General features: G+C 42.8%; 1 protein-coding gene across 1 annotated transcript; it reads left to right on the top strand.

The window, feature by feature from the left end:
• Positions 1-49,635: 49,635 nt before the first annotated feature.
• Positions 49,636-55,006, top strand: SHISA3 (shisa family member 3). The gene is made up of 2 exons (XM_069593032.1): positions 49,636-50,613; positions 53,453-55,006. The coding sequence occupies exons 1-2, from the start codon at positions 50,337-50,339 to the stop codon at positions 53,890-53,892; spliced, it is 717 nt and encodes a 238-aa protein (XP_069449133.1). The 5' UTR covers positions 49,636-50,336; the 3' UTR covers positions 53,893-55,006.
• Positions 55,007-60,948: the final 5,942 nt, after the last annotated feature.

A 60,948-nucleotide genomic window follows, 5' to 3' on the forward strand; every position in this document is an offset into this window, starting at 1 on the left:
TGACATGGACCGCAGGAGTGGGATCCAGGAAACTCAACTGTCCCAGTTCTAATCTCCATTCTTCCATCATCTTGGAGGCTTTTCTAAAAGGATGCCTTTCACCAGGGCAGAAAGTGTAGGACGTGGAGAAAGAGGGAATCATGCAATTCTACAACCACAGCAGAGCTGCCCAAATTTCCATCTCATCTCTACTTTTGCCTTGTTGATCATCACAGCACTAAGGTGGTTCAGCAGTCCTGTTGAGTGGGAATAACAAGACTCTCTCACTCCTATATTATATTCAACGAAGGGGTAACCAGGGCTTCCCTGATGGCTCAGATGGTAAAGAAACTGCCTGCAATGCAGGAGACACAGGTTCAGTTACTGGCTTGGGAAGATCCCCTGGAGAAGGGAGTGGCTACCCACTCCACTATTCTTGCCTGGAGAATTCCATGGACAGAGGAGACTGGCGGGCTACAGTCTGTGAGTTTGCAAAGAATCAGACGTGACTGGGTGACAAACACTCAAGGGGTAACCAGGGGAAAACTACCATTACTGAACCTCTGACCAGTCCTTCAGTAAATGCACACCCACAGATATTACTCCAGGGCAAATGCCTGGGTAGTTGTGGTGGCTTTAGTATGGACTACTTAGAGGCCTCTGCTCACCTAGGCTTTCATGGGTTCTCTGACATTCTGAGTGAGGCTTTCTGAATAGAAACCCCATGATGTCTTCTAACAGTCTGGTCTCTGTAGGACTGAGACCGGTCTATTGCTTTGCATATTCCTGGTAACGAAGACAGGAATTTACAGTAAAAATTTCTTTTCTCCAGGAAGTTCAATCATGTTTAGGAAATCTGCATAGACACATACTTATGCTTATCTTTAGTCACCATCAAGCAGTCAAGTCCCCAGTGAGAAGGGTAAAGTTGTGAGAAGTAATTTCCAAATACACCATTGGGGCCACCATTGGCCCCGCCATTGTAAGGCTTCTTACATGTATTTTCAGCCTCAAAGTTCCTCACATTTGGCAAATGTGATGCTGATGAGCAAAGGCAGTAGGGTCTTTCCGCAGAAACGACACTGTTCATGACAATGTGGTTACTCCAGTTTTCTCATCCACCTGTCTATCCACATGCTCTGGCCTAAGCAAATCCTACAGCATATTTTACGGTCAGTAATGACCATAACGTTGTTAAAGTTCAAGCTGGGATGACAGAGCAAAGAAAGGAATGTCAAGGTTTTCAATGGGACACAGGATGGATGAGAAGCACTTTAATGACGACCATGAAATGAGTGGCATATGCAAAGACCACGAATGTAACTGCTCATTGCACAGAGCACACAACTCTCTTAGTTCTTCTTTCCAGACCATCGAATAGGATAGTGACCGTGGCTGTGTGTGTGTGACTTCTTGTTGTTGTTCACTTCTCTTTTCTTGTTCCCATGATCCTATTCCATCTCTACACGATTCTCAGGAAACAAAGTAGCAAAGTGGGAGGAGATTAGAATTAGAATCAGGTCCACTGACAGAAGCCAGGAGCTTGAACATATTAGTTGTGTAACTTTCAGTTCAGTTCAGTTCATTTCAGTCGCTCAGTCGTGTCTGACTCTTTGCCACCCCATGAATCGCAGCACACCAGGCCTCCCTGTGCATCACCAACTCCTGGAGTTCACTCAGACTCATGTCCATCGAGTCCGTGATGCCATCCAGCCATCTCATCCTCCATCGTCCCCTTCTCTTCCTGCCCCCAATCCCTCCTAGCGTTAGAGTCTTTTCCAATGAGTCAACTCTTCACGTAAGGTGGCCAAAGTACTGGAGTTTCAGCTTCAGCATCATTCCCTCCAAAGAAATCCCAGGGCTGATCTCCTTCAGAATGGACTGGTTGGATCTCCTTGCAGTCCAAGGGACTCTCAAGAGTCTTCTCCAACAGCACAAGTCACTTATCCCTGAAAAATGAGGGCGATGGTATCAAACATTCCATGTGCTGGTTGTGAGTATCAAATGAGATTGTGTATGAGAAAATGCCCTGTAAGACAGAAGGCATTGAGGAAATACTCCTTGCTACTCCTAGTCAACTTGCAATGGAAAATAAACTCTATGCACTTAACTCCCATGGGCTTTCTTGGTCCCTGCTTTAGGATCACTATCTTCTAGTAGCTACTGACGGGTGTGCCCAATAATCTCATCATCACTCACCTACCATAGAAATGGTAGGGAAGCTCCCAGGCTCTCAAGAACACATTTGTAGTAACATTTCTGGGCTTCGTATCAAGTTGAGAATGCATGTCAAAGACCTGTGCTTGACCAAACTGTTTTTTTGTCACTGTTTTCCAGTACCTAAAAAGGATCATATAGTCTTAATTAGGCCTAGAGAGGCCCACAAAAGGAACGTGTTTCCAAGAGCATTGGATTTATGAACTGAAAACTGTGGGCTACTGTGTATTTTAGTACATTCAGGGAGACAATTATGATAACTTTAGTTATGGTTTTGGAAAACAGTCTGGGCAGCATTCAACAGAACGTATAGCCTTTCTCTGTCAAAACTCAAACTGAAATGACATATTTGGAATCAACTCACCCTGTTAAAAGCAACCAACCATCTGAAAACACTCAATGAACTGGAATAAAGTTGTACAAAGTTTTGTGATTCTCCAGAGAGGAACAAAACTTTAGAAGTAAGTTTAGCTGCCAAACTGCAGGAACAGACAATTCACAAAGAAGGGAGTTACATGGCCTATAGCATGTGAAAAAAATGTTCAATCTCACTGAACAAAGAAATGTCAGTTAAAACAACAAAATATTCCATTGACAGAGATAAACACAATTTCCATTACTCAGTGTCAGCCAGATTCTGTTTAAAAAAATAAATAAAATTTAAAAACGGGCACTCTTGTACACTGTGGTCAGGAATGTAAATTAGCACAATCTTCTTGGATTACAATTTGGCAAGATCTGAAGTGAAACTTTACCAGTATGCTTCAAGAACTTTATTTTCAGAAATGTATCATAGATTTCTTAAAAATTTCAAATCAAGGTGTTTCACTGCAATCTCGTTTATAGCATGGGAAATAGGGAAAACCTAGTTGGGCAATAATACGAGTTAAATACACTGGGGTATAAACATCTGCTATGAACTGCCTGTTTGTGTCCCTTCGTCCGTGTATTGAAACCTAACCCCCAGCTGGATGGTATTGGGAGGTGGGGGCCTTCGGGACATAATTAGGTCGTGAAGGTGGAGCCCTATGATATCAGTGCATTTACAAGGAGAGGAAGAGCGTTGGCTCTCACACTTGTCACCATGTGAGGATGCAGGAGGGAACCACAATCTGTAAACCAGAAAGAAGGCCTTCACCAGAACCTGGCCATACTGATATGGGTACTGCTTGCTTTACAAAAGTTCACTTTACACCACGTCACTTGTAGGAAAGACCCACATGTATGTGTTTTTGCTAACTGAAAGAAATCCTGCAGGATTTTCACTTTTGTGAAAAATATGGAAAAAGGTTATTGTTTCTTCACTTTGCGCCATTTTGGCTTATGAAAGTTTTCATAGGAACGGTCCATTTTCTGACAGCAGGCAATCTATATCCTGATCTTGGATTTCCAGCCTCCAGAACCATGAGAAATAAAAGTTTGTTTCAGTCATCTAGTCCATGGTATTCTATATAGCGGCCCCCACGAACTAAAATATTATCCATATATAAGGGGTTGTACAGTCTTTAAATTTTGTTATTTTAAAATTTGCTAAATGCTGTGGGGAATACTGTTCTATAATATTAATCATAACAAAGGGCCATGCAAAACTGCACAGTGTGTAATGCCTAGCTGGGAAGTCTATGTATAAAAATAGTGAAAGACGTTGTAAGAAAATGTTAACAAGAGTTGCCCCTGTTAAGTAAGAATACACAAGGCTTCTATTTTCTTCTAAAAATATTTTTGTACTTTCCAAATTATATGTGATAAATAGTGACTTGGACGGTAAAGAATCTGCCTGCAGAGCAGGAGACCTAGGTTTGATCCCTAGGTGGGGAAGATCCCCTGGAGAAGGGCATGCCAACCCACTCCAGTATTCTTGCCTGGAGAATCCCATGGACAGAGGAGCCTGGTGAGCTACAGTCCATAGGGTCACAAAGAGTCAGACATGAATGAGTGACTAATAACACAACTCAAAATATATTATTATTATTATTTTAACAATAAATAAAAATGTAGTACTAAAACGAGTAAATGCTTGGTGTCCTTTCAAACTTCAGGATGAGCCAGCTTAAGCTGACAGTGGAGCATCCACTGGCCCAGCAAGGAGGGCCAGTTTGACCTCTGCTGTTTCTGAGGATTCCAGCTGGAGCTGGAGGTCTACCATCAAAGGGAATACTGGGACTTTTAGGTCTGTCAGCCATCAAAATCCTATCGAGCACATATGACAAGAATTAAAAGAGAAAAGGGTGAAAAATATCCCTGTGTAGTATTTCTGTTCTTTTTCAGGGGTTTTCCTTCTCTTCAGAGTAAATTTTGTGAAGGTTTATCTTTTCCATTCTGCTCAGCAGATGACCTGAAAACAGAGATAAAGAAAATAATACATTTCAAATTTTCATGATGAAAGTTAATAAAAGTGGCCTGGGAAACATAACTGAGATTTCTTTTCATTTAGATTAGAGATGAGGTCATGTATTGCCAGGCTTTAGTTGTACACCTGTGAGTCTAGTTGTTTTTGGTTTTGCCGATAAAAAGGACTTTCTCCTTCAGACTGGAAAGAAAATGACTCTAATCTAGTCTAGTACAGCTGAAAAATAGACTCCAAATCACAATGCAAAATCAAGAAGTAAAAAGCTAGTTGGCTTCTGTGCTGGGTGTTTTCCATTTGTCTCTCCGGATACTCTTTGCCTCCCTCAGTCTGCTCTGTCTGAGAGGACTACCTTTAAGGACTGCATCCATGGTCCACACCCTCTGAATTCCATCTGGGTTTGGCCGGTGGAGTCAGAGGAAGGGGAAGAGGAAAAACATTGGCATACTTAGAATATTGGAGTGGGTTGCCATTTCCTTCTCCAGGAGATCTTCCCAACCCAGGGATTGAACCCAGGTCTCCCGCATTGCAGGCAGATGCTTTACCATCTGAGCCACCAGGGAAGGTCTACTTATTCCCCTGGTTCACTGCCACTGGGCAGGGCTTGTGAGCAGCTGTATCTCCCAGGCAGCCTCTTCTAACAGCTACAGCCCTCTTTGGGTTCCACTAGCTGATTCTGTGCTCACTCCTTCAAGAAGTAGGTAGTATCAACTTCCTGTTGGCGTAAGCCCAATTTCGTTACCATCCTTGTTGGCTTATCTTAAACCCACCCAAGCCTTTTAAACAGTGCCTTCATCAAACCCTCTTCAATGTCCCCTTTTGAATTTGCCATCTCTTTCCTGCCAGGACCCTGAGCTTTAAAACATCTTAGGGGACAGTGCAGCTTCATTCTGTGTCATGACTATGCATGAGAATATTCTGATGACACATTGGACAGAACCCACTGTTCATAATTAGTGTGGTGTGCAGAAGAGTTTGTGAACATCTCCCAGTGTGACAGTGGTCAGCTGTAAGTTCCCAGGGTCGGTCAAAATGGACCTTAGCAACTGGATTTCACAAAATTCTGATGTGTCAAAACAGATGTGTGCTAGAGTAATGTGTTGGTAATAATGAAGAACCGAGTTTTGTGTGTTAAAAATTAATTAGAGTAGATGTGCTATTTTCATCACTATGCCATTCTTATTCACACACATTTCAGGATGTTTTCCGGAGACATGGGGAAAGGAGATAGAGAGTTCCAGCAAATGCAGCTGAAATTGTCTGTCATCTGCATGTATCCCTAGCTCCATGCCAGTCTATAGGAGTAGTACCTGAGAATAAGTCACACGTGTGATATCACCCATTTTATATGTGGTGGTGGTGGTTTGGTCACCAAGTTGTGTCTGACTCTCCGGACCCCAAGGACAGTAGCCAGCCAGACTCCTCTGACTATGGGATTTCCCAGGCAAGAATACTGGAGTGGGTTGCCATTTTCTTCTCCAAGGGATCTTCCCTGACCCGGGAATCGAAACCACATCTCCTGCATTTGGCAGGCAGTTCTTTACCACTGAGCTGCCAGGGAAGCTCATCTTATACGCAGTCGTAGGGAAAAAGGAGGGGAGCTATTGTTGGGTCACATAGCAGTTTATTATGGGAGTTCCTTTCACTTAATAGCTCTACTCTTTGTCCTCTGATTTTTCTCATCAGTCTGCAGGATGTTACTGATATTTTACTAATATTTTAATTAATATTTCACAAGTATCTTAGATCTATTATCTTACTTAATTCTTGTAACAATTCACATTTCGTTGTTGTTTAGTCACTAAGTTGTGTCCTACTCTTTTGGGAGCCCATGGACTGTAGCCCGCCAGGCTCCTCATCCATGGAATTCTCCAGGCAAGATTACTGGAGTGGATTGCCATTCCCTTCTCCAGGGGAGCTTCCCAACCCCAGGGACTGAACATACATCTCTTGTGTCTCCTATATTGGCAGGTGGATTGTTTACCACTGAGCTACCAGAGAAGCTCCAGTTCACATTTTTCCAACTAACAATTCACCAGTAGGCTGAAAGGGAGCCGTGCTTTGGAGCTCATTGCATACTTCCATCAGAGAGCTCTACGTTGGGTCTCATGGTGCAAATGAGAGCCAGGTAATACTCACAGCACTGTTTCCTGCTGAGACTGTAACAAATGGATCTCAAACAGTGAACATAAAAAACAAGTTTAAGTCTCTTCCTCTGGTCAGGTTATTTGCTATATCTCGAGGATCTTGAGATGAATGAAAGACATTCTGTCCTCCGGGAATCTGAATCCTAGTTAGTAGAGAGAGGATATAAATAAATAATGAAAGAATTGTAGTGAAGTGTGATTAAAATGATAATAGAAGCGTGTTTAAAATTTATTGGGAAAACAGATGAGGGAGCAATTACATCTTCGAGAGGTGGAGGAGTGTCATGAAAAATTATGTACCAAAGGTTATGGTTAAACTTGATCTTGAAGGGTGTTTAGGAGTTCAGTGTTGAAACTGATTGAGAAGGAGGTGTTACAGGCGAAGGGCCCAGCAGGGGTCTTGCTTCTCATTCCTGCCAAGGCGTGGAGTCTCCAATTGCTTTTTCAACATAGCGTTTCCTGTGACTTGTCTAGATTTCTTACTTAGTCCTCTTTGGGTCAGAGGGATTAAAGTACCTTTGGAAGAAAGGTGCTGGGAGAGAGGAGAGCTCAAGCTGGCCTTGACTAAAATCTAGCCACTGATCTTGGTTTTAGAAGGACTGTGTACCAACTACCTGAGAAAGCAGCTGGAGACCCCTGAGTCTGAAATCTGATGGAAATGCACAGCCTGAGATGTGTACCACAGGTCATGGGGCCTGGCTCTAACATGCTTCTGCAGATAGCCTTGGAGACTCTCTGAGACAACAATCTATCAGAGATTCCTCTGGCCACATGGAGTTTAGATTATGAAAGTATTAGGGAAATACTAGGAAAGGAGAATTTATAGAAGGGATTTATCAACTCAATACTATTACTCATAAGTATACTGTATTATATCAGACCAAGAAGAGGAAAGAGGATTTAGAAGACTGTCTAAGATGTCATGAAGATTGATAGAGTTTACTTGACTGAGAAAAGCAGACCAGTTAAATCCAATTTAAGATTTTAAATATGCGAGAGTCCTGCAACTTCTTATCTTTGCCCCCAGACAGATGTGAATTCTTTCTTGCTAAGACCTGAAGACCTTATTCACCACTGTCTTCTGTCACCTTGTCTTAAACCCTAGACCTACTGTTATTTCTTATTCTCCCAACATGGTCAGTAGAGAGACCCTCAATGCCAAGGGGACAAGGGAAAACAAAATGAGGGGGTGGAAAAGAATATGTTACTCCTTATTTAGAACCTGAGATCAAGTGCCTGGATCAGCTTGACTTCAAAAAGTAATGGGATGTAGCAACAAAAAAAGATATAACACTTAGGAATAAACTTAAAAATAATTTGCACATTTTATATAGAAAAAACCTTCAAAATACTCTTGAAAGGCATACAAATAGACTTGGACAAATGGAAAGAAATAGTTCTTGGATAACATGGTTTCATATCCTAAGGATCATAGAAATATAAGTTCTTTTTAAGTTAATATGATTCCCAATAAAAATACCAATAAGTCTTTTTTTCTGGAACTAGGCAAGTTGACATTAAAGTTCACACAGAAAAACAAAACAAGACATGCAAGAATAGTTGAGAGCTATCTACCAGATATTATAATGTACTATGCTCACTTAGTCATGTCCGACTCTTTGTGACCCCATGTACTGTAGCCCACCAGGCTCCTCTGTCCATGGAATTTTCCAGGAAAGAATATTGGAATGGGTTGCCTTTTCCTACTCCAAAATGTACTAAAGCCTCTATAATTAAAATAGTGTGATACTGGCATTTGGATAGATAGTGACACCAATGGAGAAGAATAGAAAGTCAAGAAAAGGACCCAAATATAAATGAAGATTTAGTACATGATACAGATGGTATCTTGCACTTTTTAAATGAATGTTAGGAGGGCCACTGGATAGCCATATACAAGAATAAACTCCAGATGGATCAAGAATGACTTCTACAAATGTTAGAGGAAAATGTGGGTGGCTTTCTCTATAATGCAGGTTTGAGAAGGTGCTTTCTAAATACAGCTCAAAATCCAGATGCAACAAAAGACAGATAATTTGGACTGAAAAATAAAATATATTTGCATGTGAAATTTAAAAAAAAATGACGAAGTCCTAAGACAATGGGGGAAAACACTTGGAGCATATATCACAGCTAAGGAGCCAGTCCTCCCAATACATAAAAAGTAACTGGCTGTGGGAGGTGAGACGGCTTCTCAGGCTTTCCCCAGGCTTATCATTCAGTGTTCACCCCGGGTTTTCTACAGAGGCCACAGTAATTAGCTTGCTATTGGTTTGGTCTGATTTAACATTTCATGTCTACTTTGTTGTTATTTTTTGCTAGCTTGTACTTTCACTCCCTGGGACCTGTTTGATTTATAAGTGTTTTCCCAGATCACATTCTGTGTTGAGCTCTGCACCTGGTGTTTTCCCTGGGCCAGCAGCCGATGACTGGTTTGCTGGGCTCTCATTTCACTGAGGGTTCCTAGCAAGATCCATCCCTGTGTGGGCAGGAAGAGGTTCAAGGAGGGGGATTGAACTGAGGGGATTCTTTAGCAGGGATGAATACACCCCAAAATACCCTTAGTTTATAGTCTTGGAGAGTTCCAGGTGTTATCAGACACACAGAGTCCTTTATGGTGTCCCAACAGGAATGGATAAGTTTTCACAGGAGGGTGGTAAAATAAATATATTCTAGGTATAGATATCTAAACACAATCTTCATTTTCATCTGTTACTTGAGGCATCATAGTTGAATACACACAGACTAAATCTCATTGTCATCTAATTTGGTAAGGTGTCCTGGATGGACAAGAGAAAGATAATGATGCTCTGGATTGAGAGAATGTTCTGGAAAATTAAAGGAATGCTGCTAAACTGCCCAATCCCCACCCCCCTGTGATGCTGGGGAGCAGCCTTAAGCAGAGATTTATGGTCGCATCAGTACAGACACATGCATTTCCTAGAAGTGTATTCTTGGAGATCTTGAGTCTGGATTTTGAGCTAGGTTGACCCACATTTGACCTGCTAATGCTACTACAACAGCAGTCTGCTTTCTGCTTTATGAAAGCTTGTATTTCACATCACTGATCTCACTTGCTCTTTGCCCAGCTCTGTGAAACAGGCAGGAACAGATATTTTTTGTCCTCATTTGCAGGTGAGATAACAAGGGCTGAGAGAGGCTAAAAGATGTGGGTAGAGCCCAGTGGAGGAGGACTCTGAGCTAGGAATAGGGCACCTGGGATAGAGTCCCATCTGGCCGTTCACTGCATGTGGTGTCTTCAGCAAGTCAGTCATATAAAGGTTCTCTGAGCCTCCACTCTGGCGTCAATTAAATGAGAGGTTTGCACAAGACAGTCATTGAGGGCCCTCCCAGGGTGACTGTTCCAGGATTTTATCACTTGCTGGACTTCACTAGGAATTAGTCAGTGGATGAGAAACAGTATACAAGGCCCCTGGGCTGCAAAATTCTACCCCACACTGTGTGGAACCTAGGACCCACTTGGGATCAGGGGAAGACTTTTTCCTTCTGCAGGCTACAGCTGGATTCCCTGGCTAATTACAGGAAGTTTTTAAAGTTCACGTTATTGTCTTTTAATCTTTTCTGCTTCTCCTATGTCTTTTTTCCATAAAGATTTTCCAGCTTTACTGAAATTTACTTTGCATACCATAAAATTCACCCATTGTAAGTATATAATCCATTGCTTTTTAGTAAATTTATAGAATTCTGCAACCATCACAGTCCAGGTTTAGAACTTCTCCTTCATCTTAAAAAGTTCATTTTTGCCCACTTATTTCAGTCTCCACTCACCTCTCCAGCCCCAAGCAATGTCTGATATACTTTCTGTCTCTATAAATTTGCCTTTTCTGGACATTTCTTATAAATAGAATCATACAGTATGTATTATTTTCCATACAACTTATTTTACTTACCATAATGTTTTCAAGGTACATCTATGTTGTAGTATATATCAGTACTTCATTCCTTTTTATAGCCAAATAGTACTCCATTATGTGGGTTTGCCATATTTTGTCTATCTGTTCAACAGTTGATGGATATCTGGGTTGTTTCCACATTTTAGCTATCATGAGTAATACTGCTATGAGCATTGTTGTACAAGTCTCTATGTAGACATATATTTTTTACTTCTTTTGGGGAAATTCCTAGGTGTAGACATGCAGGATTATTTTCTTAAGATTTTATGTAGTATTTGAATCTCTACTTTTAACTTTTATACTTGAATAAAAGATTCAGAGAAAATGTGTGGGAGAGTAAATGTGTAACTTGTTTTAATAAGCTTTCTTAATGCTGGGTAATCTGTCTTGAAGAAATGTAATTACATAGAGTAGTGGTTGTTATGGACTGAATTGTGTCTTCCTAAAACTCATGTGTTGAAGTCCTAACCCTCAATACCTCAGAACGTGACTATATATGGATAGAGGGCTTTTTTACATAGGTGATTAAGTTTTAATGAGGTCTTAAGAGTGGGGCCCTAATCCAATATGATTAGTGTCCTTATAAGACAAGGAAGAGACTCCAGGGGTGCCTGCATACAGAGAAAAGATCTCATGAGGACACAGCAAGAAAGTGGCTGTCTGCAAGACAAAGAGAGGCCTCAGGAGAAACCAGACCTGCCCACACCTTGATCTTAGACTTCTAGCCTCCAGAACTGTGTGAAAAGGAGTTTCTGTTGTTTAAGCCACCCAGTCTGTAATATTTTGTTATTGCAGCAACAAATGAATCCATGGGTTTTTATTTTAAGAAATTTGCTTTTCAATGCCAGAAGAATGGTGTTTGTACCATATCAGTTGCCTTTATGCCTTGTATTCTCTATTGTCCTTCACGCACCTTGTCACCGCTGGTTTCTCTTCTGTTCATCCACGTGGTGGGCTCCTCCCTGTTTCACTCTAGTTCATGGGCACATCTCCAGGTACCTCCTGTGGCAGCCCAGAAGCCACCTGTTCCATGAACACTTCCTCCCACTAGGAAGCAATTCTCAGAATCCCCCATATATTTCTCTCTGTGTCTCCTATGGCAGAGGCTTTAAACACATGGTATGCTGGCAGTGGGTACACTTTATCTCTCATGATAGACTAAGAGTTCCCTGTGAACAGGGAAAGTGGTGTTTATATTTACTGTCCCTCTAACCTAACCTCTAGGTCAATGTCTGATGTGAAGTCAGAACTGTTTTAATTAATTAAAACAAATAACTCCAGTTACCAAAATATTTATGAAGTTTCAGAACTTTGTGAAGACTCATAAAATACTGGTTAGTGAAGTATGAGTAGAAAAAGGATTTGGGGAGAGCAAAGTGCGGACCCTACAAATTTAGGAAAAGCAAAGAGTAGACACTGGAAAGTCACTGCTGGTGACCTTCAGCCAACTCACTTCTGTGCCTCAAAAGTGGATTCATTTTCAGGGATCACCATTTATCCCTGAAAGTGCTGATCAGTAACGGTCTGCTCTATTGTGAACATTTTGTACCCCTATAGCTCTTAGCGAGTTCTGCAGGATTTCTCTCTTTGAAGGAATGAGAAGAGGATTCCTCTCTCCTTAGTTATGTGGCTGGCTGAAGAAGTTCAAGGTCTAAATTACACTGCGACTCAGTTAAAAGGAGCTTAACATGAATTTTGAGTTTCTGTTTTCCACATAGAACTTTTCCAAATATCTAGAATTTAGAAGTGCTGGTTGTTACCTTCCAGAGGCCTGAATCCTTAAGAGGAGATGAAGGCATAGGACTCTACACTGTCCTTTTGACAATGAACACTTTTTGAAAAATGCACACACACACACACACACACACACACACCAGCTTGGAACCATAGATCATCACATTCAAATCAGACCCCACTAGGAGAATGGGTTGTATGGGAATTATACCATAAAATAAAACAAAACAGAAAATTCCCCAAATGATAAGAAAAAAGAGCCTGTGTGGTAAACAGTCCCAGAAGGAGCGACTATACTTCTGGACAAGTGGCCTCTGACTTCTTTGGCCCAACTTTCCACTTCTCCTTCGGGTTTCTTTAATTTTTCCTCCTCTCCTCCTACAAGTCTCCAAGGATTTGGAGATCGTTGTTTCTTTAGGTGGAGGCACAGAGAAAATCCTTGTTTTCTTTCTTCACTCTGCAAATTAAAAAAAAAAAAACAAAACAGCTAGGAGAAATCGAGAAGGGAGGGCAGAGGAAGATAGTGCCCCCGGGCTGCAATGTACAAGGCTTTGATCCAGGGGATTAAGTCCCTACCCCAGGCTAGAGGAGCTGCTAGTGGTTCTTCAAGTTGTCCTGTGATCTTTTTCTCCCTACTCCTGTTAGCTGTGGGTCTATAATACCATCTCCCTGCTTAAAATGAATCCGCTTAGTAACCCTGAACCATGGATAGCAAGGAAGACCAGTTACATGACCCTTAGGAAGTTCCCTAGTCCTCAGGGACCTCACTTGCCAAGTTGTTTTTTAGCTTCTATTTATAGCTCTTGTTTCATTGGCTGAGTGTCCATAATTGATGCCATTAAAATCCCATCCCTCTCAGTCTGCTTCTCAGCTCCACACAACAATTTAGATGTTCTGGTTTGCCAGTGGGGAGAAAGAACAGGTTTCCAGCCATGATCCTGTTGGCAAGACTTGACATCCTTTTTCCCTCATCTGTCTCTGATGGGAAGGGTCTCTTTCATAAAGCGTCTGATACTTCATCTCTAAAATAATGTCTTGTTCAGTTCAGTCGCTCAGTTGTGTCGCTCAGCCGACTCTTTGCGACCCCATGGACCGCAGCACTCCCTGTCCATCACCAACTCCCGGAGTCCACCCAAACCCACGTCCATAGAGTCAGTGATGCCATCCAACCATCTCATCCTCTATCATCCCCTTCTCCTCCTGCCCTCAATCTTTCCCATCATCAGGGTCTTTTCAAATGAGTCAGCTCTTCGCATCAGGTGGCCAAAGTATTATGTCTTGAGGTTAAAATAAATAGATAATATCAGGAAGGAACAAAAAAAAGTTTGTCTTGCTTAGAAGAAAATGCTGGTGGTTCTTCAAGTTCTCCAAGCATGGTCCCCAAGCCAGCAGCTTTAGCATCACCTGGGAGCTCGTTAGAAATGCAAATTCTCAGTATCCTTCTGCTGCTACTGCTGCTAAGTTGCTTCAGTCGTGTCCGACTCTGTGCGACCCCATAGACGGCAGCCCACTGGGCTCCCCTGTCCCTGGGATTCTCCAGGCAAGAACACTGGAGTGGGTTGCCATTTCCTTCTCCAATGCATGAGAGTGAAAAGTGAAAGTGAAGTCGTTCAGTCGTGTCCGACTCTTAGTAACCCCATGGACTGCGGCCCACCAGGCTCCTCCGTCCATGGGATTTTCCAGGCAAGAGTGCTGTAGTGGGGTGCCAATGCCTTCTCTGCAGTATCCTCCTAAGGCCTTCGAAGTCAGAAACTCTGGGGATACAATGGTCCACGTTTTTAAGAAAATTATTTACTTTTGGCTGTTCAGGGTCTTCATTGCTACATGCAAGTTTCCTCTAGTTGCTGTGAACTGGGGCTACTCTCTAGTTGGAGTGTGTGGACTTCTGATCTTGCTGGTTTCTCCTGTCAAGGAGCACAGTCTTTAGGGTGGCTGGCTCAGTAGTTGTGGCACATGGGCTTAGTTCCCCGCAGCATGTGGAATCTTCCCAGACCAGGGATCGAAACTGTGTCCACTTCCCTGGTAGTCCAGGGGTTAATTTGTTGTTATTCACTCACTGAGTTGTGTCTGATTCTTTGTGACCTCATGGATGGTAGTTAATAGCCTATATTTTAATAAGCCATACAGTTGATTCAGACACTACTATGAACCACTGGGTTAGACATTACCCATTCTCTTCCTTTTTATTTTTTTCTCATAATAATAGGACAATCAGGGCAGCAATGTGTTCAGTTAAAAGGCAACATTCCTTATCATCCTTGCCAATAAAGGCTTCCTTGGTGGCTCAGATGGTAAAGAATCCACCTGCAATGCTGGAGACCTGGGTTCAATCTCTGGGTCATGAAGATCCCCTAGAGAAGGGAATGGCAACCCACTCCAGTATTCTTGCCTGGAGAATTCCATGGGCAGAGGTTTCTGGCAGTCCATGGGGTCACACAGAGTCAGACACGACTGAGCAGAAAGCACACAGCAGAAGTCACTGGATGAGGCTTCTGGGAAACCACATGAAGGGGGACTACTTCCACTGGCAGAAATACCCTTGCTGTGTTTTTCCCCTTCTTTCTACTTTCTGCTTGGAACTAGAAGTCCAGCAGGCATCTTGGATCTCTAAGATGGAAGTGACAAATGAAGGAAAGTGGAGAAGAGAGACTGAAGGAGCACTGGCCCCTTCAGAGATGCTACTATGTCAGCCCTGCACTGCCCCCTTCAACTGCTTTAGAAGAGAGAGAAAAAAATCTCTATCTTCTTTAAGCCATGTGGTTTCTGCAGTTGAATCCAATCCTAAAAATTTTGTATTACAGTTGACCTTTGAACAATGCAGAGGTTTAGGGGTGCTGGCAGTCAGTAATCAAATACCCACATATAACTTTATAGGTGGTCCTCCTTCTCTGGGGTTTCTCATCCACAGATTCAACCAACCTCAAACCATGTAGTACCTATGTATTAAAAAAAAAATCCACTTATAAGTGGATTTCAAACTCGTGCAATTCAAATCCGGGTTGTTCAAGGATCAAGTGTATTTTTAATTACTTTTTTATTACTACTCTGAAAAGTATAAAAGCTAAAAGACTTCTTCAGCAGCACAAGGTGAAATTAAGATATCATTCTCTAGGGTGAGGCATGGACCTGAAGAAAGGGATGAGGAGGAGAAAAGATAGAAAGGACGGTGGGGGATTAAAGAAAGGTAAGACCAGAGAAAGGGTCATTCTTAGATATCCATCCAACATAGACTCTTCATGGATTGAAAATTGACTTCATAAATAAAAAGATTATTTCTCACCGTCATCTGGACTTTATATACATCAGCTGTTGTCTTAAAACAAATAGACTGCTAGAAATTTCTCCAACAGAAGTGGATTTATTTGGGATAAGCGGAGAATTGCAGTTTGGGGTCCTTTAATGATTTTAAAGGACCCTGTGCTGCAGTCCATGGGGTCACAAAGAGTCGGACACAACTGAGTGACTGAACTGAACTAAATGACTTTAAATTTAATGAAAGGGAGACAAAGGATGAACAGAAAATTGGAGATTAGGAGAAAAGGAGAGAAAGAATAGTTGGAAATGCAGGGGCATAGAGCTTCTCTGCTTAGAAGAAATCACAAAGCACAGCCCTTTGAAGGGAGACTCAAAGTTACAAATCTTTATTTTATGATTTCATTTTCTTAAACCTCAGTGTGTAAATTAAGCAATTAAAATATTGAAATTAAAAAGCCAAAGTAAATCACAATCATAAGCTCTTAATCTAGTTAGATTTTGTTTTTCCTCCCTCCAAATGTAGAATTACACGTCATGCCAATGTCCATTGAAATCCCAGTAACAAAATTGTTTTCCATGAAAGGGAAGCTGGGAGGGGGGTCTTTTCATACAATGTCCCCTCAGACACAAGTCCTGAGATGATCATGTATGGGGCAGTCTGATTATTCATATGAACATAAGTGTAGAGAGGTATTTTCAAATTAAATACAACAGTAGAAGAAAAGAAAGGCTATCAGGAAAAGGGTATTTCTTTACTCTGACCCAAGCAAGATGTCAGTTATGTGGTGTGTTGAATTTGTAAACAAACAGCAGCATCTTCATTGGAGCTTGTAATGAGGGGAACTCAGATTTCCCAGGGGGATGGGGAACCCAAGCAGGGGAGGGGAGGATTTCATCAGTGGTCAAGAGGAAAGGCGCATAGGACTTTCTTCTCCAGCCTAATCCTCTCCCAGCTACTCGCCAGCCAGATGCACAGATAGGAGAGAAATTGCAAGCTGTCCCTTACCACAATCCATCTCCACTGCGGCTACAGACATGCGATGGAGGGGCTCAGGAAAGAGCAGAGAGAAGCAGGGTGAGAAGCAGGGCTGCCCCAAGTCCTGTCCTAACGTTCCTTTCCACCAGCGATGAACTGGAGTCGAGTTCATTGCCATCAGATCAGCCAACATATTTCAAGACCACCTTGACAATTTCCAAATGCCCCTGAACCAAGCCAAATTCTCAAGAAGCTGCCAACTTAGACTACATTGTCCTCCACTATTTTAATTAAACTGTTCTAATTAAATTTCTCACCACCTTAGAGCATGTGGTCTGGGACTCAGACTTCATTTGATGTATTAAAATAATGTGCTGTTGAGTGAAATTTATATCTGTCTCATTAGATTTGTCTGTAGATGGTTTACACAAGCCTGACCAGGAGAGGGCTTCTCCCTCCATTCTTTCCCCAGAAGCACAGGTTACGAAGTTCCCTGTTCCAGCTCCCTCGGGAAACCTGAACAGAAGCCAAATTAAGAAGTGAAATAGCAGCAGCAGCAAGGCCAGGGATGCATAAAGAGAGCCTGAAAGACCCAAGGGGCTCTGGAGAGAGGACAGAGGGAAACCGGAGAGGAGAAACCAGATTAAACTCAAGGAGAAGAGTCGAGAACTCTTTTTACCATCTTTCGGGTTTTGTGTTTAGCCCGAGTAACTCACAGTAAAATTTTCTGTCTGCTAATGAACTAAACATGCCCAGCCTTACAGTCATCAGGGTGATAGCTGGTCACATGCCAACCCCTAGACCCAGGCGAGTGAGACTATTGTCAGGCCAATTTCTTCTATGGGTTGGCCTTCTTCCTTCCTCCTTCACTTGACCCTTTCAGCTCAGAAACTCCCAGTAGGAGAAATCTCTGCTTTGTTAATATCCACCTTATAATCCCAGGGAAGCATTCTGATCACCTCTTCTTGGGTAATCCAGAAACAACCACTCCTGGAGAACACTGATCACAGTGAGGATAGCAGCACTGAACAGTGTGGTGATTATAGTTAGCAAGATGCACTATAGACTTAAAGTTGATAAGAGAGTAGATCTGAAATGTTCTCACCCCAGAAAAGAAATGGTCATTATGTGAGGTGATGGAGGTGTTAGCTGATACTATGGTGATAATCATTTCACAGCATATCATTTTACCCAGCCAGCATGTTGTGCATGTAAAACATACACAATGTTATATGTCAGTTGTATCTCAATATAGATGGTGGGGAAAGAGGTTTGGCAGGTTTCCAGACACACTTCTGAAACATCCATTCCCTGCCATGAGAAGAGCATACCCCCCAGATAACTGGTACTCCTTTGGGTGAAAAGTGAAAAATTCTATGGGGCAGATCTCAACCCAAAGTCCAGCCCAGCCTGGCTAATCCCAAAGGAGATCAGCTGAGTTGCAACTCATTGATGTGTGCCGTGTGCTAAGCCACTTCAGTCGTGTCTGACTCTTTGTGATGCTATGGACTACAGCCTTCCAGGCTCGCTGTCCATGGGATTCTCCAGGCAAAAATACTGGAGTGGGTTGCCATTTTCTTTTCCAGGGGATCTTCCTGACCCAGGGATTGAACCCATGTATCCTGTGTCTCCTGCTTTGCAGGTAGATTCTTTATTACAGAGTCACCTGGGAAGCTCATGCAACTCACTGGTAGGCCTATTATAATTATGAAATAAATGCTCATAAGATGCTGAAAGTCTAGGATGTTGGTTATGCAGATTATTACAGAAGAGATGTGTCTAATGTACAAAGAATAGGGCCAACAATTACAGCTTGAGTGATTGGGAGAACCAGGGACTGATTGTGTTGACAAAGAGAGACTTGGAAAAGAGAAACAGAGCAGATCTGGGGGAAAAGAAGAGCACTATGACTTATGCTGTGTTGTGTTTTGTTTTTATTTATAAGTAATTGATAATGTCCTGACCTTAAGCTCTACTCAGCTATCAGGTCTTGGGAAATGGAAATGGTATTTTGATTATTGCTGTACGTCAGGGTCTAGCACCGTACATGGCACATCACAGACACACAACAAATATTAGTTAAATAAATGAATAAGTGAAATGTAGGATGATAACAGGATACTCAAGAGGAAAGTCTCTAAACAGAAATGTGAATCAGAACTCAATTGAGAGAACTGAATTTATTGTAATGAGTTAATTAGTGTAGAGGTGATGCTTAACCCGTGGGAGGCTACGCATTCCCGAGGGCGATGCGTAGGGACAGAGCAGCAAACAGCTAAGGATCAGCCCCTGGGGGTCTAGTGTTACAGCATGGGAGATCTAGTAGGGGTCTGTGAAGGAGACAGAGAATGATTAAAGACGGAGGAGGAGCCCGTGTGTATGCTCAGTTGGTCAGTCATGTCCGACTCCTTGTGACCCCATGGACTGCAGTCTGCCAGGCTCCTCTGTCCATGGGATTTTCCAGGCAAGAATGCTGGAGTGGGGTGCCATTGCCTTCTCCTGAGGAGCTTCCCGACCTGGAGATGGAATCCACACCTCTTCTGTCTCCTGCATTGGCAGAGGATTCTTCACCACTGCGCCACCTGAGAAGCCCATTGTAGGCTCACTCAGACCAAAGAAGAGGAGGGTTTAAAGGGTCAACAGTATCAGTCTTAGGAGAGAGGTCAAAAAGAACGAGATTGGGGAAGAGACCTAGAATTTCTCTCAGTGGGTCAACTTAAGCTTTCCGTCAGTGTAAATTTCCATTAATATCCAACAAAAAATATAAAGATCACTGAAATCATATTCAGTTCAGCTCAGTCATTCAGTCGTGTCCGACTCTTTGTGACCCCATGAACCGCAGCACACCAGGCCTCCCTGTCCATCACCAACTTCCGGAGTTTACCCAAACTCATGTCCATTGAGTCGGTGATACCATCTAACTGTCTCTTCCTCTGTCATTCTCTTCTCCTCTTCCATTCAATGTTTGCCAACATCAGGGGCTTTTCAAATGAGTCAGCTCTTCGCATCAGGTGGCCAAAATATTGGAGTTTCAGCTTCAATATCAGTCCTTCCAAAGAACACCCAGGACTGATCTCCTTTAGGATGGACTGGTTGGATCTCCTTGCAGTCCAAGGGACTCTCAAGAGTCTTCTCCAACACCACAGTTCAAAAGCATCAATTCTTCTGTGCTCAGCTTTCTTTATAGTCCAACTCTCACATCCATACATGACTACTGGAAAAAGCATAAACTTGACTAGATGGACCTTTGTTGACAAAGTAATGTCTCTGCTTTTTAACATGCTGTCTAGGTTGGTCATAACTTTCCTTCCAAGGAATAATTTAATTTCATGGCTGCAGTCACCATCTGCAGTGATTTTGGAGCCCCCCAAAATTAAGTCAGCCACTGTTTCCACTGTTTCCCCATCTGTTTCCCATGAAGTGATGGGACTAGATGCCATGATCTTCATTTTCTGAATGTTGAGCTTTAAGCCAACTTTTTCACTCTCCTCTTTCACTTTCATTAAGAGGCTCTTTAGTTCTTCTTCACTTTCTGCCATAAGGGTGGTGTCGTCTGCATATCTGAGGTTATTGATATTTCTCTCAGCAATCTTGATTCCAGCTTATACTTCATCCAGCCCGGCGTTTCTCATGATGTACTCTGCATATAAGTTAAATAAGCAGGGTGACAATATACAGCCTTGATGTACTCCTTTCCCTATTTGAAACCAATCTGCTGTTCCATGTCCAGTTCTAACTGTTGCTTTCTGACCTGCATACAGGTTTCTTAAGAGGCAGGTCAGGTGGTCTGGTATTCCTATCTGTTTCAAAATTTTCCACAGTTTATTGTGATCCACACAGTCAAAGGCTTTGGCCTAGTCAATAAAGCAGAAATAGATGTTTTTCTGAACTCTCTTGCTTTTTTGATGATCCAGCGAATGTTGGCAATTTGATCTCTGGTTCCTCTGCCTTTTCTAAATCCAACTTGAACATCTGGAAGTTCACGGTTCATGTTTTGCTGAAGCCTGGCTTGGAGAATTTTGAGCATTACTTTACTAGTGTGTGAGATGAGTGCAATTGTGTGGTAGTTTGAGCATTCTTTGGCATTGCCTTTCTTTGGGATTGGAATGAAAACGGGCCTTTTGCAGTCCTGTGGCCACTGCTGAGTTTTCCAAATTTGCAGGCATATTGAGTGCAACAGTTTCACAGCATCATCGTTTAGGATTTGAAATGGCTCAACTGGAATTCCATCACCTCCACAGCTTTGTTCGTAGTGATGCTTCCTAAGGCCCATTTGACTTCACATTCCAAGATGTCTGGCCCTAGGTGAGTGATCACACCATCGGGATTATCTGGGTCGTTTTTGTACAGTCCTTCTTTGTACTCTTGCCACTTCTTCTAATATCTTCTGCTTCTGTTAGGTCCATACCATTTCTGAAGTCATATAGACATTAATTAACAGTAGAGACAGGGGTCTGTTGATTTCAAGCACCAAATAGAACTGAGAGCAACTTTGGCTTCTGGGGTCATTGTTGAGAAAATCATAGGAAACTGAATGTACAAAAATCATTTTAAAAATAAGAAATGAGACATCTTCACCTCCATCAAATACTCTGTATTTTTCCTTTTTCTATTTTTTTTTTTCCTATGGAAACAAAGAAAGCAGCTACAGAGAATCCCTGCAGAGAAAACATTTATTTTCTTCTAAGCCAAGTGTTTGGAAACCAGGGGACAGTTAGGCTCCGTTAACAATGTATTAATTCACAACAGGACCGGCTTCATATATAATAAATGAATGTCAAGGGGTGCCTCTACCATGCATCAGAACTGAGATGAAAATCTGAATGCACTGTAAAGCTCTTTAGTGAAAATGAACTTGAGGTTCCACTTTAAATGAGGATTACTTACTTGGTTAAAGGTATTAATTAACTGAAGAGTGATTATGGGGTCTAAAGGATCCATTTATTTGATAGAGAATAAAAAGTCAGTTTCACTAAGCTTTGCGAAATGTGCTAAAGAAGCATAAGTATGTTTGCAAGCAAGCTGATACCAAACTGTCTTGTGAGCAGCTAACTTCAGATAGATAGCCAGGAGACTCTGAGAAAAGACTCCGTTGAAATAACAGTAAGAAATTCTACAGCTTAATAAATACCATAGGGAGAAAGGAGTTAGAAATAGTGATATTTTAAAGTTCAATTATAATGAAATTATTAGTAAGTTAATAGTAATAAGAAGGAAAGAAAACAGTAACTCCTTAAAAGAGATTGGCCAAAATATCCCAGAAGAGCAATATAACATGCCCATTTGTTTTTTGGTTTCTTATCGTTATAAATGATGGACCATCAAAGCAACAGCAAACCCATTAATCAAGACTGTAAACAATTAAAATCTCTTTCCAGATCCGGGAAAGCATCTGAATGATCATGACAGTGCCAAAAAAAGGAACATAAATTTCAGTCAGCTCTTTGGATCTGGGAAGTGTTTAGGCTACCCCGCCAAAAAGTCAGAGAGCAAAAAGTCTAAACTAAGCTGATAACAACTGATCATTAATTAGAACTGAAGCCAACTATCTCAGTATAGAGAAATGTCTTGGCTACTCAGCTAAGAGCCAGAAAGCCAAAGGTCCAACTTGGGTTCACGATGATTAATCGCAGGCAAAACCACTGCCCAGAAAAGCCCCTATTAATGAAGGGGCGCCGTTGAGAAGAAGCAGCCCCAAGAGAAGCTGGCAGGGACCCCCCTGGGGAAAGAGAAGAGAAGATAGGGGATCTTGTCCTCTCTGCTTAGGGGCTCAAGCTAAGGCTGAGGCCCTCGAATGAATGATAGTTTATAACAAAAACCAGCATTTCAAGGCAAACTGTGCATCTGATAACTCATCTTCACTGCAAGAATTTTTTTTTAAAAAGTGAGATTCTGATCTTTGAATATTATTGAAATGGAAGGTACAGGTAGGAGAGCAAGAGAGCAATATTGGAGATTATTTTAAGGTGTCCAAAGGGAAATTAAATGCGGATGGCACCAAAAGTCAGACTCCAAATGGAAATATGTAAAAATGACAGTGTGTGACAGCAGCAAGTGACTAAGTAGGGATAATTTAGAGGGATTTAAGAATTGGATGTCATTTATCATCCTACTGATGCCTACTGATATTTAAATTCATTTCTGCATCTATAAAAAAGCATTTTCCCTATCTAATCAGAGAAGGCACAAGGACCTTCTTATGCCCACATCCATTTTCCTTATAATAATTTGGTATTTCATGGCTTCTAGGCTGCACATTATTTTTGCATTTAATACCTCTGAAGTCAGAGTGTATCTTACAATCATGACACGCCACATTTGATTGGAGGTGTTTTTACTTTCTTATTGGAACCAAAACACTGACATTTCTCACAATTGATGCCATTTAGATATGATGTAGTTCATGGGTGATGTGGCTACACACACACAGTTTGGTGCTCCAGAGGACCCCAACCCTTGCTCTGTGAGGTCTGAAATAAAGAAAGCTGGGGGCATACGTGAGAGCCATGGGCACATGCAGAGAGCTCAGCAGTCCTGAGAAAGGTTTGCCTGAGTCTCATATAGAAAGAATAGAGGAGTTCCGACTGTGCCTTGAGATCTTTGCATGCAAAGTGATTGGTGAACTTGCCAACTCGTCCTGTATGTAGCACAGGTACCTCTTGGGAACACAGGAGGTGATGGGCTACACTTGGATCCTTCCCTCACACTATATACCGCTATTGTTCTCGGGACTCATACAGGTCTCATAACAACACAGTGAAGTTGGCATTATAGCATCCTTTCCATTTCACAAATGAGGAGACTGAGGCTGTAAATAATCTGCCAAAGGTCACACGGCTAATAAGTGTTGGAGTCAGTAACTAAGCACAAGTCCATGTAGCTTCAGAGCCCATGTGCTTAACCATTACATCACCCTGACTCACCAAGACAATCTTTGGACACTTCATAGCACTGGTGATTCACAAGAACTTGGTAGGAAAGGAGAGGGTGGAAGAGAATGGAGAAGACTGATTTTAAGCAAGAGGAAACAGTAAAGGTAAGGGTAATACTCACCCCCGAGTTTTGATACTGACTATAATTAAGGGTTTTCATTTTATGAAGGTGGCTTTGTGAATGGTGAGGCTGCTGGTTCTAAGCATCCTCCTTCTGTATCCTTGTAGATGGGTCTCAGGAACCTGATTGAGTAAGCGATTAGTATTTAGTCCCTGGGATTCAGATGAGGTGTAATATAATCTGTGCCACTTTTCCACCACCTAAAAATGCAAGTTTTATTCCTGGAAAAGTTGGTAAAATTTTCAGTGTCTTGTGGATGGATATAGAGTCTCTCATACAGAGTGAAGTAAGTCAGAAAGAGAAAAACAAATATCATATATTAATGTGTATATGTGGAATCTGGGAAAATGGTACAGATGAACCTATTTGCAGGGCAGGAATAGAGATGCAGATAGGGACCTGACATATGGACATAGGGTGGGGGACGGGATGAACTGAGAGACTGGGATTCACATATGTGCACGGCCGGGTGTAAAACAGACAGCTAGTAGGAACCTATTGCATAGTGCAAAGAGCTCAGCTAGGTGCTCTGTGGTGACCTAGATGGACGGGATTGGTTATGGGGTGGGGGTGGCAGGGAGGGCCACGAGGGAGGGGCTATATGTATACAGCTTGATTCATTTCATTGTACAGCGGAAGCCAGCACAACATTGTGAAAAAAAAAAAAACTATACTGCAATAAAAATCAAGATTTAAAAAAATATTAGTGTCTTAATTGTCCCGAGAAGGAATCACAAAAGCATTATATTCAAATCTGGACTCTGACCTGTGTGTGTGTGTGTTCTTTCAGAGACACATGCCATTTTAAAAGCTGTAAAATATAATTACTTGGGTAAGCTCTGAACATGTGTGATATTTCACAAATATCACTCTGATATATCTAGGTTATGTTTACACATTTTAAGACACATTAGGGTAATTTCCATGGGAAAGTGTGTATTTTCCCCCAAATTCTATGTAAATGGTAATTTTGAATACATAAGTACATTTTTGGTTAAAGAGAACATCGTTGTCACTTAATATATTACTGGAGATATACACAGATGTTGTTTATGTTTGCGTTTTATGTAAATTGCCTTTCAGTGGAGAAGAAATGTATACATAAGATTTCAACTTGTTATGTTTTACATATTTAGTTTGTGTGGTTTGTTTATGTTTCACAGAATGCAAATATAAGAAAGCAATAGAAACCAGCATATTGCATCAAGCTTTTTGATAGTTTTAAATGAAGTGCTCTGCATTTGTTAACCTTTACAAATGCTGAGGAATTACGAGAGACTCCAGGGAGATTGTCTTCTACCGCACTCCATGGAAAGCTGTTCTAGCCTTCAGCTGGTGTTTCCACTGTTCCCGAGGGCAGTCATCCTCACTATTGTCCCTCTGCTCCCGATATCTCTTCAGCTCCCGTTTTCATGTCACCACGCACTTCCTGGGGTCTTGTCAAATCTAACCCATATTAGACACCTAACCATATCCTGATACTGCTGTGACAAATTCCTACAAACCTGGTGGCTTCAATGAACAAAAATTCATTCTCTCAATGTTATGGATGTCAGAAATAGGAAATCAGTTTCTCTGGGCTGAATCAACATGTCAGCACAGCCGTGATCACTTTGGAGGCTCTAAGAGAACTCATTCCTTGCTTTTCAGCTTCTGTTGGCTCCTGGTCATTCTTTCAAAATTTTTTTATTGGAGTATAGTTGTTTCTGCTGTACAGCAAAGTGAATCTGCTGTACATATATCGCTCTTTTTGAAAGATTATTCTCGCATATAGGCCATTACAGAGTGTTAAGCAGAGTGTCCTGTGCTATACAGTAGGTCTTTGTTATCTCTTTCACACACACGCATGTGCTCAATTGCTCAGCGGTGCCTGACTCTGCGACCCCGTGGACTGTAGCCCGCCAAACTCTTCTGTTCATGGGATATTCCAGGCAAGAATATTGGAGTGGTTTGCCATTTCCCACTCCAGGAGATCTTCCCAGGGATCAAATCTGAGTCTCTTGCATCTCCTAAGTTGGCAGGCAGATTCCTAACCACAGCGCCACCTGTGTATATTTCATTTCCACTCTCCCAATGTATCACTCCCCTGCTGGTAATTCTTGTGGCCATGTCAGTCCAGCCTCAGCCCCATGGTCATACTGCATCTCTTCTGCGTGTTTCATATCCTTCTGCCTCTCTCTTATAAGGAAACTGTGGATGGGTTCTAGCCCACCCAGATAATCTGGGATAACGTCCCCATGGTAAGATATGACCCTTTACCTCGTGTTGTGTGTTTTGTTCAGCTGCTAAGTCATGTCCGACTCTTTGTGACTGCAGAACACCAGGCTTCCTTGTCCTTCACCATCTCCCGGAGCTTGCTCAAACTCATGTCTGTTGAGTTGGTGATGCCATCCAACCATCTCATCCTCTGTCACCCCCTTCTCCTTCTGCCCTCAAGCTTTCCCAGCATTAGGGTCTTTTCCTCATGTTATATCTTAAAAATAAAACAGCCAGTTGTATTACCAGTTATTTGACCAGCAAAAGGGGTTTATTTGGGAGTAGTAGAAAACTGCAGTTATGGACATGCATGTTGTATTGAAAACTATAGGCAAATCTGGAGAAATAAAGGAGAGCAACTGTGCTTTTATAGAGGGAAAGGGGAAGCTAGAAAGAGCTGGTATAAATAGAGTCGACTGGCGGAGACTGGGAGTCATCGTATAGCGGCTCTCCATTGGCTGAATGTGACAATCTCTCATGGGCTGGGCTGTTGCTGGGTGAGCAAAAAAATCTTCCTCCTGCTCAGCAGTAAAGGTAGTAACCTTCCTGCTTGGAATGACAGATACCTCTTGTCCTGTTGGGGTCTATAACTGACCTTGAGAGGTAGCCTGTGAGACCTCCTCCTGCTGGCCTCCCAACTCCATTAAAAATATATATATTTTATTTATTTATTTATTTATTCTTTTTGGCTGTGTTGGGTCTTCTTTGCTGTGCGTGGGCTTTCCCTAGTTGTGGTACATCGTCCTTTCGTTGAGATGGCTTCTTTTATGGTGGAGCATGGGCTCTATGGTGTGTGAGCTTCAGTAGCTGTGGCTCCTGAGCTCTGGAGCACAGGCTCAATAGTTGTGGTGCATGGGCGTAGTTGCCCTGTGGCACGTGGGATCTTTCCAGATCAGGGGACACACCCATGTCCCCTTCATTGGCAGGGGGATTCTTAACCACTGACCCACCAGGGAAACCCCCAACTCCATTTTAAATGTGGCTTCCTTTATTTAGTTTCACACATTTAAATTTACAGGTTTCAGGGATTAGGACATGAGCCATTACCCCACCTACTTCACTATCCATCCGTCTAACCCATCTCAAATGCCACCTTTTACATTAAAGTAAGAAGAGGAAAAAGCTCTGAACTGGGAACCAGAAGATCTAGATTCTAGTTCTGACTTAGAACTAACTGCTGTGTTACCTTGGACACCTCACTTCTTTGATTTCAAACATGCTTGATTATAAAATAGTTGAGTTAGATGCAATTTTGTCAATAGGGATGCCTCATCATTTTGGGTAGGATAATTCTTTGTTCTGAAGGACTTTAATATCCTGGCCCTAGTGTGCATAGGGATCCCAGTCAGTATGGTAATCCTCACCCACATTTCCCAGAGTTCTGAGGTGAGGTGGGGGAACCATATTGTCCCAGTTGAGAGCCATTATAATAGGATATCTCTTTTTAAAAGAATAATATTTTTATTGATATTTCTTCCTGATTTAGAAGTCATGCCAGTGTTTAAAAAATATTTTACAAAAGAGTGTAAATATTAACAAAAAGTAAGTGCTATAAGCATTTTGACATTATCCATCCGGAATATTGTGCCCCCACGCCCACCTCTGGATTTGTTGCTTTCAGAGTCGTGTGCATCTAACTGCCAGGAATTCAATTACAGTCCTGGTTTTCCTAGTTTCGTCCTGGTTCTCATTGGATTTCCACTCCTGAGTCTGCTCCACTAGGCTGTGATTCCTGTTATTCAACTGTCAGTCTTTCTAGTTTTGGGGGGGCAGTGTTTTGCCCTGTGTCCTTCCCTCTCTTATGGGTCCAAGAAGAGTTGTTGACTTTTAGTCTGTTCAACTTTTTACTTGTTGTTATGACAGAATGGTAGGGCTTCCCAGGTGGCACGGTGGTAAAGAATATGCCTGCCATTGTGAGAGACACAGGAGATGCACGTTCAATCCCTGGGTCAGGAAGATCTTCTGAAGGAGGAAATGGCAACCCACTCCATTATTCTTGCCTGGAAAATTCCATGGACAGAAGAGCCTGGTGGGTTACAGTCCACGGGATCATAAAGAATCAGACAGGACTGAGCAACTGAGCATGCATGCATGACAGAATGGTGACTTCTAAAAGACACTTGCTTCTCGGAAGAAAAGCTATGACCAATCTAGACAGCATATTAAAAGGCAGAGACATTACTTTGCCAACAAAGGTCCGTCTAGTCAAAGCTATGGATTTTCCAGTAGTCATGTATGGATATGAGAGTTGGACCATAATGAAAGCTGAGCACCAAAGATTTGATGCTTTTGAATGGTGTTGTTGGAGAAGACTCTTGAGAGTCCCTTGGACTACAAGAAGATCCAATCAGTCCATCCTAGAGGAAACCAGTCCTGAATAGTCATTGGAAGAACTGATGTTGAAGCTGAAACTCCAATACTTTGGCTCCCTGATGCGAAGAACTAACTCATTGGAAAAGACCTTGATGTTAGAAAAGATTGACGGCAGGAGGAGAGGGGACAACAGAGATGGTTGGATGGCATCACTGACTTGATGGAGATGAGTTTTAACAAGCTCCGAGAGTTGGTGATGGACAGGGAAGGCTGGGGTGCTGCATTCCATGGGGTCGCAAAGAGGTGGACATGACTGAGTAACTGAACTGAACTGAACTGAAGCTTTTTACACGTGGAACCAGAAATCTCCAGAGGAACAAAAGAAACATTTCAGTTTCTGCTCTCAAAAATCTTAAGGGAAGCCTAGAGGGGAAGCCAGAAAACAATAAAATAAACCTAGGTTAGACTCTCAGGTAGTGATGGCTATTGGAAAGAAAAATAAAGTGGCAGAAAGAGGACCAGGTGGGTTGGGGTAGGGGATGGAAGAAGGGTGGCTGTTTAGATAGGATGGCCGGGTGACATGTGAGCAAAGCCTGGGAGGAAGGAGCAAGCCCCACAAAAGCAGAGTCCCAGGCTATGTGACCCTCATGAATCTGACAAGATTAAGAAAGCCAGTGTGACTGGAACTTGATAGGCTAGGGGCAGAGTGGCCAGAGCTGAGACTGGAGAAGGATTCAGAAGTTAGATCACGCAGGAGGACAGTGGCAGATTTTGAATCAGAAAGCGATTAGATTTGATTTTCATGTTATACCTTTGTTACAGTGATATGTGGAGCATGGATTATAGGAGGACAAGGGTGATAGAAGCTGGGAGATTAAGAACCACTGCACTTTTCTAAGAGAGAGGTGACATGACTTGACTGGGGCCCAGTGGAAGGAATGAAAAACGGTCAGATTCTAAAAGTAGAGTTAATGGACTGGTGGTAGCAGTGTGAGAGAAAAAGAGGAATTAAAGATATTCCTGGTCAGGGGTGGTCTTCCTGGGAGGCACTAGTAATAAAGGACCCACCTGCCAATGCAGAAGACTCAAGAGACACGTGTTTGATCCCTGAGTTGGGAAGATCCCCTGGAAGAAGGCATGGCAACCCGCTGCTCTATTCTTGCCTGGAGAGTCCTGTGGATGGAGAAGCCTGGCAGACTATCGTCTATAGGGTCGCAAAAAGTCAGACACGACAGAAGTGACTTAACAACATCGCCGGTCGGGGTGGGTACAAGGCTCTATTGTTTGTTGTTTAGTTGCTCCATCGGGTCTGACTCTTTTGCAACCTCATGGACTGTAGCCTGTCAGGTTCCTCTAGGGCTCTTTCATGGGATTTCCCAGGCAGAATACTGGAGTGGGTTGCCATTTCCTTCTCCAGGGGATCTTCCCGACCCAGGGATCGAACCTGCATCTCCATTCTCCAAGTCTCCTGCATTGCAGGTGGGCTCTGTACCGCTGAGCCACCAGGGAAGGCCCACAAGTGGAAAGGGATGCCAAAATGAAATCAAATATTTAATTTGGTTTTCCTATTAGATATCTAAGTAAGATGTTGAATAAGTCTTTGGACAGGGGAGAGTTTCATGTTGGAGATCTAATTTGGGGTACATAGGTGTTATTTAAATCCATAAAGCAAACATCTTATCTAGAATTGTGCTTTCCAATGTGGTAGCTACTAGTAGCCACATGTGGTCACTGAGCACTTAAAATGTAGCTAGAGGAACCAGGAAATGAATTGTATTTAATGTTATTTAATTTACATTTAAATGTAAAAACAAACACAACTCAGTTACTGGAAAACTTAGGAATAGTTTTTAACTGTAAGTGTTACAAAATACAGTATTTCCTATGAAATGGAGAGCAGAATTTTTTTTATGAAAGTGGAGATTCGAAATTAAGATGTACTAAATGTAAAATATATACTATATTTCAGAAATTTGGCACAAAAATGTAAAATAACCCACTGCGGTTAATATTTATTGATTACATGCTGAAATGATAATACTTTAAATATACTGACATAATAAATATGTCATGAAAATTAATTTTACCTGTTTCTTTTTTTTAAACAATCTGGCTACTAAAAAATTTTAAAATTACATATGTAGCTTGTGTTAGCTTTCTCCTGAATAGCAGAGTGTGTAATAAAAAAGAAATCTCTGGGGATTGAATCCTGGGGTAGGTCTATGACTTAGAGGTTTTGCAGAGAGGGATAATCCTATGAAAAAGCCTCAGAGAGAAGGAAGACCAACAAGGACAGTGAAGTGTTCTATAAACCTAGTAAAAAAATATGTTAGGAAACAGAGAGTGAGCAACTGTATGAGAAGCTGCTGAGAGGTTAGGTACAACATGGACGGAGAATTAGCAGCTGGATTTAGCAACATGAAGACTTTTAGGGAACTTGATGGTTTCTGTGTGTGTGTGGGGGGGGGGTGCGTGTGTAGGGGGCACAAAAGACTGACTGGAGTAGATTATTTAAAAATCAAGTACTGATTATTCCTTTAGGAAATTTTGATTTGCAGAGAAGCAAAATAATTGAGATGTTGGAGAACAGGGGCTCAAGGAATTATTTTTTATTTAATGAGAAATATATTTTTATAAGTTACTCATTTTTTAATTCTCTATTGAGTTTTTGACCTAAATAAGTCATTTTGTAAATATCCATTAACTAGCAGGATAATTCTAATTTTATTTAATCAGAGTTGGAGGAATGCTAAGAATTTTAAATGAGTTAGCTGTGTTTTACTTGGTCTAAAGAATCATTATGAACCAAGGTCTAAGATGACTAAATCTGACACATGGATTGTACACAGTTCCTTAAAATAAAAAAATACTGACATTATCCGGGTTGCAGTAGAAGTGTGTGGAATTCTAGAACTTTGGGATGGAACACAGATACCAAGCTTGTATTAAACTTTGGTCATCATATCTTATCTTAATTTCCATAGTACTTAATGTAGGTTCTGGTGCATAAAAGATGTTACTAATGGTGTAACTGAATGAATGAGTAAAGATAATCTTAACATCCTGAAATAGTAAGGGGGCTAGCAATACCCAAGAATTCACCAACAGATGGCACCATGCTGTTTCCCATATGAGTTTATCTAGGGATGACATTAATACATTGAATTCTTGATTTCTGGGGCTGGTTAGGGGGGAAATGGGGTCCCTGAGAATATATTTGGCTCATTTAAATTTATAGTTGAATTATTAAAGCATGTTTATATGTATTGATTTATTATAAATGTCTATTATGTTTTAACTTAGACCCTTTCCTTAGGTCAGACCTTGAAAGAAAAGGAAACAAGATTGACTTGTAGATAAGAGAAAGAAAATAGTCACAAGATATCACTATTAAAATATTTGTGAATCCTAAGAAGTCAAGCTGCTAACTCATTCTCCCTCAGAGATTAACATCCGTCAAGGCAATGAAACCCAGGAGGTTTTGTAGACGTTTGGAGCGCTGGCATGATGCTTTAGAGAGCAGATGTTGCATTTTGCAGTTCCAGTGTGTTCAGACTGAAAGTGACAAGGACTAAACACACAGTGTGCTTTAAAAGACAAAACAGACGTAACAACTCCCAACCCCATACGGTCTGCACACCCAAAGCGTAAAATATTCATATGAGTGCCATATGTAAATAGTGTTACCACCATGACCCCTAATTACTTTGATTTTCTGTAGAATTGCTTGTTATTTCCATAAGTTCCTGTGACTGATATTTCACCGCCTGCAGACCTGAGATGTGAATGCATGTGTCCGAAGACAATAGTGTGTGAAAAGTCAATCCTGTGGTCACACATAAGATGAATGGGGCAGCAGGGCATCGTGACTCACAGTGTTCAGTTATTTGCCTTAAAATTTGAGAAGCGTGGCTATGGCCACAGTTACTTTTTGGTCTCATCAGGAAGTCCCTATCTCAGATGTGGATACATCCCTGAAATAATTGTGATGGGTCAAAGGTAAGAAAGTAGGTACTTTCAAAGTGACTGTGTCTTGCTGTAAACGGAGCAGGACAATAGATACCCACAGTGTTCAGTGCTGCCAGCACCCCACTCCGCATGGAAGCCTGCTGGTTGAGGTTTCAGAAGGGGCCAAGCAGGACTAGTCAGAGCCCTCCTGGAAGATCTGGAAGATCCACCCATGTTCTGGTGTATCTGAAATGGCCACTACTTTGCCAGGAAGGCTATCACTGTATTTCTGGAGTATAGCACCACAAATGAGCTTTAAAATGTATGCACACAAGTGACTAAATATTTAAATAATGCAGCGATCATTCTCCATGTGTTTTCTTCCATCTGAGCATGCTCCTCAGTTGCCCTTTTGGCTTTCTTCTGTCCTTCTTTAATGGGGGCTCATCCCAGGGCTTTGTAACTCACTCACTGACTCAATTACCACCCGCAGGATGAAGATTCCAGATCTCTCCTGAGCTCCTGAGTCCTGTCTCCACCTGCTGAACCTTTCTTTTCGAATGTTCCATCAGTATCTCAAATGCAACATGTGGAGAAAGGAAAAAACTCTTTATTCTCTCCCCAAACCTATTGCCCTTCTGCATTTACCTTTGTGTGTGTGTCTCAGTTATTCAGTATAATATTTTATATTTAAAAAAAGGAACATGAGCTTTGTAAATTATGAAGCATAATTATAAAATAGATATTCATGAAGCTTAACAGAAGACTTAGCACATTAACCAATATTGTTGCATTTGTTTTGGACTTCACCATCCCAACCTCTTGACTCCTTCTCATGATATACTCATTTCCTGTTGTTCAGTCGCTAAGTTGTGTCCAACTTTTTGCTACCCCATGGACTGCAGCACGCCAGGGTTCCCTTTCTTTCACTATCTCCCAGAGTTTGCTCAAACTCATGTCCATTGAGTCAATGATACCATCCAACCATCTCATCCTCTGTCGTCCCCTTCTCCTCCTGCCTTCAATCTTTCCCAGCATCAGGGTCTTTTCCAATGAGTTAGCTCTTCACATCAGGTGGCCAAAGTACTGGTGCTTCAACTTTAGCATCAGTGTTTCCAATGATTATTCAGAGCTGATTTCCCTTAGCATTGACTGATTTGATCTCCTAGCTGTCCAGGAATCGAACTCAGCTCTCCTGCATTGCAGGCAGATTTTTTTTACTGTCCAAGCCACCAGGGAAGCCCATTGTTGTGAGGTAAAAATCCAATGTATTTTTTTTCCTATGTGGATAATCTATTGTCCCAGTAACATCTGTTGAATTTCATGAAAAGTTTTTTTATAGACTATCAGTTTAGTTCAGCTGCTTAGTCGTGTCTGACTTTTTGCAATCCCATGAACTGCAGCATGCCAGGCTTCACTGTCCATCACCTACTCCCTGAGCTTGCTCAAACTCATGTCCATAGAGTCGGTGATGCCATCCAACTATCTCATCCTCTGTCATCCCTTTCTCCTCCTGCCCTCAATCTTTCCCAGCATCAGGGTCTTTTCTAATGAGTCAGTTCCTAGCATCAGGTGGCCAAAGTATTGGAGCTTCCACTTCAGCATCAGTCTTTCCAATGAATATTCAGGACTAGTCTATATAATATTGTCTTTGACATATATAATATTTGGAGATGATTTATGAATTAGTGTGTGTTCAAGTTTCAAAATATTCTATATGCATTGAGGAAGGTATAATTTTTTTTTCTAAGATTGTGTTTTCTTCAACTATTAAAGATAGGTTTTTTTAAACTGCCTAATAAATCAAACTGATGGTTTATTTTCAAACTTTCCAAAGACTTATTCTTGACTTATGAATAATTGAGATAGGTGCATTGAACTCTTCCAATATATTATATGCCAATATTCTTTTGTGATCCTATTGAATTTTTCAATGTACATGAAGGTTTCATTATTGAGTACATTCAAGTTTAGAATTATTCTATATCCCCAGTGAATTTATCAAAATATAATGACAGTTAACAGTAACTACATGCAAAAACCATCAGGTCTTGTCTTGGTGGAGCCCAAAACAAGACTTGATTCCCTAATAATGCCTTCATCTCTAAGTTTACTTTGTCTGATATTAATATAACTTTATCTCCTTTATAAAGTTAATATTTGCCTGGCCTTTAAAAGAATCTTTTTACTTTCAACAGTACTTTCTTCTTTCAACAGTACTTTCTACTTTCTAAGTCTTTATGTTTTAAGTGTGTCTCTTGTAAAGAGACTCCAATTAATTTTTTGTTTTTCCTTCCAGTCAAAAAGTCTTCAGTTGTGTTAGTTAATTTATATATTTTTATGTGATTACTGACATATATGAACTTGTTTTAATTATCAGATACAAGATACAAGGAGCCTCTGAAGCCTTTGTGGGTCTAAATATTTAATATATATTTTGTTATATCTGCTCTTACTTACGGCATTTTCCCTTCTAAGTAGCAAGGAAATTTCCCTCCTTGAAGATACTTTTTTTTTCTTGAGAGGATATGCATTTGCCAGAGGATCTAAAACACCTGTGGCAATTTTAGCCTCTTTCGAGTTTTTTTCCAGCCTAATGTGAGGGTTTGCAGTTCAGCTCTCTCACTTTGCAACAAGTCCAAGGCTTGGACTCACTGAGACACGACTTGATGGCAAAGTTTTGCATGTAGTTACTGTTAAAATTTTCTTTCTTTTTTTCCTTTTGAAAGATTTCCCTCATCTTGAGATCCCAGTAATGCAGGGAAAATAATGTTTGATGCATGGTCTTCTTGCAGAGCATCTAGCACACCAGGTAGGATATGGACTTATATTTGCTTTTTAGTGGAGATGCCACGAAACTGGACCTGGCTGTTGTCCTAAATACACTTTCAAACGCATCTCCCTCAGCTTTTTCAGGTTTGGACTGATTAATTTTTCTTGGATTACTCAGAATCTCTCACCCAGTCTCTGTTTCTCCAACTCCATGCCTTGTACTGCATCCCCTACAGAATTACTAGACTTAGTGCCTAGCGTGACCTTTGAAGAATGTGAATCTAGGGACTTTCCCGGTGGTCCAGGGAAAAAAAATCCCCTTTCCAAAGCAGGAGGCTTGGGTTCAATCCCTAGTCAGGGAGGGAACTAAAGTCTTACGTGCCTCAGGGCAACTAAGCCCATGGGCTGCAACAAAGATCTTGTGGACTACAGTTAAGACCCAGTGTAGCCAAAGAAACAAACATTTAAAAATAAAAATGGGAATCTCATTGATGCCTTTTCTATGATAAACATCATTTAATGGCTTCCTAGAGAAGGCAATGGCACCCCACTCCAGTACTCTTGCCTGGAAAATCCCATGGATGGAGGAGCCTGGTGGGCTGCAGTCTGTGGGGTCGCTAAGAGTCGGATACGACTGAGTGACTTCACTTTCCCTTTTCCCTTTCATGCATTGGAGAAGGAAATGGCAACCCACTCCAGTGTTCTTGCCTGGAGAATCCCAGGGACTGGCGAGCCTGGTGGGCTGCCGTCTATGGGGTCGCACAGAGTCGGACACGACTGAAGCGACTTAGCAGCAGCAGCAGCAGCATGTTCTTAATAAAATGAAAACTCCTTAGCCTGATGCACACGTCTCCATCTCTGTCTCTGGCTCCTCAAGTGCATCCTTTGCCCCTTGCTCCTCCATGACCAGGCTCATGGCCTTTCCACAAAGTGTTCTCTGCTCTGTCTCAGGGAAATATGATTTCCAGCTAGATATAAGCTATCAGATCCTTTTATTTGGAAGTCTGCTTATTCTTCTCCCTACATAACAACTCTCCTCTAGAGGCCATTTTTCAACCCACAACATTTAGTGAGAGTTGAGTATTACACAAGTGTGAATGAAAGAAGAAATCCCAAAGTCAACTTTAATATACTATATAACCGATCTATTACTGAAAAAAATTGTTTGTAATTGCAGAAAGAAATATCTAAGGATGAAAACTTAATTCAGTTCTGATCCTTGAAATCTGAGCTTTTTAATTAAAAAATGAAACTATGGAATGACACTCCCTCCAACACTAACACGTTTTAGACTGTCTGCCAGGCTAAGGTGTGTGTAATGTTCAGTGTGAAGGGGCTGTTGGAGAAGTCTAATTTTTTAGCTTTCTGCAAATTTGCCAAGTGACTTAAGAACTGTGTGAGGGCCTAGGCTCCCCAAGTAGAAGCTAATCAATATATCAAATCTTAAACTATGTTGGGTGAATTGAGTAAAAACAAACAAACAAGAGATATTTTAGTTTTTGGAAGAAAAGGAATCAACTAGAAGTTTAATATCCCATATAAAAAACAGCCTTGATTAATTAAATATTTCCCTATTTTCATTGCACAGCAAACTCATAGAGAGTAGACCACCCAGGGAATGAATTTAGACTTGAGTTGGTGAGAACATGGCACACTAGGCAAGTTACTTAAGTTCTGAGTCTTATAGGGTTCATGTGACCATTAAGCAAGGTAACACATGGCAAACGGGTACTGCAGTACCTAACACAAAGTAGGAACTTTGTGTATTATTCAGTAAGACCCTCCCCCTCAAAGAGTGTTTTATAAAATTAACTGTCATTTTGTGACCTTTATATTCAGGGGAATTAAAAAAAAACTATACCAAAAACTTAATTCAATGCAGATAAGTAATGTTTCATTTACAAAAAAGTGATCACAAAGAAAGTTACATTTAGTGAATCAAAACCCCCTAATATTCACTAGTCATCATCAATTTTATATAAAGTTTTCCTGTTTAGGAGTTTAGTGTTTCTTGTGTGAATAACTTATTTTTTCCTTATAATGAAACCTCTGATGTCTAGCTATGCTATCAAGATGTTAGAATATTTTCATTCAATTAACTTAAATTATGCAATGTGAAAATGAATGATGGCCAGAAGGCTGATGGCCAATATAATTCTGGTGAGAAATTATATTTCACACATTGGTTTATTTAGTTAGAATTTTCTTTTGGGTAATAAAAATAGTGTTATATAAAAATTAGTTGTATCTAACCTCACACATACTGCCATAAATGACTCTGGCAAATCCTATACTCTGAGTGACAGTGACAAATTTCCCAGAAGGCAATTTTGCAGCAAAGTAGGGCTATCCCAGACCTGCTCAGAGTGACTTGTTTTAGATAACTGAATGTTCCAGACAGCTGATTTAGAATAACAAAACAGTGAACACTTCCACTATTTGGATTGGAACATTTTCTAATTGTGTCATACACTTACTTTTTTTCTTAAACAGGTTGCAAAAGATTATGAGGCAGACTTTTCTTAATGACTCATTGTGACCTGGATGTTAAGGAATCAGCTCTAGATCTTGGTATTTGAGTGATTCCCTCCATGTTATTCCTGGTTGCACTTTTTTTTCTTATAAATTGTCCGAAAGCTGAAGACTATAATTCCCTTGACCAGCCACAGGAGATAGTTTCAGCAGGGATACCCTCCACATCAGCAAAGATGAAAGTTCCAGCAGAATAATGTTATACCATGTTCCCTTTCTGCATTTTTGCAGAGTCTTCCATGATCTGGCCTCTATCTTTCAGGGTGCAATTAGGAAAGGAACTTGGGGGACTGGTGCAGAGGCATCAAGAACCATAGCCCTTGTCTCCAACAATTTCTGTGGGTCAGTTGACTCTAGTTTAAATCCAGAAGGATGTCACCCAAAATGTCGAGGTCACAGCTCATTTTTAGTGCAGGGTTGTGATAGCCATATGATAGCCTCTTCTACATGCCAACAAGCAGAGAGGCAATGGTAAAGCTAAAACTGGCCTTAGTTGTTGCCATTTTCACATTAACTTGAATCATAAATGGGAGGAGAGGGAACATGAAAAGGTCTAAATTTCAAAAGGGGATCTAGGGCAGGGCCTGGCAAGTGTAGCTTGGAGGATACATCCAGCCTGCTGCCCATGTCATATAAGCCACGATAAAGAGTGATTTTTATGGTTTTAATGTTGAGACAGATTAAAAGAAGAATATTTTGTAACAATTGACAATATCATGAAATTCAAATTCCAGTCTCCATAAATAAAGTTTTATTGGAACACAGGCACATCCATTCATTTATGTTCATCTATGGCTGTATTTTTGTGCTACAATATCAGAGTTGAGTAGCTATGTAAGAGACCATATGGTCCACAAAGCCTAAAATATTTACTATCAGACATTTTTTGTAGAAAAATTTGCTAACCACCGGTCTAGAAAGATAAATTTTCTTTGTCTTCTGTGTAGAAATTTCTCTTTTTTTTTGTACAGAGATGTAGGGCTATTCCCATACTTATAAAAGCCCACCCACTCTTATAAATAATGGGTGAAGAATTACCCCTGAATTCCTGGTGGAAATACTAAGAATGTATGTATGTGTTTATGTGTACAGAAGCTGACCACCACATGTGATGGTAATTATGAACATAAATTATTCTTGTAAAAGGATAATACTTATTAAATTATGTCAGTAATTTAAACAACATATCTCAATTTTTGTGGTGTTTCCCATAGCCAGCCAAGGGCATCCATTTTCCCCAGGGTTTTCAGAATTTGTTAAAATGGGGGAAAAAAGAGAAAGGAAAGGTCAATGTCCAGGTTTAGGCTACCAATATGGCATTTTTCAAGTCCATAGAGAAAAATGGTCCTGAGAATCTTGAGGATTTTAAAAATTCCTTAAGTTCTTCTTTATTCATTAAGAGCTATCTTGTGTGATTTCAGGCTTATGGTAGGTCATTGGTAGAAATAACTCAGTAAACGTAAGGGAAGACCCTGACCCATGGGAAAAAGAGAAAGCATCCTCCACTGGGGCCCAGGGAAGTATGGATAACACTGGGGTGTTATTTAGTCTCTCAATCATGTCTGACTGTTGGCAACCCCCTAGGCTCCTCTGTTCATTGGATTTCCCAGGCAAGAATGCTGGAGTGGGTTGCCATTTCCTTCTCCAGGGGATCTTCCCAACCCAGGGATCGAACCCTGGTCTCCTGCATTGCAGGCAGATTGCTAACCACTGAGCTGGGGTATGTGGTAGCAGTTGTGGTCTAGTGGTTAAGACTCCACACTTCCAAGGCAAGAGGCACTGGTTTGATCCCTGATTAGGAAACTAGGACCCCACATGCCACATGGCACTACAAAAAAAAAAAAAAAGAAAGAAACTGGTGAGAAAGTGTGTTCTGATTGCTGCTTTCCAAGCCCTTTTCCCAAAGAAAAGAGAGACGGAAAGGAGTCAGAAAATTCGGTGTGAAGTCAAGAGCAGAGTTTGCCTCCTTCTCTCTTTGGGACTCTTGGGGTAGCCAACCATGATGTGTGTGGTCTTGCTTCTATATGAGGAAGCCAGTTAAGGTGGCAGTCAGCGTGAACAGGCAAAGAGTGAGACTGAATTAGGATTCTGGAACCTCTCCTGGCACCTGTGTGTTGTGGAAGGATCTAAAAGTTCCCTCAAACTGAATGGAGAAATGGAAAATAGCTGATGATGCTGGCGGGGGTGGGGGCTTTCTGAGGATGACTTACCCATTAACCAAGGACCAGGGATCCATGACCCAGAACAAGCTAGACCTGAGGTAGCAGATGGGAGAGGGGAGGACAGAGATGTTCACACCACTGGTGAGAGCCAAGGTGGGGCCAGGAACAGCAGAATACATCGTGTGCTTGCTAATCACCGACTTCTTCAATGGACCAGCACCCCCATGAAAGGTGAGCTGTGAAGATCTGGAGGACAGGTTGAGCATTCCAGACTCTCTCTCCTGCCCTCGAAAGCTTAGGTAAGTGGCCACCCTCCTCCACCCCTTATAGCCAGGGGTAGGACCAGGGGCCAGAACAGCCCCAAGAAAGAGATGAACTGCAACTGAATAAATAACTCACAGGAAGCAGTCTTAAACTAGAAGAGCCTCACACCTTTACTTAACTACTTTAATTCCATGCATGACTCCTACCCTTCTTGCCCCGTGCATCCCTAGCAAGGTCAGGACTGAAGGAGTAGTTATGGAAGATGGGCAGCCACCTTTTCTTGGAACACAGGAATAGTAACATGCTAAATATTTTGATTCTTCTGCTTTATTCAGTGATTTGATATAGTTTTGTTCCAAGAAGTGACCTTCAAATGTTTCAATCATGCCCCTCAGTGAAAAAATATTTTATATCCCTATATATATTGTCACCCTGCTTATTTAACTTATATGCAGAGTACATCATGAGAAACGCTGCACTGGAAGAAACCAAGCTGGAATCAAGATTGCCGGGAGAAATATCAATCACCTCAGATATGCAGATGACACCACCCTTATGGCAGAAAGTGAAGAGGAACTAAAAAGCCTCTTGATGAAAGTGAAAGAGGAGAGTGAAAAAGTTGGCTTACAGCTCAACATTCAGAAAACGAAGATCATGGCATCTGGTCCCATCACTTCATGGGAAATAGATGGGGAAACAGTGGAAACAGTGTCAGACTTTCGGGCTCCAAAATCACTGCAGATGGTGATTGCAGCCATGAAATTAAAAGACACTTACTCCTTGGAAGAAAAGTTATGACCAACCTAGATAGCATATTGAAAAGCAGACACATTACTTTGCCAACTAAGGTCCATCTAGTCAAGGTTATGGTTTTTCCAGTGGTCATGTATGGATGTGAGAGTTGGACTGTGAAGAAGGCTGAGCACCAAGGAATTGATGCTTTTGAACTGTGGTGTTGGAGAAGACTCTTGAGAGTCCCTTGGACTGCAAGGAGATCCAACCAGTCCATTCTGAAGGAGATCAGCCCTGGGATTTCTTTGGAAGGAATGATGCTAAAGCTGAAACTCCAGTACTTTGGCCACCTCATACGAAGAGCTGACTCACTGGAAAAGACTCTAATGCTGGGAGGGATTGGGGGCAGGAGGAGAAGGGGATGACTGAGGATGAGATGGCTGGATGGCATCACCGACTCGATGGATGTGAGTCTGAGTGAACTCCAGGAGTTGGTGATGGACAGGGAGGCCTGGCGTGCTGCGATTCATGGGGTCGCAAAGAGTCGGACACGACTAAGCGACTGAACTGAACTGAACTGAACTAGAACATAGATATGAACTTAAATACATGAAATAAAATGTTGTGAAATCAAACCTACCTTTACTATGGTGACATACTCTCTATTATATATTATACTCTATCTTTTAACAAATGCCATTGATGTCCTGGTAAACTGATTTCATGATCCACCCAACATGATGTGACCAACAGCTTGGAATGTACTATCCTAAAGGCCTATAATACAGGGCTTCCTAGGTTGTTCTAGGGATAAAGAATCTGCCTGCAATGCAGGAGACACAAGGGACACGGGTTTGATCCCTAGATCAGGAAGATTCCCTGGAGGAGGAAATGGCAGCCCACTCCAGTATTCTTGCCTGGAGAATCCCATGGACAGGGGAGCCTGGCGGGCTACAGTTCATGGGGCTGTACAGAGTCAGACACAACTGAGCGATAAGCACAGAGGCCTAATGAGGTAAATAAAACATTTGTCCCTCACAATGTAGCTACAGATGTGCTTTCAGGTTGTTCTATTTCAAAAACGTTACTGCCCCTCCTAATTGCAGGCAGCAGTCATTTATTAAAGCTGTCCCCATAATATTTATTGTAGTAGTCAAGATGCTTTCAATCACATGTGATCAAATCCCAACCCAAACTGGCTTAAGCCAAAAGTGAATGTATCCTCCCATGTAACAGAGAAGATTAGGATATGGCAAGCTTCAAGCAGTGCTGGATTCAGGGACTCAAACATTTTAAGTCTCTCCCTTTTGATTTTTCTCCTGGCTCTGTGAGTTATGTTATTCTCAGTTAGGCATGCTCTATAAGGCAAAGATCTTGTCTTTGACTGCTCCAGGCATACATCTCCACTGTTCACAAGCTACAAAGAAGGGAAGCCCTCTGCAAATCTCTGATTGGCCCTGCTTTAGTCAAGTGCACACCCCTGAACTAATCACAAATTCCAGGGAGACAGGAATTCTCATTGCTTCACTAAAGTCTCATACCCAGTGTTGGCTAGGAGTAGAGCACCAAGACAGTTCCTTCAGGCTCACATGGAATTGGGGGCAGTGGAGTAGGCTATTAGACTAGGGGGAGAAATTCTGCTCAGGTCAAGTCAAGAGAAAAATCAAGAGAGATAAGAGAACATATAGAAAGATATGCCCTGTGTGAGAGTGTAAAGCACTCTCTTATCAACGTGCTTAGTCTCTCAGTCATGTTGGACTCTTTGCTACCCCATGGATGATAGCCCACTAGGTTCTTCTGTCCATGGAATTCTCCAGGCAAGAATACTAGAGTGGGTAGCCGTTCCCTTCTCCAGGGGATCTTCCCAACCCAGGGATCAAACCAGAGTCTCCTTCATTCCAGGCAGATTCTTTACCACTGAGTCACCAGGGAAGACACTCTTTTATTAATAAAATTTGCTAAATTTAGTACTAGACTTTGTAACTTCTTAAGCCTTCTTAGGAAAACAAGGTGCTAGAGGATGGGGGTGGGGACAGTGAAGATAATTTCCTAGATTTCCTGTGTCTTCAAGAGGGCCAAGGTTGTCATATAGCTAAGGTCTAGATGGAAGAGGCAGATGGCACACACACTGAAGTATTGCTGAATCCTAGGTTCTCATACTAAATTGGAATAACCGTACAGACAGCTACAAATGTCATCTCCACTTCAAGCCCAGTTCATGAGGAGAAACCAAAAAAAGAAAAGAAAGATATCAAGGATGAGTTTTCTTCTTGTCCTTGATGTAAAAAGTATGTTAAAGCAGTATAAAGTGGAGTGATTGTACAAAATGAATGGCCATGTAAAATCAGATGATGGCACATATAAAGCAGAATTCCACAGCACAGTTCTGAGAACAGGATGAGCTGTGCGTTAGGAAGGTGACACTGTTGGCCCATTTGCTGTAGGTATGGAACACTGAGTTTATTTTCCATGCTGCATATCAGCAGTGTCTGTCACATCCAAGTCCTCTGACCGGTGCCTTCAAACAACTCACAGCAGGTGTTTGCCAGCTACGGTCAAGTGTGCGAATTTCTGTATCCTTGAGACAGAGGAAACTTAGTTGACCCACAGGGATGGAAATTATGACCTTTGCCTCATTGGCCCTTATGTTGCCCACAGAGCTAACAAAATATGGGCTATTTAATAAAGGAGAAAACTTAAATGATACCTTTGACAGCCATAGTGGCTTTCAGAAGAATTCTATGTGATTTCCAAACTTTAAGGGTGACTTAAAGTTTTTCAAAACATTCTGCTGTGGCTGGTAAGAGTGAGAAGGGGAGTAAGAAGACAGAAATAAGACAAGCAACCTCTGTGTTTTCTTTCTCCTCTGTAAACCTTTCCCCCACCAAAAGAACACATGGCTGTTGAGCAGCAGCTTACCATTTTTCCAGGGTCAGGTCACTTTCCGTGCTGCTCTAAACCCTGCTGAAAGCCAGCTCCCTGGGGAGCTCCAGGAACTGGGGCTGGCCTCGCTTCAGTCTGCAAGCACTCAGGAGGAAATGCCCCTTGCTGAGAAAGGGGTGGCAGTCGTGTGTGTGTGTGTGGGGGGAATCCATCTACTGTCACGGAAGTTTCAATTAAATATGGATGCCAATTAATTTAATTTATATTTCTGCATGAAAAAATATCATTCTATTATACACGCACTGGAAGGATGCCAGGAGCCCAGGTTAATAAATTACATCTCCACTGACATAGTATGGAATCACAGACTAATCAGATACTTATTAAATGCCCACCTGTGCTTGGGGTTACACCTTATATAATAGAAACCCAACAGAAATAAGATCTGTCCGGGAGGGCCTGTCCCAACCCTGTGATCATCTGACACCCCCCCTTATTCCCTCTGCTCCGGGCTTTGGTGCGTGTCTCAGGAGAACAACTCCAAAAACAAATTATCAATATTCAATTGCCCAGGGTTATGAATGGGCACACTGAATGAATAAGGGAATGAATGATGGAGAACTGTAAATAATCCACTCAAGTTAATCAGGGCATAGGCCCGTACTGGTTAGCAGGAAACTTGCCATGATTATTTTACTGGAGATTCAAACCAGCTGGTGGTAGGTAATACCTACTGGTTCTGAAGCCCTTATTCAGAGCCAGAATTGCTGTTTTATTTTGAATCCTTACAACCATCCTTCAAGGTCCCAACTCCCTCATTTTAGAGACAGGAAGCTGAGGTTTCAATAAGTGGAAAATGACCTTGCTGAAGGTCATGTGATCAGAAAGAGGCACATTCAAGACTAGACTTTTCTTGACTCAAAGCTGGAATGTTCTTTTTATTGTGCTGGTTGATTTTCTCTGCATCATAGTTCTGTGGTTTTGCCAGTAGTCACGTATGGATGTGAGAGTTGGACCATAAAGAAGGCTGAGTGCTGAAGAATTGATGCTTTCTAACTGGTGCTGGAGAAGACTCTTAAGAGTCCCTTGGACAGCAAGGAGATCAAACCAGTTGGAAGGACTGATGCTGAAGCTCCAATACTTTGACTACCTGATTTGAAGAGCTGACTCATTAGAAAAGACCCTGATGCTGGGAAAGATTGAAGGCAGGAGGAGAAGAAGTAGGGGGACAGATGAGATGATTGGACGGCATCACTGACTCAATGGACATGAGTGTGAGCAAGCTCTGGGACATAGAGAAAGACAGGGAAGCCTGGCATGCTGCAGTTCATGGAGCCACAAAGAGTCAGACTGAACAACTGAACAAGTGGCTGGTGACTGCCCTATTCTAGGCAGTGCTGACACTCTGGGTAGGTCTTGATGAGCTACATTTACAGTTAAATCACCAGAAGTTGACTCCACAAATAGTTCCTGACCGGGGAAATTCACCCTGCTGTCCACTAATCCAGCTTCCACTCACTTTATATGGTGGTGAAACAGGTATCAGTCAGTTGTCACAAGTTCTTGCCGGTTGCCAATTACTTACAGTCATTCATTCAACATATACTGAGCACTTTTTATGTACCAAGGGCTTTCCAGATGGTTCAGCGGTAAGAATCCATCTGCAAATGCAGGAGATGCCGGAGACCCGGGTTTGATCCCTGGGGTTGGGAAGATCCTTTGGAGTAGGAAATGTCAACCTGCTCCCGTATTCTTGCCTGAAAAATTCCAAGGACAGAAAATCCCCTGCCAATCCCCGGCAGGCTACAATCCCTGGGGTCATGATGAGTCAGATGCTACTGAGGGACTGAGCATGCACACACTATGTACCAGGCGTTCTGCTTGGTCTCAGGATACAGTAATGAAAAAGGAGGTCAAGCCAATGGAAAAGATGGATTGGCCTGTCATAAAATTACCATGAGGTGTGGTAAATGTTTGGAGTTACTAAAGGAAAATATTCATTTCATCATTCATGCGATCATTCACTGATTCTGTCTATGACTGTTTATTTACTGAGTCCCTGGGCTGTGCCACATAACAGGCCCCCTCTACCATGTGTGAGTCAGGGCACTGGCAGAGGCTACCAGCCTGAATCTGCCTATCCTCCTCCCCCATCCCACCCCAGAGTCCCTCTTGCACTGCAGGGGGCTCCTCACATCCATGTTTGGACACCCCAGCCTACCTCTGGGGCTTCCTAGGTGGTGCTAGTGGTAAAGAACCCCGCTGGTCAGTGCAGGAGACCTAAGAGATGTGGGTTCGATCCCTGGGTCGGGAAGATCTCCTGCAGGAGGAAATGGCAACCCACTCCAGTATGCTTGCCCCGGAAATGCAATGAACAGAGGAGCCGGGTGGGCCACAGTCCATGGGGTCGCAAAGAGTCGGACACAACTGAAGCAACATAGCACAGCCTGCCTTCACAAGAAGCTTTTGTGAACCCTAGGAGCCAGCTTGGGTCTGTTTGAGTAGGGAGTGCTTAAGGCCCAGAGGGTGGTACAGGCTTTGGATGGGCCTGCTTCGTTGGCTTCACTCATTCATCCCCCTGCGGGTGGGGGCAAGGGCAGAGGAGGCCAAGAGCATGCAGGGGTTCGTCCTCAGACAGCAGCCTCGGCATCACCCGGGAGCTTGGTGGAAAGGCAGAGTCTCAAGCCCCTTCTCGGACCCTGGGAATCAAAATCTGCATCTTAGCACTCCAGGTGATGCGCATGCATGTTACGGTTTGAGAAACACTGCTCTGAGAGCCGTGATGTCTAATCCCCTCTTTACAAACGATGAGTCTGAGGTCAAAGAACATGCAAGGGGAGGCGCACAGCTTGGGGCTGGGCTGCTGGCGGTGTCTGAAAGTACACTTCTGGGCGCCTCATGTTCGCTAGTGGTGAATATGTGCCAAAGCAAATTTGAGAAAAATGTACCTTTTCAGTATCTCAGATTGACAGGGTTCTGGATTAAGAGATTTATAGTAAGTAATCTAAGGAAGAGAATTCCAAGTCCCAGGCAAAGTAATGAAAGGAAGGGTAGAGATAATACATCATTCAGGAAAAAACTTGAGGGAGGGTTGAAAACCTTTTTGTTTCCTATTTCATGTCTGGATTCAATGCCCATGAGCTGGAGGGGATTTCCATAGCCAAAGCTAATTGTCTTTTAAAAATTCTTTATTTTTTTTTTCACTTCTGCATTCCTTTGGTCTTTTCTCCCTCTTTCCTTAGGATATTTTAGTTCCCAATCCTTTCTGATGCATTCATTTTGCCCTGTTTTTCTATACTTCTCTGTATTGCTTTTCTTAAATCTTTCACTCTGCTTCAAAGAACATAAAACAAAGAGAAGTGAAAGGGACAAAGGTGAAAAATATGGTCTGGTGCCAACTTCATGCTGCTATCGATTCCAAGCTATTAAATTTAAAAATATATATATATAATTTTTGTTCATACATAAAAGTAGAATTGCATTTAAATTTTGCAAGTATCCTTCACCCAGTTACAATTATCAGCACATTGGCTATTGTGTTTCAGCTGCTTTATTCTGTCTTCACATTGCCATTTCTCCCCTAACTTTAATTTCCCCTTTCTTCCTCCCTCTTCTCTTTCTCTCTCCTTCCCTCTGTTTTTTCTCTCTTTTCTTCTCCATCTCCTTCTCCTCCCTGCTTCTTTCTCTCTCCCCTGCTCTCCCCCTTCCCACTCTCTCTTTCTCTGGCGTTTATTAAAGCAAATCCCAGACATCATATCATTTAACTCATTTCCTATACCATTTCCCGGAGGCAGGGAGGGCCACAAGAGAATATAAGCTGAGGAAATGATCTCTTATGATTATTTTCTTCACCAAAATGTGGAATTTGTGTTACTTCGATAAGGGAAAATATAGAATTTCCCCAAACCTCTACATGATACCCCAGATGGTGCAGATTTGATTTTCCATCTCTAGGTCCTCTGCCTTGAGTCTTTGAGGAGGGTCTATGAGAACTTTTTAATCTTCCTTTACTATTCAAGTAGTAACAAAATAACAGCAATCTTGGATGCTTATAAACCCCAAAGGGAATGCATGTTATCTTCTTGTTTCAAAGAGCATTCTGAGAACATTGCTTTTGCAGTAGAAATTTGTAAGTGTGCAATTTGAAGAGAGTTTCTATGACAGGAACCAACACATTTTTCCCCCAGTGCAAACCCCCTGAGCTGATAGTTATGATGGTTTAAAGGTACTTTGGATCAAGACATAGAAAAGAAAGCGTGGTGTACAGTTGCTTTCATGCTCACACACATCAGATCTAAGGAGTATCAAGTAATTTGGAGGTGTGGTTATTTTCTATGAGTAAATGTCCAACTAAATTTGAGTAAAATGCTTTCTAAATAAGTCAAATAGGCAGGGGTTTTGAAAGAAGGAATTAATTATATATAGCCGGTGTCCTAAGGAAAATAATCCCAATGTGGCACAGAGAATGTAATTATTAGGAGGTATGTGCCAACAAATCATTCCCTAAAATATTAATGCTATCAAAGAACAGCTGGATAATGAGAGAAACTTGACCCTTGGGGGACTAGCAGAGGTTGCTTTGGAACTGTGTGTAGTTGTGATGTCATGGAATTCCTCTAAATTTAACAAAAATATTATTAAGAGGTGTGGTTCTGGGAAAGTTATTAGCAGTAAACATGTCTTTGTAGTTTTATCATCTTATCACGATCATTATATCTCACTGGTGCTGTGTGGTTCCACACAACTTTCTTCCTTAATTGCTCAGGATTTATACAATCCAAACAACACTCCTTAAAAAAACAAAACAAAAAAACCTCTTTAAGTCTGGCAAAGACTTTTCTTTTTTGTAAGTAAAAACACAGTACCTAAGAAATTTCTGCAAAAACAATTTCCCATATGCTTATTTAAGTTCTTTAAGTCAAGAAATACTGTCTCATTGTTTGTTTGTAGATAAAAGCCGGAACTTAACTGGGTTTTACTAAATAGCATATTATTGTCCCACGTAATATCTAACAGAGCAATAAAGTTAAATATTTACACAGTCCTACCTAACATCTGAAATGTTGGGTGTTATTTTTACATTCTTATAACTAAATGCTAATCCCTATATTTAAAGTCAGAAATCAGAAGTAACTCTTTCCTTGTAATATACTTGAACTTATATTTTAAAACAGAAACCGTTTTATTGAGTTACCAAAAAAAAAAAAAAAAAAGCTTGTATGAACGGACTCGGACCCTCGCGAAGCCGCAAGCGTGGTGAATGCTTTTGACCGCACACTTTCATGGCTGGTGAGCAGCAAACTTTGTCTTTTTGTTTCACTCAACTTGCCAACATCTAAATCAGTGACACGGGCATTTAGCGTTTCCTTGGACAAATAGGTCGAGATACGCGGAACATACTCACGAGAACCAATAAATGATGAGAGGAAGTTCAAGATGCCATAAAAATAAATTCTTGAGTTGAGCCCAGGTTTCACATAACGTAAGTTTCATAGGGCACTTACCCGGCTAAAGGCGCAGTGCCCCTGAAAATAGCACACGGGGGACACATCATTTAAATAAATGTGTTTCTTTGCCCGAACAGAAGTTCAGATCTGCTCAGTTATCATTAATTTTGCCTTTTTATATCCTTTGCGGGCGCGAATGGAGAAGTTGTGCTCTTTGAGGTTTTGTGAGTTGCCCCGGGCAGGCGGAGGTGACCCTCGGTTTTTCACCCGGCAGCGAGCAGGTTGCGGGGACGGCGGAGAGTGCGAGTGTGCGGGCATTTGTCAAACGTGCCGTCCCTTCTGGAGAAAGTGGAAACCCAGGGGGAAAACGCAGCGCAAATGTGGCGGGCCCAAAAAGTCACGCCATCCCCCCGGAACCCTTAGAACAGGCGTCCCAGGAACGAGGCCGGATCAGATGATTCGACAACCTCAGCCGCCCAATTCATGTTTGATAAAATGAATCAAAATGCAAACCTCAGGTCCCCACTCGCGCGCCAACTCGCGTGGGTAGACGGAGACCCGGAGGCCTTGGCCCTCTGTAGAGTTTGCAGGACTATGCGGGGTGTGTGTGGGTATGTGCGTGGAGAGGGCCTGATCCCCCAAGTTTAGGGTCGAGTCGAGTCCCGGGGGAGTGCCAGGGGAGGAGGTGGCCCGGGAAAGGCGGAGGAGGGCGCACGAACCAGAGGGCGCGCAGGACACGCAGCAGCGCCGCGCGCGCTCGGGCGGCGCGACCCGGGAGGCGGACTCTCTCTTAACCCTCGCTGTCTCCCCCTCCCTCTTCCTTTTTAAAGGACGTCGTGGAGGCAGAGCTGTCAGCAACCGCGAGGCCGTTTGTACTTGGCCCGGCCAGGCTGACTCCCGTGACAGACAGGGGCGGGGGCTGAGGGGCCGCCTGTCCCGAAGCCCCTTACGTGGGCATCTCGCATTCTCCTGCTTTGGGCTCCGCTCTGGACCCAGCGACGGCGGCGAGTCCAGGTGCTGCGCGGCCCGGGAGTTGCCAGCCCCGGACGCGATGGCTCCCGTGAGGAGTGGGGTGGGAGGTGGCCGAGGGCTAGGCGAGCCCCTCGCGCCCGGAGAGTTATGAGCGGGGCAAAGGACCGCAGCATCAGCCTCGGCCGGCGCCTCCCGCGGGCCCTCGCCAACTCGCCCCCGCGCACCATGCCGACCCCCGGCCGGCTGAGCCCGCCGTGCAGCCCCTGCTTCCTCCCTGACCCCCGCTAACCCCCAGGGGACTGGTTTTGGCCGCCAGGGTAGCTCCCCAGGCCGCTCCCCCGGAGAGGCGGAACCGCGGGGCGAGCGGAGCCCCGGCTCAGCCCTTCGCTCTCCAGCCGCGTCCCCCTCCCGGCCGCCCGGCGCGCCCGCGGCGATGGGGGCGCTGCTGGCGCTCTGCCTCCTCTTGGGCTGGCTGCGCGCGGGCCCGGCGGGCGCCCAGCAGCCCGCAGAGTACTGCCACGGCTGGGTGGACGTGCAGGGCAACTACCACGAGGGTTTCCAGTGCCCGGAGGACTTCGACACGCTGGACGCCACCATCTGCTGCGGCTCCTGCGCGCTGCGCTACTGCTGCGCGGCGGCCGACGCCAGGCTGGAGCAGGGCGGCTGCACCAACGACCGCGGCGAGCTGGAGCACCCGGGCATCACGGCGCGTGAGTACGGGCCCAAGGTGGGGCAGACCCTGCCCGGCCGCGCGGCCGGGCTGCCGTGTGTGCCGACCGGTGTGCGCGCAAAGAGGCGTGCCAGGCCTTCCCGGGTCTGCGCAAAGGGGACGCTAGAAAGTGGGGGGGGATCAAGGGAGAAGTGGGTGGTCGCGTTTCAGGTCAGGGGCGCTGTTCCTTTGCAGTCCCGATTCCCGCCACACGCGGTCTCCGCCGGTCTGCCCAGGAGCTAGTTCGCAACGGACCGCGAGGACCGCGGGGCTTGCACCCAGTGACTCAGGGGGAGAAAGAGAGAGCCCTGGGCGCTCACGACATTTCAAAGAAGGGCTGTGGGGGCCGCGCCAGGCTGGACTTGAGTTTTCAGAGTTGGTAAGGGTGCCCTACTCTGCGCCCTGGGACCTCCGGGAGCTTTGAGGAGCGCTGATGGCGCAGGGAACGCAACTCTTGGGGTGCGTTTATCTGTAGCCCCACGGCGGTAAGGAACTTAAGCCACATTTGTGTGTGTGTGTGGCCGTTTGGTAGTGTTTCTAAGCCCCATTCTCACGACTTCCTTTCATTTCTCTGCATCGAATTACCCACTCCGGCCCACCCCCTATTGTCACGCTTTTCAGAAATGCCCAGGTCCTCCGGTTGGATATTTAGAAACCAGGGTCGCAGGGGCTTCCCCGCCCCCTATTCTCACGTCGGAAAACACGGGTCAAGTTTCCGCTTACTTCAGAGCAGAATAAATCACAACCCCAGCAGAGGAACTTTACACCTTACAAAACAAAAAACTTTCCACCTGAATCGGAACTTCAGGGAGACCATTTAGAGCTCCAGGCGATGGTTTTATGGCCGAGAAACCGGAGGAGCGGGGGCAGGGGACGTGGAGGTGGGGGAGCCGAGAGAGAGCCTTGACACCCCAGAACTCCAGAGCGGGGGTCTGAAGCGGGCCAAAGACAGTCCCCAGGCAAGGTGGGAGAGGCTGGAGAGATGATTAACGGCGCTGGAGCTCCAGTCCCCTGAGACTGACAATCCAGAGGAAAGGGGGTCCCACCTTAGAACTCCATTAGAACTTCAAGGAATTTGACTTTGGAGGGCAAAATACCTGTGTAGAGGATTGAGGAAGTGGCTTCTGGGGGAAAGATGTTCAGTGGAAAGTAGGGAACTCGAAGGCGGCCTGGCCTGTTCTGAAAGTACAAACTGGCTTTACAGTCACTCGCCATCTGCAAAGCAAGTGCCAAGTGCCGGGTCTACCTCGGGGACCCCATCCTGGCCTCCCACAGTGCTCTGTGGCAGGAGAGGGGCAAATCTCTGCACCCACCCAGCCTGGGGTCTGACAAAGCCTCAGGACCCTCCCTTGCCAGCTTGTCATTTTGGGCAAGTTACTTAACTGCTCTGGGCCGCTTCTCAACTCTAAAATGGGCATGTTGGTCTCAGAGGAGTTAGGCTGTGAAATAAACGAGTGTATGGATGCTCAGCAAGGTGCTGAGTGAGTAGTCACTTTAGACTTGCCTTCTGCAGGGCAAGAAGTAGTAAGAAGTGCTGGTAACCTTCTTCTAGTAAGACAGGGCAGAGTGGGTGGCACCTGGAAGAGCTTACTCCCAGGAGCCCACAGATCTTAGGGTGGATAATTCCCTGTCACTCTTTGCCTGTGTGTCTTTGGGAAACTCAGCAACTCTCCAATATGTTTCCACATCTGGAAACTAGACCATATCATTCCTTCCTCAAAGGGTTACATGAATTTGATAATAAATACAAAATAGGCACACAGTAGGGTCTTGGTCGGATATGACTGAGCATCTTCACTTTCATTTTTCACTTGCATGCATTGGAGAAGGAAATGGCAACCCATTCCAGTGTTCTTGCCTGGAGATTCCCAGGACGGGGGAGCCTGGTGGGCTGCCATCTATGGGGTCACACAGAGTCAGACACGACTCAAGTGACTTAGCAGCAGCAGCAGCAGCAGCAGCAGGGTCTTAGTCAATGCAGATTTGCTTTCTTCTACCTCTAAGCCAGAGGTTTGCATCCCAAGGCAGCTCTATCAGGCAGGGGCCACACCTGGAGGACTGCTTGGGAGGTGCCTCTGGGTGGGAAACATTATGTCTGCCTTAGAGAGAGAAGGGAACTGGGGTTAACTCTGTCAAAAAGGTGCACTCCCAGAAAGTGTGGGTCATCAACACCAAGGACCACACCTCAGTCTAGCTAAAGTTCAGTCTGACCTTCCCAGAATTTGAGTGGGGATCGAGAGGCAGGAGCATGATGGCTGGCAGAGGCATCCCAAATTGTTTCTGGAAAGAAGTATCCAGACAGGACAGTCTGTCATGTGGTAGGAGACACAGTTAATGTGGGCCTGCTATGGATTTCTTTATACTATTCTTTCTGTAGTCTTAGAAAATCCTGGGGGTTTCACTTAACAGGTCTGGTTCTCTTTGCTCAGATCAGAGATTCTTGGATAGGAGATGGATTTTCACCCTTAGCATCTTTAAGCACCCCACTGTGATAAAACTCCTAAAACCTGGATTGAAAGCCAGTGTTATGGTAACCCCCCAAACTCATCTTTTCCCTCCCTCCAGTGCGTGGACAGGCAGATAGAGTCTGTTCCTTCTGATTTCCAGATGTGCAATATGATGGCTAATTGCTAACAGAGTCTACAGTATCAGTCTGCTTCCTCCCTGCTAGGAGCAAGAATATTCTATTATCACAGTTTGCAATTCAGAGGTTACCAGTAACAAGCTCTGAGAAGCCGGGCTGACAAGGTGGTTGAATAGACCTTCCACCTCCTACCCGTGAGCAGCCCAGAGTTTGGGAATCTCTCGTCCGAGTACCTGTGCCTGTTTTTGCCTTCTAGAGCCTGTCTACGTTCCCTTCCTGATTGTTGGCTCCATCTTCATTGCCTTCATCATCCTAGGCTCTTTAGTGGCTATTTATTGCTGCACCTGCTTGAGACCTAAGGAACCCTCGCAGCAGCCAATCCGCTTCTCACTCCGCAGCTATCAGACAGAGACTCTCCCCATGATCTTGACTTCTACGAACCTCAGGGCACCTTCCAGGCAGTCCAGCACGGCCACCAGCTCCAGCTCCACTGGGGGCTCCATCCGAAGGTTCTCCTTTGCCCGGGCAGAACCAGGCTGCCTGGTGCCCTCACCACCCCCACCTTACACCACAGGCCACCCAATCCACTTGACCCAGCCGTCCGGATTCCTGGTGTCACCCCAGTACTTCACTTACCCGCTCCAGCAGGAGCCCCCGCTGCCCGGGAAGAGCTGTCCAGACTTTAGTTCCAGTTGACAGGCCATGGCTACAGATCCATCATCTAGTGCAATGGCACACCTGGGGATGCTGCTGCCATGGCCACCAGGAGCCCCAGCAGAATTCCACCCGGACCAGCAACGTCATGGAGGAGAGCGCAAGGAAGATGCAGCGCCTCTTAGTCTTGAGGTTCCTGGCTGCAGTCACAGAACGGCTGTATGAAGAAAATTGCTTTCTGGCTTTGAAAGCATGGTGACTGTTACATTTCAACTTATGCTACTTTTATTCAAAATATGCAGTAGTCCGACTTGAAAGTTACAAATCGGCTAAAGCTGTTTTATTGGACAACTCAGCTATCCTACATAGGCCTATGTGTTCTTTTTTCATTATAAGTTCTTTAGTGAGTCATAATACAAATATATACATAAATAAGCAGAGAAATTGTACCTGATTGTAATTATCGAAGGCTCATTTAAAAAATTAACTGCTAAGTAAACTGAAGAGACAGTGAACAGCCTGTTTATAATTTGGGGAGCAACTTAACTGGGAATAACATTAGCATCATGAGAACAGTTATTTTTTAAATCAATAGCTAAATTTCGTTGGAAATATGAGTGTCTTCAGAAGATTTCAATAACTGCATGAGAAATTTAACATTTTAAATATTTACTTAGATATTCATTGTAGCAGAGATCTTATGTAAAAGCATTTCCCCCACCTGCCCAAGGGAATATTTATTGCAGACGTTTTGTTCAGCAACATTTAGTGTTTAAATGAAAGTTGAACAGTTGGGTCCTAAAACATTTATTTGTAAAATGAGTTATGTACAAATGTAAAGATTTGTAATTTAATGTATTTACTACACTGATGGTACTAATTATTTAGTAGTCACACTGTAATTTTTTATGTTAATAATAAGCGTGGAGTTCAAAGTCCAGCTTTGGCTCTAATCATCTGATATTATGTATCTTAAGTGCCACTGAATTCCATGTCTGATGACTAAATATTTGGGCATATATCCTGCTGGATTAGAATAAATAAAATGCTTTATGTTTTCATGAAACCTCTTTGAAAGTTTAGATCAAAGTGCTTCATTCTGTCTCCTTAATGATATTCTCTGCTATTCAATAAAAGGAAATGTCTTTACCTAACACTTCATAATCTGAAATGAAAAAAATCTTTATTTTGTATTATGTTCTAAAGCTGTTTTCTACACTGGGGCGCTTGAAAGCAGCCCAGGAAGTGAGCGTTTATAGAGACATCAGCCTGTGGGCTGCAATCCTGAGCTGTGTCATTTGCATAGATTTAAAAATTGGGGCATTTCTCATAAGAATCTGAATTTTGGCTTCTCGTGGCATGAAGAGGATGTGCCACCAAGGGTGCTGTTTTGCCGGGGGTAGGAGGTCCTTTTCAGAGAGGGTCCTTGCCTTCCACCAGCCTTCTGCCTGGTCTCCCTGGCCTGGCCCATCTCCCTCAGTTTTGTTGCCTCTTGGCCCCTTGGGTGTCCTTTGGAAACCCAGGTTTATATGGGTTCATACTATTGTGTGTCATCCTCAATAGCTCTTGTCAAATACAGATCCTTTAGAGGTGGAATGCTGACCTAAGAAAAGTCATTTGGCTTTGACTCTTTGTTTTCTAGTTGAGGAAGCAAGTTGGAAGATGCTGCGTCTTTGCCCAAACTGATGGCAGGAGCTCTGGCTTCTGGTCTCCTGCTTCCTCCTGTAACTAATCCAGGTACCCAAAGTTAGACCAGATAATTAAGGAATAAACATAGGAAGGAAGGGAGGGAAGGGGGAAGGTAGAAAGGAAGGAAAGAAAAGGAGGTAGCGGGAGAGGGAAGGAGGGAGGAAAGGCTGAACGTAAAAGGATAAACATTCGTGTGAAGCTCTGGAATTCACCCTCATGTCATTAGGCTGGCTTTATTCATGTTTGTTACATACTGCTCCTTTGCTATTTTAATCTTTACTGGACTCTTATGACTCAAACAGTATTCTAAATATTTATATGCACTAACTCTTCCCCTCCATCAGCCCCGGCAAACAATGCAACATGGAGGTATTGTAATTCCTATTTTATAGATTTGGAAACCAAGGCATACAGGAGTGAAGTAACTTGCCCACGATCCCACAGCTAGTCAGTCCTGGAGCTATCTGCATAACCAGATTCCAACAGCAAGGGAACACCAGCTTTGAGGTTTCTTTAATTGTCTCTGGGGACACAATCCACTGACTGGTAAAGCATGAGGCTCAGGGCCTCTCTCCAGGACAGTGATTATTAACTCTGTTCGATCTAGTGAGTTTTCCTTAGAACAAATATTTTGTGTCATGCCTTTAACTGTCCACAAGCTTCGCTGGTGGCTCAGATGGTAAAGAATCTGCCTGCAATGTAAGATATCCAGATTTGATCCCTGGATTGCAAAGATCCCCTGGAGAATGGAATGGTAACCCACTCTAGTATTCTTGCCTGGAGAATTCTGTGGAGAGAAGAGCCTGGCAGATTGCAGTCCAATGGGGTTGCAAAGAGTTGGACATGACTGAGCGACTAACACTTTCACTTTTAACTGCCCTAAAGTGAAATTCCTAGATCATATTACTCACTACACATATATTTAAAAACAATCAACATGATGTCTTAATGGTAAATAGAAAGGCGAACGAAAAGGAGAATTATTTCATAATGTAAAAGCTTCAGCACATTTAACAGATGACTCACAGGAGAACCTCTTCACCCAGGAATCACTGAGATGTGACAGCTCCCCGTCCAGACCTATGCAAGTTTACAACACTATCAATTTATACTCCAGAGTTGCCCTACTGTTACTGAGAATTTTTCCCAAACAAAGTTTGATCTTCTTTTAATCTGCACCATAGTTATATATCTGGAAAATTCAGTGTATATTTAAGGCAGTGCAGAAAATACTTAGATAAAATGGGACTAGATTTTTCCACTGATACAAATGGAGGGATATTTCAAAGTCCTGCTCATGGACATCAAGTAGTTGTTGGGCCAACTGTCTCATGCACTGTAGGATCTCTGAAGAACAGAAGTTCTATATTTTGAAAGGTAGCTATGCAGTTAATCAGTTCAGTTCAGTCACTCAGTCGTGTCTGACTCTTTGTGACCCCGTGAACCGCAGCACGCCAAACCTCCCTGTTCATCACCCAGAGTCCACCCAAACTCATGTCCATTGAGTCGGTGATGTCAACCAACCATCTCATCCTCTGTTGTCCCCTTCTCCTCCTGCCCTCAATCTTGCCCAGCATCAGGGTCTTTTCCAATGAGTCAGCTCTTCACATCAGGTGGCCAAAGTATTGGAGTCTCAGCTTCAACATCAGTCCTTCCAATGAACACCCAGGACTGACCTCCTTTAGGATGGACTGGTTGGATCTCCTTGTAGTCCAAGGGGCTCTCAAGAGTCTTCTCCAACACCACAGTTCAAAAGCATCAATTCTTTAAGGCTCAGCTTTCTTTATGGTCCAACTCATACCCATACAAGACCACTGGAAAAACCATAGCTTTGATGAGACAGACCTTTATTGGTAAAGTAATGTCTCTGCTTTTTAATACGCTGTCTAGGTTGGTCATAACTTTCCTTCCATGGAGTAAGCGTCTTAATTTCATGGCTGCAGTCACCATCTGCAGTGATTTTGGAGCCCCTCAAAATAAAGTCAGCCACTGTTTCCACTGTTTCCCCATCTATTTGCCATGAAGTGATGGGACCAGATGCCATGATCTTTGTTTTCTGAATGTTGAGCTTTAAGCCAACTTTTTCACTCTCCTCTTTCACTTTCATCAAGAGGTTCTTTAGTTCTTCTTCACTTTCTGCCATAAGGGTGGTGTCATTTGCATATCTGAGGTTATTGATATTTCTCCCAGCAATCTTGATTCCAGCTTGTGTTTCATCCAGCCCAGCATTTCTCATGATGTACTCTGCATAGAAGTTAAATAAGCAGGGTGACAATATACAGCCTTGATGTATTCCTTTTCTTATTTGGAACCAGTCTGTCATTCCATGTCCAGTTCTAACTGTTGCTTCCTGACCTGCAAACAGATTTCTCCAGAGGCAGGTCAGGTGGTCTGGTATTCCCATCTCTTTCAGAATTTTCCACAGTTTACTGTGATCCACAAAGTCAAAGGCTTTGGCATAGTCAATAAAGCAGAAATAGATGTTTTTCTGGAACTCTCTTGCTTTTTCCATGATCCAGCAGATGATGGCAATTTGCTCTCTGGTTCCTCTGCCTTTTCTAAAACCAGCTTGAACATCAGGAAGTTCATGGTTCACGTATTGCTGAAGCCTGGCTTGGAGAATTTTGAGCATTACTTTACTAGCATGTGAGATGAGTGCAGTTGTTTGGTAGTTTGAGCATTCTTTGGCATTGCCTTTCTTTGGGATTGGAATGAAAACTGACCTTTTCCAGTCCTGTGGCCACTGCTGAGATTTCCAAATTTGCTGACATATTGAGTGCAGCACTTTCACAGCATCACCTTTTAGGATTTGAAATATCTCAACTGGAATTACATCACCTCCACTAGCTTTGTTTGTAGTGATGCTTCCTAAGGCCCATTGACTTCACATTCCAAGATGTCTGGCTCTAGGTGAGTGATCACACCGTCATGATTATCTGGGTCCTGAAGATCGTTTTTGTACAGTTCTTCTGTGTATTCTTGCCACCTCTTCTTAATATCTTCTTCTGTTATGTCCCTACCATTTCTGTCCTTTATTGCACCCTTCTTTACATGAAATGTTGCCTTGGTATCTCTAATTTTCTTGCAGAGATCTATAGTCTTTCCCATTCTATTGTTTTCCTCTATTTCTTTGCATTGATCACCGAGGAAGGCTTTCTTATCTCTCCTTGCTATTCTTTCAAACTCTGCATTCAAATTGGTATATCTTTCCTTTTCTCCTTTGCTTTTTGCTTCCCTTCTTTTCACAACTATTTGTAAGGCCTCCTCAGACAGCCATTTTGCTTTTTTTGGCATTTCTTTTTCTTGGGGATAGTCTTGATTCCTGTCTCCTGTACAATGTCACAAACCTACATCCATAGTTCATCAGGCACTCTATCAGATCTAGTCCCTTAAATCTATTTCTCACTTCCACTGTATAGTCATAAGGGATTTGATTTAGGTCATACCTGAATGGTCTAGTGGTTTTCCCCACTTTCTTCAATTTAAGTCTGAATTTGGAAATAAGGAGTTCATGATCTGAGCCACAGTCAGCTCCTGGTCTTGTTTTTGCTGACTGTATAGAGCTTCTCCATCTTTGGCTGCAAAGAATATAATCAATCTGATTTTGGTGTTGACCATCTGGTGATGTCCATGTGTAGTCTTCTCTTGTGTTGTTGGACGAGGGTGTTTGCTATGACCAGTGCGTTCTCTTGGCAGAACTCTGTTAGCCTTTGCCCTGCTTCATTCTGTACTCCAAGGCCAAATTTGCCTGTTACTCCAGGTGTTGCAGATAATGGATAACATGAATTAAACACCATGTGTGTGTTGTCTTACATGTATCATTTAATCTTCCTAACCCTGAAGTCGGGACTCTTACCATGCCTGTTTGGCAGATAAAGAGATCAAAGCAGAAAGATTGAACACTGTGCCCAAGACTGATGATAAGAGAACCAAGATTTGGACCCAGGCCCACTGCTTTGAAACCCTACATTATGGCGTGTACCAAGAAGTCCTAATTTTCTTAGAAAAAAAAAAATTCCAACCTACTGTTCAGAAAATCTTTTTGGGGAAGTGTTGTAACGTTGACTGTAACATTATACACACCCTTTAGACAGAGGGGATTGTAACCATTCACGGAATTGGTGCCTTGTTCCGGGAACATAAAATATTAAAGAGCACAAAACAAAACACTAGCGGCAAACATCTCTCTCTTTACGCCTGAGAAACTGAGACGAGGGGGTGGTTTAGGTAAATCGTGGAGTCACAGTGTCTGGGTTAGTTTTCTGGGCGTGTTGCCCATAAGTTGAGAGACTTGGGGCTACTTTATGTCCCTAGGTGTCTGTTTTCTCATTTGTAAAATGGAGATGTTAATTGCACCCTACTGCTGAGGGTTGTCTTAAGGAATCAGAAGTCAGAATCGTTGCCCCAGTGACTTGCACTGGGGAGGGCCTGGGGAGGGAGCAGTGTCATCAGTCCATGGTACATAATAGAAAGCAGATGAAATCTCACGTATAAAAGCAGGGCTGAGTACTGTGGAAGGGAAGAGGTAACGTGGATTGGAGGGCACGGAACAGGGAAAATGGCCCGGCGGTTTGATAGAATTAGTCCCTGGCAATCCATGGCCTCCTATCATACTTGGCCAACTTCTTATTGCTTGAGACAGAGCTAGCACCCTCCCACCCTGCTCTCAGAAAAACATATTTAATAAACCTGCTTTTATTCACTTCAAAGTGAACAGATTGTAATTTTAATTGTCCCAAATGCATAGATTTTTCCACCTTATTTTTCATTGATTTTTTTTTTTTTTTTTTTAGCTATTCCCCATGGAGGAGAATTTGCCAGATTGAGTTAAATTTATAGAAAAATTTCTTTCTAAAACCAGTTAACCAAAAAGGTTCCTGAGAATATGTACAATCACAATTAGGAGTATGATGCATTTCACTGGGTCTGGATCAGTTTACTTATGCATAACCTAAAAGGCTTATTTAGTATATGTTCAGGAAAAATAAGGATTTAGGAGCATGTTAAACTATTAAGGCAACACACACATATTTTTATATGTATAAGACTTTCAAAATTTCAGTTAAACAGTTGCTAATGAAGTTATTCTGACAAGAGTTTACATTTGAATTGCTGGTTACATAGTCTGTACTTGAAATAGAGACTGAATAGTAAAAAATATTGCATTTTCCAACAATTTTTATTAGCTTACTAGTGAAATGATCCAGGTTAGAAAGATCTTTCTTCATTAAAATGAGTGGTTCTGTATACTGAAATAGAAGCTTTAGGTCTGAGATGCCTTAAGCACATAAAAACAATCTTTAAATGGGGATGATGTACTGGGTTTATGTATTTCAAGTCTGCTATTTCCTTATGGTGGTGTTACATGGTGGTGCTTATTTTAAGAGGGATGATGTTGAATGTGAAAAT

Source organism: Ovis canadensis, chromosome 6, assembly GCF_042477335.2.
Source record: "Ovis canadensis isolate MfBH-ARS-UI-01 breed Bighorn chromosome 6, ARS-UI_OviCan_v2, whole genome shotgun sequence".
NCBI classification, from domain to species: Eukaryota; Metazoa; Chordata; class Mammalia; order Artiodactyla; family Bovidae; genus Ovis; species Ovis canadensis.

Bases quoted from the DNA above. Each gene is read 5' to 3' on its own strand.
- SHISA3 (XM_069593032.1), top strand. From the start codon at position 50,337: ATGGGGGCGCTGCTGGCGCTCTGCCTCCTCTTGGGCTGGCTGCGCGCG. The intron at 50,614-53,452 runs GTGAGTACGGGC...TTTGCCTTCTAG, and splicing joins GCACCCGGGCATCACGGCGC to AGCCTGTCTACGTTCCCTTC.